Consider the following 72,089-nt stretch of genomic DNA (forward strand, 5'->3'; position numbering starts at 1 on the left):
TTGTGCAGGCAATGAAAGAGTGAGATGATTTATTCAAATTGCTGACAGAAAAAAAAAACTCCAACCAAGAATACTTTCACTAGCAAAGCTGTCCTTCAGAAATGAAGGGGAGATAAAGACTTTTCCAGACAAACAAAAGCTTGGAGAGCTCACTACTATGCCAAAAGGAGTTCTTCAAGCTAAAATGAGATGAGAAGATGTTAATTAGTAATATAAAAACATGTAAATACATAAATGTTGGTAAGGCAATTACACAGTCAGATTCAGAATACTCTAATACTGTAGTATGCTGATGTGTTAACCACTGAACTTTAGTATAAAAGTTAGAGGACAAAAATATTAAAAATAACTATAGCTACAAGAATTGGTTAATAGATACACAATATAAAAAGACAAGGGGCACCTGGGTGTCTCAGTTGGTTAGGCATTTGACTTTGGCTCAGGTCATGATCTCACAGTTCGTGGGTTTGAGCCCCACCTCAGGCTCTGTGCTGACAGCTAGCTCAGAGCCTGGAGCCTGCTTCGGATTCTGTATCTCACTCTGTCTCTGCACCTCCCCTGCTCACACCGCCCCTCTCTCTCTCTGTCTCTCTCTCCCTCAGAAATAAAACATTAAAAAACATTTTTTTTAAAAGACAAAAATTATGACATCAAAAACAAAACAGGGGAGTTAAAGGGTAGTGGTTTTGTATGAGATGAAAGTTAAGCTATTATCAGATTAAAAGAGACTGTTATAACTATGAGATGTATCATGTAAGCCTTATGGTATCCATACAGCAAAACCTACAGTAGGTACACAAAAGAGAAAAAGAAGGGAGCCAAAGTATGCCACTACAGAAAATCATCAAGTCACGAAGGAAGAACACAAAAAAGGAACAGAGGAGTTATGAAATAGCCAGGAAACAATAAGATATTATTTTTCCTATCAATATCTCCTTTCCTATCAATATTTACTTTAAATGTAGACAGATTAGGTTATCCAATCAAAAGATAGAGAGTGGCAGAATAGATAAAAAAAAAAACAAGATCCAACTACAAGCGACTCACTTCAGCTTTAAGGAAACAAGCAGGCTGACAGCGAAGGGATAGACAAAGACGTCCCATGCAAATAGAAACCAAATAAGAGCAGGGGTAGCTATATTTATATCAGACATAATAGTCTTAAGGTCAAAAACTGTAACAAGAGACAAAGAAGGCCATTATATAATGATAAAAGGATCAATTCATCAAGAAGATATAATAATTTTAAATATTTATGCACCCAACATCAGGGCGCCTAAACATATTATATCTAAAGAGAGAAATAAGCAGCAATAGAATAATAGTTGGGGACTTGAATATCCCACTTTCTACAATAAATAAATCATGCAGACAGAAAATCAATAACAAAGTATTGGACTTGAAATACAGATTAAAACAGATGGACCATATATATACAGAACATTCTATCTAAAAGCAGCAGAATATGCATTCTTTTCAAGCACTCATAGAACATTCCAGGATAAATCACATGTTAGGTCACAAAATAAATACTAACAAATTTAAGAGTATTGAAATAATATCCAGCACCTTTTCCAACCACAATGGTATAAAAACATAAATCAACAGGTAGAAAACTGGAAAATTTAGAGATTAAACAACATATTCCTGCATCACAGCACTTATGTGATGTGGCAAAACCAGTTCTAAAAGGAATGTTTATGGCAATAAAAACCGACATTAAATAAAAAGAAAGTTCTCAACTACACAATCTAACTGTATACCTCTAGGAAGTAGAACAACCTAAGCCCAAAGTTAGTGGAAGGAAGGAAATAACAAAAATCAGAGTGGAAATAAATGAAATAGAGACAGAAAGGGCAATAAAAAAGAACAGTCAAACTAAGAGTTATTAAAAAAAAAGATAAACAAGACTGACAAATCTTTATCTACACTAATTAAAAATAGAGAAGACTCAAGTATATAAAATCAGAAATTAAAAGGGAGACATTTTAACTGATACTACAGAAGGAAAAATGATCATACAAGACTACTATGAACAATTATACACCAACAAATTAGATAACCTAGAAGAAATGGATAAATTCATAGAAACATAAAACCTACAAAGACTGAATCAAGAAGAAAAAAAAATCTGAGCACAGCAATAAAAAATAAAGACATTGAATCAATCATCAAAAACTTCCCAAAATCAACAACAAAAAAGCCAAGGACCCAATGGCTTCATGGTGAATTCTACTACTTAAAGAATTAATACCAATATTTCTGGAAAAATTGCAAAAAATTAAAGAGGAACGAATACTTCCAAACTCATTTTATGAGACAAGCATTACTCTGATACTGAAGTCAGACAAGGACAATATAGGAAAAGAAAATTACAGGCCAATATCCTTGATAAGCATAAATGCAAAAATTCTCAACAAAATATTAGCAAACCAAACTCAACAGCACATTAAAAGGATCATACATCAAAAAAATTAAAATAAAAGGATCATACATCATGTGGAAAAAACATGGAATTCCTCAAAAAAATTAAAAATAGAATTACCATATGATCTACTTACCACACTACTGTATGTTTATTCAAAGAATATGAAAACACTAATTCAAAAGGATATATGCATCCTTATGTTTACTACAGCATTATTTACAATAGACAAATTATGGAAGTAGCCCAAGTGTTCATTAATAGATGAATGGATAAAGATGATGATGATGATGATGATGATGATGATGTGTGTGTGTGTGTGTGTGTGTGTGTAAAGGAATATTATTCAGGCATAAAAAAGAATGAAATCTCACCATTGCAACTACATGGATGGATCTGGAGAGTATAAGACTGAGTGAAATAAGTCAATCAAAGAAAGACAAATACCATGTGATTTCACTCATATGTGGAATTTAACAAGCAAAACAAACAAAGGAAAAAAAGAGAGAGACAAACCAAAAAATAGACCCTATTTTTTCGAAGCTAATTTTTTTTTGAGAGAGAGAGAGAGAGGACGGACAGAGAAAGAGCCCAAGCAGGCTCCATACTGTCAGCTCAGAGCCCCACACAGGGCTCAAACCGACAAACAGTAAGATCATGACCTGAGTCAAAGTCAAGAATCAGAGACTTAACTGACTGAGGCATCTAGGCACCTCATCCTCCCCTCAAGTACTCTTAACTATAGAAAACAAACTGATGGTAGTCAGAGGAAAGGTGGGGAGGGGAATGAGTGAAATCAGTGAAAAGGATTAAGAGTACACTTATCTTGATGAACAATAAGTAATACAAAGAATTATTGAATCACTACATTGTATACTTGAAACTAATATACTATATAAATACTAGATTTAAAATAAAAATAAATATATATCTTATAATATAAATATATAATATATATTTTATAATATAAATATATTGTTTATAAATATATAAAATAAATATAAATACTAGATTTAAAATAAAATAAAATAAGGCTCATACATCATGATCAAATGGGACTTATTCTGGGTATACATGGATGGTTCAATATATACAAATCTATCAATATGACATACCACATCAACAGAACAAAGGATAAAAACTAGATGGAGTAAAAGCATTTGACAAAATTCAACATCCTTATATGATTAAAAACTATCAACAAATTAGGTATAGATGGGATGCACTTCAACAACAAAGGAAACCATCAGCAAAATGAAAAAGCAATGAGAGTCACTAGAGCAGACATCCTTGATGGTGGATGTCCATTATTCAACATAATACTGTTCACTGTTCTAGCCAGAGTACTTGAAGAAGAAGAAGAAGAAGAAGAAGAAGAAGAAGAAGAAGAAGAAGAAGAAGGCAGCATCCAAATCAAAAAGAATTAAAACTGTCTCTCTTTGCAGATGACTTGATCTTATATACAGAAGACCCTAACAACCACCAAAATATTTTAGAACTAATAAATGAATTCAGTAAAGTTGCAGGATTCAAAATTAATATAAAAATCAGTTATGTTTCTATATACTAGCAATGAACTACTGGAAAGAGAAATTAAGAAAGGAATCCCATTCACAATCACATTAAAAGAAAAAAATTACTTAGAAATAAATTGAACCAAGGAAGTGAAAGATCTGTATACTGAAAACTATAAAACAAGAAACTGCAAGAAATTGAGAAAGATGAAAACAAATGGTAAGATATCTTGTGTTCATGGACTGGATTAATAATATTGTTAAAATTGGGACGCCTGGGTGGCTCAGTTAGTTAAGTGTCCCACTCTTGATTTCGGCTCAGGTCATGACCTTACTGTGTGTGGGATCAAGCCCCATGTTGAGCTCCATGCTGAGAGCATGGTGCCTTCTTGGAATTCTCTCCCTCCCTCCCTCTCTCTCCCTCTGCCTCTCCCCTGCTCAATGTGCTCTCTCTCTCTTTAAAAATAAATAATATAAAAAAATAATATTGTTAAAGTTAATAACAGTATTGTTGGTATTGTTAATATCATTAAAATTAAGATTGTTAAAGTTAATATTGTTTAAATGATCTAAAGTGATCTGTAGCTTCAGTGCAATCCCTATCAAAATTCTGATTTGGCAATTTGCCACAAAAATAGAAAAAAACAATTCTAAAATTCATATGGAACCACAAAAGACCCTGAATAGCCAAAACAATCCTGAGAAAGAAGAGCAAATCTGGAAGCATCACACCTCCTGATTTCAAAGTGTATTACAGAGCTATAGTAATCTAGACTGTACTAGCATATAAACAGACACAGACCAATAGAACAGAATCAAGAGTCCAGAAATAAACCCACCTGTCAACTGGTCTTTGATTAGGGCACTAAAAACACACAATGGAGAAAGGATAATCACTTCAATAAGTGGTGTTGGTGAAACTGGACATTGATTTACAAAAGAATGAAACTGGGCCTCTATCTTACACCATACACAAAAATTAACTAGAATTTGATTAAAGACTTAAAAATAAGATCTGAAACCATAACACTCCTGGAAGAAAACACAGAGGAAAATGTTCCCTGACAATGGTCTCAGCAACAATTTTTTGGATATAACACCAAAAACATAGGCAACAAAAAACAAAAGCAAACAAGTTAGTATACATTCAAGTAAAAAGTTTTTACGGAGTAAATAAGTAAGTAAGTAAAATGAAAAGGCAACATACAGAATAGGAGGAAATATTTTTAAACCATATATCCAACAAGGGGTTAATGTCCAAAATATATAAATATTTATGCAAGTTAATAGAAAAAGAACAAATAACCCACTTGAAAAATGGGCAAAGGACCTGAATAAATAAACATTTTTCAAAGTCTTAGAAATTACCAACAGGTACATGAAAAGGTGCTCAACAACACTAATCATCAAAGAAAAGCAAATCAAGACCACGGTGAGATACTACCTCACACCTGTTAGGATGGCTTTCCTCCAAAAGACAAGAGATAATAAGTATTGATGAGAATGTGTGCCGGAGACCCACTTCAGCTAGTCCAGGGGTCCCTGAAGGATGGACCCTGTCAGCGAGAGAGTGAGAGAGCTATGAGAATCTTTCTGATCACCAGGCAGGCATCTTTAGCATACAGGACAATGTTTTTAGCATAGCAAAGGCAAAGTTAGTTCTTTGTAAGCAGGGGTCAATAGCCTGCTTGCTTAAGGGGAAATATTAAGAAAAAGAATCACAGTCAGGAATCACAAATGTTTGCTCTCATCATCACAAAAGAAGAAGTTCCTACAATAGGTTCCCTAACAGGGTGCAATCAGCATATCAAGGTCAGAATAAGTCACTCTGAATACCAAACAACAAGGTGCCTTGTGGGGAGGGTCGGTGCTGAAGCAGAAACAATTGAGTGGAGGTGGATATCGGTTGCCATCTGATGGTAAGAGTCTGTGCAACTTACCTTAACCTCACAAGGAGTTTTTTCTCAACTTATGAGTTCAGAAACGGCTCCCAACAAATGTGGGAAGAAAAAGAACACTTGAACACTGCTGATGGAAATGTAAACTGGTATAGCCACATGGGAAACAGTATGGAGATTCCTCAAAAACTTAAAAAGGGAACTATCATATAATCCATCAACTCTTCTTCTGTGTAAATACCTTAATGAAATGAAATCACTATCTAGAAGAGATATCTACACTCCCATGTTCATTGCAGCATTATTCACAATAGCCCAAAGGGGCTCTGCGGGCTTTCTCAGACCATCTGCATAGATGCTTCTTCCATCCATCCCTACTCTATTGCTGCCATGCCATTTTGGATGCTGTAGCAGGTTTAGATGCTTGACACCTGGCCTGCTTTCAATTAGAAAGCAAAGCACATGTCCTGTCTGTTTCCAGAAACCCAAATCTATATATGGTTTGGAACACACGTACACCTTTGATCTTCAACCCTGGTCTCAGCTCCACATGGGAGTCAGAGCATAAGACCCCTGTGTTTCTCAGGGAAACTCAGTGGTATTAAACTGTCTTGCCTTCCAATTCTCTTCTTCTCTCCCCAGACTGTAGAATCCTTTTTCCTCTCGAACAAGGAAAACAGCTCGGACATCCACATGCATTCCTTCCAATCTAATGTGTTAATGGCAAAAGTTTCATGCACTGAGTCCTTCAGGATCTTAGCTTTTGATATTTGAAATGCAGCCTTTTGAAATCAAAACTTTTTCTTTCAAACTGTAAGAGTCCCACTTTGAAAGTCAAACCTGAGAACTGCTTCCTCATTTTTTTTCTCTGGATAATGCTCCTTCCCAGAGGAAATTGATACCTCTGGTTTGATATAAATGGGAGAAGACCTACCAGGATTAAAAGAAACTACCAACATGATTTTTAAAAGTGGTTAACATATTAAAATGTTATGCCTCATCTGTGAGTACTGCTTATTGAAGAATTTTGGCCCTTTCTGGCTATGCACACATTCAACTTGGCAGGGAGACAGCCTATATGTACCGCTCTGGCCCACATCGGACTTTCTTTTTTCTGTTTGTTGGCAATATCTGGTTGTATACAATATTTATATTTTCAGAAACATTTGGTCCCCATCACTATTCAAGTGACTTGGATTCAGAGCCACCAGATTCATAGAATATGTGGATAAAAAGTAGAGCCAGCCTATTCAGTAGATCCCAGTACTAGCCAAGAAAATGCTGGCACCAAGCAGGAAACACAAAAATGGAAAAGATGTATGTATTTAAGAATTATTAACTCAGTATCATTCTTTGAAGCAAATAAAAATGCAAAAATACTCTACCAGTAGAAAGCTCATTAGTTCTTTTAATGTGTCAAGTGAAATGCCACAGATTCCTCCTGTCTTTCCAAGAATGTTTTGTTATACTTGACAATTTTTTTATTGAAATTTACTAAAATAACTCTGAAATAAACTTCTATTGTACAGCTGCAAGCCTTGAAGTAAATGTGAGTTTGGCTAAGCTCCGTGAGGAGAATTTACATCTGTGTCAAGCTACCCTGGCTTATAATTCTTTTCCTAAATTACAAACAACTTTGACTAAAGTGAATATAGCTTTTTTTTTTTTTAAAAAATCAACCACAGTTAAATGATATCTATATGGAAGCCATTACAATCTGAAACTCACAGAAGCCCTAATGTCAGTGTTTCAGCAATTTCAAAGTTCAATAATTTGTACAGAGTCCTGTTGTCTCTAGGTTAGATATGGGTCAAAGAAAGAAAAGAGTCAGTGGAACCCAGGTGATTCATAGAAGTCTAAGACAAAGAGGTCATTTAGCTCATTTGAAGGATCATATTTCAAATCACCCCAGGGGATTACAAATCATCCTATTTCAAAAATCTATAAACTTCAAATTGCTGATTCTAATAGTCTATGCTCTTTGTGTGTTTTCTTTAAATCTTTCCTGTTTACAAAATTAATTTTTAAATGTATATAATACAGAAAATAATAAAGAGGAACTCTCCCTCTATGCCCTCATGATACTGGTACCCCATGCTAATCATAATGAAATACGAGAAGAGTTTGAGCGCTTGCATCCATGGGGTGATTCAGATCAGGTCTGGAGATCTGTCCTCCAGAACCTTATCTGTAGAAATATTGGGAAGCCTTCAGGAGGGAACTCTCCTGAAGGAGTGCCCATGATAAGCCTGATCTGGTGAGAAAGCCCTGAGGGTTGGAGAAGGGATGGTGCATTACACACTGTGTACTGGACTTGCCCATTCAATCACTATCTGAGCCCGATAAGGGTATGGCAGAGATGCTGTGAATGAAAACTGTAAAAGCAACTTCACTACACTCTGACACACTGGGGCCCAGACACCACTTCCTTTATGACAGACATTATGACAGACAGCCTTCCTGGGCCCCAGAGATGGCTTGAGTACATCTGTGATGAGCCTGGCACAGGAGTCTAGCCTCAGTGCCTAGTGGGACCATCCTAGCTGGTGAGCATATATAAGACCCCTGCACCTCCAGAACTCCAAGATATATTTGGAACATGTTTTGTAAAGAGCGTAAGTTCTATATAATATGGGAAAGAAGCATGGCGGGGGGTGGGGGTGGGTAGGAATAAGGGTTTTTACTATTAGTGTAAACTCATTAGTGTCTATAGGAAGGTGAGGGCTATGAAATCATATTAAATTGTCATAATTTTTCATGATACTGGGGTTTCATTTTCTGAGGTGTTTTGTATCCTATTCTTCCTGGGTTGTTTTTTTTTTTTTTTTTCATTTAAATTACATCATGAACAGTTTGTTACTTCCCTTCAAAACATGCTTTTTTTTTTTTTTTAATTAGCTCCTGGATTTCTAGTCTTGGATCAAATTTCCCCTAATCCTAAGTGAAGCAGTTTGACATATTGGATGGGAGGGCAACTAGACTTTGAGTTAGAATATTTAGTTTTGAGTTTCAGGTCTATCATTTGCTTGCATTACCTAGCCCTTCAGTTACTTAATCTAGAAGAGGAAGGAAATAATACATATGTCATGGGACAAAATAGGGCTTAGTAAAATATATGTAAAGTACAGATATCTTAAACATCTATTATTTATGTTTTTGTAAAACTTTATAGATTCCTTTATTGTGACATACATGCTATTTTTCAATGATTTGTCTTTACATCCATTCCTTCCTATAGACCATGAGCTTTCTGAATGATAGAAGACTCATTTGTGTTTGTGTGCCAGGAGCCTACCACACTTTCTAACATACAGTCAATACTAGATGGTTATTTCATAAATGAATGGATAAATAAATGAATGGTACCTGATATTATTTTACTTACAGGTTTAAAAAAACAACTTTCTGTATAGTATCTTATTGGATCCTCACAGCAATCCTTGGGACAAGTTTGGTAGATACTATGAATTGCTGAAATATAATGCTGGAGGAAGCTCAAACATTTGGCACCCTCTGGTCTTTGCTGATTGTATCCATTGCTTCTAACAGCTAAAAAGTAGGCCCCATCTTTAAACTATGATGTTAGTACTACACCCATATCCTCCAATCATGGATAATGCTCTCTTCATGTGTAGCTCTACCAGAGTCCGTTCTGAGAATGCCTGCTATGCCCTCGACCCTCTTCTAAAGAGTTCCTGTCCACAGATTTTTGCTTAAGTCACCGTAGTTGATTCCTTAAACTTGTGTGGCCATATGTTATACCACATATTTTACTTTCTGACTCTGCTTTGGACCAGGGGAGGGACCTGACCAAAAGGCAACAAATCCCTGCACTGACCATCAGTCTATAAAGAGGCCTTATATATCAGCTTTGTCCAACAGGGATGACAGTAGTTAATCAAAACTTAACAAATTCTTGCATTTCTGGAACTTAGGGTTCAAAATACAGAATTTGGCAGGGAGTAAAGGAAGAGGAAGCAGAAAGATATAGAGAATGCAGTGTAAATATGCCCCTGTCAAATGTTGGCTCCCCAAAACATCACCAAAACAACCTGTTGGTAAGAGAAGTTTGAGTTTATTGTTTAGGTACTTGGCTTACCTACTGAGTGAGAGAGAACATCACCTCAACAGAGTTTTATTAGCATCAGAAAAAGAAAAGAGCAAAGTCTAGATGTTGATTGAAATTTTTAAGTCTGGTTTAAGATGGGTCCTTTTAATGAGTGGGAGGGGCTTAATTCAGGGGTCAGTCAGAACTATGATATAATAATTTAGGAGTGGTGTGCATGACTAGGTGAGAATTTTGATGGGAAGGGTTCAAAGAGTCTTGGGTCCCACCGTTTTTTTCTTTTCTTGTTTCAAGTTTTTATTTAAATTCCAGTTACTTAACATAAAGTGTAATACTAGTTTTAGGAGGAGAATTTAGTGATTCATCACTTACGTATAACATCATTGCGCATCACAACAAGTGCTCTCCTTAATGTCCATCACCCATTTAACCCATCCCCCCGACCTCCCCTCCAGTAACGCTCAGTTTGTTCTCTATAGTTAAAAGTCTGTTTTATGGTTTTCCTGTCTCTTTTTTCCCCCCCATGTTCATCTGCTTCATTTCTTAAATTCCACATATGGATGAAATAATATGGTATTTGTCTTTTTCTGGCTGACTTATTTTGCTTAGCTTAATATATCCTAGCCCCATACATGTCATTGCAAATGGTAAGATTTCATTATTTTTTTATGGCTGAGTAATATTTATCCTTTTATCTTTATCCATTTATCAGCTGATGGACATTTGAGCTCCTTCCTTACTTTGGCCATAGTTAATAACACTGCTATAAACATCAGGTGCATGTACCCCTTCAAATCTGTATGTTTGTATCCTTTAGGTAAGTACCTAATAGTGCAATCACCAGGTCTTAGGGTAGTCTAGTTTTAGTTTTTTGAGGAAACTCCATACTGTTTTCCAGATTGCCTGCACCAGTTTGCATTCCCACCAACAGTGCAAAGAGGGTTCCCCTTTCTCCACATCCTCACCAACATCTGTTGTTTTAGCTACTCTTACAGGTATGAGATGATATCTCATTGTAGTTTTGATTTGTATTTCCCTGATGATAAATGATGCTGAGAATCTTTTCATGTGTCTGTTAACCATCTGTATGTCTTCTTTAGAAAAACATCCCCTGTCATGAGTCTGAAGAACAAATATTATTCAAAATGTCTATACTACCCAAAGAAATCTACAGATTGAATGCAATCCCTATCAAAATACTATCATCATTTTTCGAAGAGCTAGAACAGATAATCCTAAAATTTGTATAGGATCACAAAAAGACCTAAATAACCAAAGCAATCTTGAAAAAGAAAAGCAAAGGTGGAGGCATCACAGTTTCAGACTTCAAGTTGTATTACGAAGCTGTAATCATCAAGCTAGTAAGGTACTGGCACAAAAACACATAGATCATTGGAACATAACAGAAAACCCAGAAATGGACCCACAAGCATATTTTCAATTTTTCACAGAGCAGGAAAGAATACCCAGAGGAAAAAATGATAGTCTCTTTAATAAATGGCATGGGGAAAACTGGACAGCAACATGCAGAAGAATGAAACTGGACCATTTTCTTATACTATACACGAAAGTAAATTCAAAATGGATGGAAGACCTAAATGTGAGACATGAAACTACCAAAATCCTAGTGGAGAAAACAGGCAGTAACTTCTTTGACCTTGGCCTAGCAACTTCTTACCAGACACATCTCTGGAAGCAATGGAAAAAAAGGAAAAAATGACCTCTTGGGCCTTCATCAAGATAAAAATCTTCTGCACAGCAAAGTAAACAGTCAACAAAACTAAAAGGCAACCTTTGGAATGGGAGAAGATATTTGCAAATGACACATCAGATAAAGGGTTAGTATCCCAAATCTATAAAGAAAGTATCAAACTCAACTTCTAAAAAACAAATAATCCAGTTAAGATTTTTGATACATTCTATTGAAAAGTTGAGGAGTCTTTCAGGAAGTTACTGGACTGAACAATAAAGTTATTTACAACTTTTATCTTCCTGGGGAGATTCTCCTGAAATTGTAAAGAGTCTCCTGAAATAGTAAAGTTATGCTTATGGAGACAGTCAGCTTTGTGAATGGTTTTGGCTCTCATCATAAAGCAGAAGAAGCAAATATGTAAACAGAAGCATAAAGTAGAGTAGCATTATACAGAGCAAAAGCAGAAAATCTGAATCACACTGATGGTGGAGGGGCCCAAAGAGCAACCAAAATGCATCATTTTTTTCTCCCCAGTCGAGGCTGCTTTGCCCTCAGACAATTTGGGCCACCATGCAGCCCATCCCCTAAATGGTACTTCTTTATGTTGAGCAAAATGAATGAACCAATCCAAAACAGAGTATTTGATGATAAGACAGGCTTACAAGGTTACATTCTCCCTGACAGTACCATTCAACAAAGCTTTGGAGTTGATGAGATCCCAGGAGGAAAGGAGAGAAACAAATCACCAAATCAAGAAATCATGGATTCTGCTGGCATCTTGACACTTCCCTGGTATCAAGCAGGCAAAGTAAGCCCGTTATGAAATGACTATCGGATCTCACAGTTTGCTTCTAACACCTACTACCTTGTGAACTGTACACATTCATAGTAGAAGTGCATTTGGTTTCCAGTTACAAATGTGTCCGTTGCAATGGATTTGGGACCGGTGTCTGTCCTTTTCCTGCAGTGTCCAGTCTCTGGAGTAACCCATTCCCACCCCACCCCCCCACTTTCTGATCTCTGCCTCCTTTTATATCATCTATCACTCCTCTCACCCAGCATGTGCACCCCAAATTTCATCATTCAAGGCCAGTTCTAATTTGGGTTAATTGCAAAAGAATGAGTGTTATGTGATGAGTAGAGAAGAGCCACTCAGAATGAGCAGCCTACACTTCCTCATATACCAAATGGCATGAGGGGTGTCATATGCCAGAAATTCTTTGTGATGAGCAACTTGCTCCTCTTATTTCTCCAACTCAGCTTTTTTTCTCCCTAGAGCCCACATCTTTCATCAGGATGTAACATTTGCTTAATTAAAAAGTCACAGCACATTGTTTGTCACTGAAATGGCAATAAATATGCCTCTACCATTCTGTTCAATTGCCTATAAATTACATTAAACATACGGAAAAGAGCATAGAGCCCTAGCTTTTATTTCTTGAAACCTCAAGAAGAAATTTGTTCAGGCTTACTGTATTTGTTGAAGTTTTATAGGGTTGTTTGAAGCAATCCATAGAAGGTTACTATTCCTTGAGTAGCATGACATGGTACAATCCCAGCTCCACAAATAACTATTACAAATAACTCTCTCTACAAATAACTCATATCTAGACGGGATCTCACCAACTCCAAAGCTTTGTTGAATGAAACTCAGAATGTAAATTTGTGGCCTTGCTCTGTGATCCTGCACAAAGGTACTTCAAAATCACTTGTTCATTCATTAAATGAATAAGTTTTAATTATGTCCCTGGCTCTGTAATAAGAACTAGATACAATGGCAAGGAAGATACAATTGCTACCTTCCTTGGCCTTATGGTACAGTAGTGTCTTCAGTTGAAAAGGCAGTAGTATCTACTTCCCAAGGATGTGAGATTTCAATGAGATTATTTTACGTGAAGAGTGCCTGATTCAGTGCCAGCTCTGTAGCAACTATTCCTTTAGTGTATTTCTCTTCTCTTTCCTCTTTTGATAGCATCCCAAGTATATTTCACTCTGGGTATGCTCCTTCACATTTCAGAGCTTACGTACAGACAGAGAAGATAAGAATGTCTTGTACACCTATCAGATACTCAGGCTACCTTCAGTGGCGAAATTCTCTATTTTTGTTTTAATTTGCCATTTTTAGGTGCGTTGAGGGTAGGGGATATCTTAAAAAAGAGACTGCTATATGTTTTTTAAAATCTATCTCAACCTTATTCTCTTTTAAGTAGATACTGAGACAGAAGGATTAATGTGCAAATAATTCTATTGGAAGGTTAAGAAAAACTTGTTTCTCTACTCAACACTTCTAACACCAAATGTGTAACTTTTCTACTCCAAGAAATTCTCTAATTTTCTTCAAATACCAATTAAATGCCCTACTACTTAACTTATTCTCATACTAACTACTTGGAATTAGTATGGACTCTACAAGTCAAAGGCTCAGTCCCACAAGACTGCCCTCCCACTTCAGATGACAACTGGAAAACTGGGCCTCCTATACTTCTGATCAACTGGATATAAATCCCATGACCCCATCCAAAGGTTCAATAATATGCTAGAACAGCTCAAAGAACTCCGGAAAACACCTTTATGTACCATTAATGATTTAATACAAGGCTTGTAACTCAGGAAAGTCTACATATAAAAGATGCATAGGGCAAGGTATGGAGAAGGAGTGTGGACCTTCCATACCCTCTCTGGGTATCGCAGCCTCCCAGTACCTCCTAGTGTTCACCATCCTGGAAACTCTCTGAAGCCTGTAGTTTAGAAAGTTTTGTGGAGGCTTCATCACGTAACGATTAACTCAGTCTCCTTCCCCTCTACCTTTCCCAGGGATCAGGCTGAATGTTTCACACATGGCTTGGTCTCTCTGGTCACCAGCACCCATCCTGATGCTACCCAGGAGGCCACCAAAGTTCATCTCATCAGAACAAAAGATGCTATAGGTCTTTATTGCAACAGTAAGATTTCTTCTGTGTTTTGTATTTCAGTGGTAAGTAGGCTACAAGATCTATTCAAATACTCTAGATTTTTGAGAAGAGTCTTTGGCACATGTTCAGCTCAGAGTTAGCATTTCTAAGAGCTGTTTCTAAAATACAGGACCAATGGATGGTTCACCAGTCCTGATATCCTCCAACTATGTTTCAACACATCCTACCTGCAATCCTGAAGCCTGCGAGGTCCCCAGAAAGTTCAGGGGTATCATTCCCATCTGAAGATGGGGTCTGGAATCAGTCTTGCCATCCTACGTACAATGTACATGTAGTGAACTTAGGGCTTCCACAAGCCTTTAGAATTATAGCTCCCCTTTTCCCTAAAACTGCTCCCATGTCTTCCTAAACCTTAATACCTCCATGTTTTCTCCAAGCCCTTTATGAGCTCAACCTGCCTGGGAACCTGAGCCTTACATTGCTCCAATTAACACCACCCAGTGTGGGTTAGATTTTTCCCCCCAAATGCAATGGATTATTCAGAAGCATGATTCTGTTACCTACCTAATTTCAAGTATAGCCAATTTCTGGAGAATTCTGATTTATATCTTACTCATTGGATCAGATACTAAGGGCTTCAATGCTGACCAAACCCACTTTTATTCTGCTCCTTAGAGCACAATCATTTGGGAAGCCCTACTGAGAGAGATTACTAGCCTGGGCCCAAGCCCCTGACTTCCTTCTCCCCCAGACTCATTCCTGGTCCAGTATGCCTCATAGAAAACCTGGTCTGGATTGACTACACCATGGATCAAGGCCATTCTTTGATTCTTGCCCTCATAGCTTCCACTATATTCTAAATCAAATGTACTCTCCTGCCACATGGGAAGGAATATGGCCGCTTCAGAATTACTCCAACCCACCTGGCTTGGACAATATAATCTCCGAATATAGCTTAAAACCTATTTAGATGAAGTACATTACATTGGCTTTATTCTGAAATAATTATGCAGAAATTTTCTGTGGAAAACTTTAAGACAGATTCCTATTTCTCTTTGTTTCCTTTCTTCCACTTCACTATTACTTAGAGGTGAGAAGAAAAAAAATGGAGTCTTCCAGAGACCATCCTGCTGAATAAATTCTAAAGAAATGATATGAGGTAAAAATAAAAATGAGGTCACAGTTGATCCTATCCCACATTCTAGTTACACTTTCTCTAATAATTTCATATTTTTTGACATTTCTCATAGCCAAGGGATATGTTCAATTTCCATAAGCAGACGAAACTGCTTTTTTTAAAAAAAAGTTTATTTATTTTGAGAGAGAGAGCGGGAAAGAGAGAGCATGAGCAGGGGAAGGGCAGAGAGAGAGAATCTCAAGCAGGCTTCATTCTCAATACAGAGCCTGATGTGGGACTTGATGTCATGACTGTGAGATCATGACCTAAGCCAAAATCCAGGGTGGACCCTTAACCAACTGAGCAACCCAGGTGCACCAGGAGATGAAACTACTTTAAACATGAGAAAAGAAGATGGAATCAATCAAACATTTGTTGAGCCTACTATGTCATTGGTTCATTCATTCCACAAATATTTACGGAGTGCCTGGTCTGTGAGAGTCATCATGGTAGACAGGCCCTGTCTGGGGATGTAGCAACAAACACTAGGGCATAATCCTACTGCTGTGGAATTTCCTGGGCAGAATACACTTAGGTCAAGCAGAGGCAATTCTTGTATTTGTGGATGGTCATCCAGACTCCTTAGTATTATGGTTGCTTGGTGGTGGTTGTGGTAGTGATATTATTCTTTGCGATTTTATGTCTTTTGTGGGGCAGGTGGGGGAATAGGTACAATTTTACCACTTGCTGTTTTGGGATGTTGAGAAGAATAAGTGAAAGAGATAAGAGGCATATTAATTTACATATTTAGGAGAGTGATATCACCAAGAAGGCAACATTGGTTGTTCCCAACTTTGCCTCCCTTCACAAGAAGAACAATTAACAACCATTTATGGACAAGACGCCATTGAGAAATTCCTAGAATATACTTAACAATAGCTTGGCCTTAGAGGGAAAAAGAAACTAAAACTTAAGGTCAAAACATGTATTCATGCATGCTCTCCTAGTGTTCCAGCAGCAGCAGCAGTTAAGTGGGGAAAGCCTGAAATCAGAAACCATTCACCCCCACAATAATGTTAAACAAACAAAACACCACCAAGAGCAAACCCTCCCTCCTCTGTCTATAGCCCACTTGTTGTCTCTCCTGCAGACATACTATTTTCCAGTCCTCACACTCCCACAGTGCATCGACAGAAATAAGAGCATGTGCTCAGCCACTGTAATTAGCTAGTCACTGAGACCATGCCGATCCCTTACCTCCCCTATTTGTGGTACCAGAGCAAAGGCAAGTGGGAACACAGATGTCACTGCTACCTCCAAATAAGAAGTATAATTCTTAAAATTCCTGCTGAGGTAGTAGGGAGAGAGGTCAGGACCAGACAGCTTGTCATTCACAGACCAATTCTGCTACATCTTGCTGTGGTTAGCACCATACTGTGGAAACCCTTGTGGGACCTCAGGAAAGAGGAAGAGAGGGTTGGTCAGGAAAGTTGATCCTGGAGCCAAAGCTGTGGCTGCCTCAGGCTTCCAAGCCTCCACTTCCATGCCCAATGAGAACAGTAACAGCCACCATCTTATCTCTCAGCACAGGAATGAGAATCAGATAGGATAACACGTCAGTGTGTTTTTGCAAATTGTAAAGCATGATGCTTATAGGAATCATTAACACTAAATGACATTGTTGAATGTCAAAGAGCTTTTTAAGTCCGAAATGAGGCATCTTTGTAGGAGTTTATTATACAAGAATGTACTGAAAATCTCTGCACTGCTGGAGAGGCTATCCAGCACTTGAAGAAGTATGTCAGTGCCTGGTAAAGCCAAAACCATTAGCAATGATAAATCAACAGTGTTAGAGGCAAGGACAAAACAGAAACAGAGGGAATTGTAGGAGGGCTTGGTGGTTGGCATAACCAAATCCAGATGTCCGTGGAAGGAGAGGAAGGAAAATCGCTGATGACTGAAAGGTACTAATAAGCCCTGAGTCAGCAGAAAGGGGAGATTTTTCTCCCCAACCCTGCTGCCAGTATGGCTCACAGGTAACAAAACCAAGGAACAGATCTGGACTCATCACTTCCCTTGCTCATCTGGCACATACAACTAATTAATAAAAATCACTGCTGGAAACAACACAAAATGTCCCTCAATGGTTGAATGGATAAGTAAAATGTGGAACATTCATACAATGAAATATATTTCAGCCATAAAAAAGAATGAGGTACTGATACATGCTATAAGGTGGATGAACCTTGAAAACATGCTGAGTAAAAGAAGACAAATGCAAAGGGCCACATATTGTATAACTCCATCTGCATGAAATGTCCAGAACTGGCAAACCTATAGAAACAGTAAGTAGATTAGAGGATACCTAGTGCTAGAGAAGGGAAAGTGTAGTGATGAGTCATCTTTTGGAGGTGAGGAAAATTCTCCAAAATCTACTTATGGTCAACTTACAGTTATATATGTCTATGAATATACTAAAAGCCATGAATTATAAACTTTAAATGGGTGAATTTTATGGTATGTGTCAAAAGCATTAATAAAGCTATTATTTTTAAAAAGTCACACTCAGTAGCTTGTGTGACTCAGGTCATGATCTCACAGTTCATGGGTTTGAGCCCCACTGCTGACAGCGTAGAGCCTAAAGCCTGCTTCAGATTGTTTCTCCCTCCCTCTGGCCCTCCCTCGCTTGCGCTCTGTGTCTCTCTCAAGAATAAATAAACATTTAGAAAAATAAAAAGTCATATTCCCTATCTGACTCACTCCCGACTAACACTGGCATTCTCTGGCTGAAGCCAAGAGCATCACACACTTAAATCCAGCCTTTTCCAGCAATGGCCCTACTAAGAGCTAAGAAAGAACAGGGACAAGGCTGTCCATGCAGGAACAGGGCTCAGAGACCTTATTGTAGGGCCATGATAGCAGTTCTTAGGTTAGGCCTCCCCAAGACACTTTTAATGTTCTGTCTTCCTTCAGGCTCCTACTAAATTAGAACAATTAAGATATTTTGCTTCATCTATTTTCTTTCCTGGCTCATTTAGAATCAGATTAAAGACATAAAAAATGGACCACCACCTGTCTTTCAAAACCTATGATGGTTTGAAGAGGATCTGTCTAGCTTAGGGTCATCCTGGTCCACACCAGCAACCACCAGCTGACATTTCTGCACAAACACAAAGTTACCGCCTTTGCTCTCACAAACGCCAGACAAGTATTTCATCTACCCACGATAAGTCATTCCCATTGCTCTCTGTCAGGGCTCTTTTCCTTCTTACCACTTACCTCAGTTTTATGTGGGTGTTTGTTTATATCTACCTCCTCCATTATCTTGCAAGGGTCACCATAATGTAGCAATCTTGACATTGAAGCTCACCACTGCGGGTCCTGCACTTGGCACAGACAGAGTCTCCACAGACCGGACCTTCTGTAAGCATTTGTTGATGGAATAATAAAGCCCTGATGTGCTGCTTTGGAGATGTGTCATGATCAACATCATCTGCCTCCTCTTAAGTACTGTTTGACAGTCACAAGTCAGAGCTTCTCCTCTTGTCTCCTTAAGCCAAATTTGTCATATGCATATATTTTCCCCCAAGCATTCCTCCCCTTAGGGATCATCCTCTTCTATGTCGTATAAATGGGGTCAGACATGTGACCCTGCACCTGATCAGTGGTATGGTCAGGGTTGTTATTATGGCTACTCTGATTGGCTCAAGGCCAAACATGGCCAAAACTGGGCCAGTCAGAATCACCTAGAAACGTCTCCACCAGCACTTTCAGGAAAGGAGCTCTAAGACAAGGTTTTTCGGTATCAGCCTTGTTAACTTTTTAGTATAGATAATTATCTGTTGTGGGGAGGGGTCTGTCCTATGCCTTATAGGATGTATATTAGCATTCCCAGTAACAAGTCTCAATAGTGACAAGCAAAATGTTACCAGACATTGCCTAAAAAATCCTTGGCACTTGAAAACGAACTCCAGTTAAGAACCACCATCACTGTAAAATGTGTCTGTAGGGACAAAATAACCTGGATTTGCTTGCATCTATGTTCCCTGTCATTCCTAAGAAAGAAGCTTCCGTTAAGAAGCTGTCCGCAGGAGGTGAGAATGAACCCAACAGAGAAAGAAATCTGAGAGATGTAGACATAATGATATCTTTTAAATCTCATTTGGATTTGATTTTTAGGTTACCTGAAACTAAAGGAGATTCCTAACATATATGTCCATAAGTGACTACTTCCTCTGAAGCCAAGTATGACTCCAGTATCTCTTCCAGAGCCCATGTGCCTATCCTAACCACAGAAGGCGAGCTGGTCAAAAAGACACATGATCTGCCAAATTAAACAGACACAAAAACCCTTTGAGCACTCCTGGGGGTATCATGTACAATTTTTGTTTGTTTTTCTTCATCTGTTTTCTAGTACACAAAGTGGTATCATCCTTAAAGTGGCTGAAGGATCTGAAGGACAGTATGTTAATTTCCTAGGGTTGCCTTAACAAGTTATCACAAACTGGGTGGCTTAGAACAATGGAAATTTATTCTCTCCCAGTTCTAGAACCTGGAAGTCTCAAATCAAGGTATCAGCAGGATTCGTTCCTTCTGGAGGCTCCAAGGAAGAATCTGTTCCCTCCTCTTTCCTAGCATCTGGTGGTAGCCAGCAATCTTGGCATTCCTTGGATTGAAGCTGCATCACACCAAGGCGTTATATGGCCTTCTTCCTTGATTGTCCATGTAAATGAGTGTCCTCTTATAAGAACAGCAGTCACTGGGTTTAGGACACACCCTAATCCAGTATGACCTCATCTTAACTAATTACATCTGTGAAGATTCTAATTCCAAGTAAGTTCACAAAGTGAGGTCCAAGATGGATGTGAATTTGTGGGACACTATTCAACCTACTACAGATGACATAATAATATCTTATATTAGAGAGCTTTATAGCTTTCAAAACATTTTTAAGAAATGAATCACACAGGAAGGCATACAGTCACCTTTTTTGAAGATGTTGGAAGAACTCTGAGCTTCATTGAATGCAGGTGAGAGCCATGTTAGTATGACAGCTGGGAGACTGGAGGCAAATTGGATTGGCTGTCTGGAGACCACTCCTCCATACTCTGCCTCAAAAATTTTTTTAATTCATTTATTTTTAAGATTGAGACAGAGAGAGAGAGAGAGAGAGAGAGAGAGAGAAAGGAAGGGCAGATAGAGAGAGGAGACAGAAAATTGCAAGCAGGCTCCAGGCTGCCAGCACAGAGCCGGATGCAAGGCTCAAACTCAGGAACCGTGAGATCATGACCTGAGCTCAAATCGAGAGTCAGATGCTTAACCAAATGAGCCACCTAGACTCCCCCTCTGCCTCAAATTTTATCTGCAGCCTCCGCTCAAGGATCTAAATGCTCTTTATATTGTTTCAAGAGCCATTTGCATTTCCATTTTAAATTCTATCCAAAGCAATATAACACCACAGCCAGCCAAAGGAGCTGCTATTTCTTTCTCCAGTTTATTTGGCAACATGAGTACTCATTTCTTAATGCATGTATTAATCAAACTGATTAATTACTACACGATTTGCCCAGGGGATAAGGACAAGGACTCCAGCAGAGGACGAGCAGCCAGAAACTTGGCATTTAAGGGTTTTTATACATTAAGAGTCTTTGTTCTCATATGCTCACTACCAGTAGCTCCTGGGAGGAAGCAAAGGAAAAAAAAAAATAGAAGACAACTTTGCCTTGTTTCATGGCCAAATTTTGGGGTAAAAATGTTCAACATTATTAAAGAACTCAGAAACATTCAAGAGTCCATTAATATAAAAGCATTCATGTTCTTTCACAATTGTAATACCATATGGAAGGACAAAAGGCTAAACTGAAGCTGAAAGCAGCATTCCAAGGACACATTTTGAAACAGGGTCATGCTTACCTCCAGATATTGATAATCATTTGAAGTGTTGGGATTATCTGTAATCATTCTTGCTTGCCAGTAAGAAATAAGACTAAAATTTCTTTTTTTAAAAAGTTCATTTATTTATTTTGTGAGGCAGAGAGCACACACGAGCTGGGAGGAGTAGAGAGAGAGAGGGAGAGAAAATCCCAAGCAGACTCCATGCTGCCAGTGTAAAGCCTGACACAAGGCTTGATCTTATGAGCAGTGAGATCATGACCTGAGCTGAAATCAAGAGCCGACACTCAACTGACTAAGCCACTCAGGCACCCCAGGACTAAAATTTCATTTGCAAATGTGACCTCCATGTCGTATTTACTATCAGGATTTAGCCAACTCAGAAATTTATCAGAATAATAATTTTCACTAAGCTCTACTGTCTTTAGGTAACAAAAAGTTATTCATCATAGCCAGACCACAAAGAGTAATTTAGCAGATTTATTAAAATTGGTTCTTACATCATAGATACTAGCTCTTATCTCTATGTCTCCCTAGACATAGGATGATAGATGAGAACCATGTTCTCCTAGAATCTAAGTCACAGAAGTGATGGCTTAACCTTGGGAGGGAGACAAGAAGTCAAGTCATTAAATTGTGCAGACAGATGGATCACTTTTTGGGGTTTGAAGTTCTATGTTACTGCTCACATGAACAGAGGACAACTTTGTTCTTGACATTCAGGACAGAGGGCAGTTCTGATCAATTTGCACCAAGACAGTGAGAAGTCATAAGATACCCAGAGTTGCTGGGATATTTCATTGACTTAAGCCTACCCACAGGCTCTCTTCTCAGGACTGTGGCCTCTGAGATCCTTGATTCCAAGTAATCCAGATAAGAAATATCTCAAGGCTCCCAAAGGTGAACTAGTATTCTCCTTGTCTTCCAAAGACCTGTTTTAAGTGAACAGAATATGCTAACTAAAAAAAGAAATATAGGCAGAAATTTAATCATCTGAGTTGGGTTGGGGATAGAGGTGCCCATCTCTGCCTAACCTTCTGAAAACTTACCAAACTATATCAAAATAATAAAAATTCCATCCTTAAAATGTGAAATACACAGATTTTGTCTTTTGCTATTATGTATAATTTGTGTTTTAAACATACATGTGTGTAATCAAAACAGTATGATACTGGCACAAAAATAAGTACATAGATTGATGGAAAATAATATATAGCCCAGAAATATACCCATGTTTACATGGTCAATTAATCTGTAACAAAAGAGACAAGAATATACAGTGAGGAAAAGATAGTCTCTTCTTTATAAATGATGTTGGGAAAACTGGGCAGTACACACAAAAGAAGGAAACTGGACCACTTTCTTATATCATACACAAAAATAAACTCCAAATGGATTAAAGACCTAAATGTAAACCTGACACTATAAAACTTATAACTTGCACAGCAATGGAAATCAACAATACAAAAATGCAACCTACTGAATGGGAGAAGATATTTGCAAATGACATAACCAATATGGGATTAATGTCCAAAATATATATAAAGAACTCAAACAACTCAGTACTCAAAAAACACAGATAATCCCATTAAAAAATGGGCAGAGGGTCTGAATAGACATTTTTCCAAAGAAGGTATACAGAGGGCCAACAGATACATGAAAAGATGCTCAATGCCACTCATCATCAGGGAAATGCAAATCAAAATCACAATGAGATATCACCTCACACTTGTCAGAATGGCTAGAATCAAAAAAACCCAAGATATAGCTAGTGTTGGTGGGAAGTGTAGAAAAGAGAACCTTCTTGTACTATTGGTGGGAATGTAAATTGGTGCAGCCACTATGGAAAATAGTATGAAGATGCCACAAAAAAACTAAAATAGAAATACCACATAATCCAGTAATGCCACTACTTGGTATCTCTCTGAAGAAAAGATATATGTACCCCTGTGTTTGCTGCAGCATTATTTACAATAGCCAAGATATGGAATCAACCTCAGTGTCCATCCGTAGATTAATGGATAAAAATGTGTTGTGTGTGTGTGTGTGTGTGTGTGTGCATGCACACGTGTGCACACACAATGGCGTATTACTCAGCCATAAAAAAGAGTGAGATCTTGTCACTTGCAACAATAAGTAAGGATGGACCTAGAGGGTATTATGCTAGGTGGAAAAAGTTAGACAGAGAGAGACAAATGAAAACTTAATGTGTGGAATCTAAAAAACAAAACAAATGAACTAACATACAAACAAACAACAATAACAAAAATAGAAATAGACTCATAAATATAGAGAACAAACTGGTGGTTACACCAGACAGGAGATGGGGCAGGGGTATGGATGACATAAGTGAAGAGGATTAAGAGGTATGAACTTCTGGCTATAAAATAAATAAGTCACGGGGATGAAAAGTACAGCGTAAGTAATATAATCAATAGTACTGTAATAATTTTGTATGGTAATTACATTCATTATGGTGAGCATTTTGTAGCATATATAATTGTCAAATTACTCTGTCGTACACCTGAAACTAATACTGTATGTCAACTATACTACATTTTAAAAATGTTTCAAAATTTATGGGGTGCCTGGGTGGCTCAGTTGGTTAAGGAACGAACTTTTATTTTCTCTCAAATCATGATTCCAGGGTTGTGGGATTGAGCCCCGTGTCCAACTCTGTGCTGGGTGTGGGGCCTGCTTGGGATTCTCTTTCTTTCTCCCTCTGCACCTCTTCCCCCAACCTCACGTTCTTTCTCTAAAATAAAAAAATAAAAATAATAAATAATAAAAACAAAAAAGTAAAACTAAAAATGGTTTTAAAATTTAAAAAATATATGTGCACTTGTGTAAACCTATTCAAACAATTCCCCCCACAAGATTTTACTCCATAACAGTGTGTTGATTTCAGTTTTTCTTTTTCTTTGAATAAAAGAGGAACTTAAGTGGACAACTGGGTTGTAAACAAAAATTGACATCTCAAAACAGAATTCTAAAGATAAAGTTAATGATTCTGCCTCCCTTGCTGGCTTATCTTCCACAGTTTCCCTTATCACACACTTAACTAGACCAGTTGCCATTCATAGATTCAAAATCCTTGTTCTCCTTGGTGATGTCTCTGGTCTCTCCAGCAAGAATGTCTCTTTTCCTCTATCTTATATACTTGCAGAGTTTTTTCACTGTGCTTTTCACACGGCAAGTGTGAAATAAATTTATTGAATTAAATCTCACTATTGGGGGCACCTAAGTGGCTCAGTCAGCATCTGACTCTTGATTTTGGCTCAAGCCATGATCTCAGGGTTCATGAGATTGAGCCCCATGTCCAACTCTGGGCTAACAGCATGGAGGCTGCTTGTGATTCTCTCCCTCCCTCTCTCCCTCTGCCCCTGTCCTGCTCATGTGTGTGCTCTCTCTCAAAATAAATAAACTTAAAAATAATAAATAAATAAAAATAAATCTCACTGTTATCAGTCATACCCACAGAATCTTGAAAACTTTATAGATCTCAGGATGGCACATTTGTATCATGAAAACAGATAATTCAATACCTCAATCCCAAATCTAGAGTTCAAAAAGCAGCCTTATTCAGTTAATCCTCTGCATTCTTTTCTAATGCATTCCAAGACTCATGGCTCACCGTGCCCTCTCCCCAACCCATCATCATAAAGTACATGTCCCATAACAAAGAGAGAATACAGTATCAGGAGAAATAAGTGCAATGACCCGATTTTCCCCCTTGTAGCCAGAGATGAGTCCTCAGGAGCCTCTCCTGATAATCTTCTGTGTTCTTGATTAACACCAACCAACTGGCAATTGAAAGTTTCCAGATATCAATGTGTTCCTGATTTTTTGGTCCAAAGGCTATTACTCAGAAGCTTGAGCCTCTTACCCAATATCCAGACCACATAGGAGTGTAATCTAAATATTAGATGAAATCATCAGCCTCTTGAGATCTGAGTAAAACTGCCTCATCTTATACAGTTCTCCGGCCTTCAGGACTCCAATACTTCTGCAAGACAACTGGGTCTGAGAATCCCCATTGTGCTTTCTCCCCATCTCAGGAGCCTTTCTTTTACCTGACACCTCAACATAATCAACTTAATCATGAAATCATTTCACCTGCTTAAAAACCCATGTATTTTTACCCAAAACATTATTTTTTTAAGTTTATTTATTTACTTATTTTGAGAGAGAGAGAGTGTGTGTGAGTGGGGAGGGGCAGAGAGAGAGAGAGAGAGAGAGAGAGAGAGAGAATCCCAAGCAAGCTCCATGCTCAGCATGGAGCCCAGCCCAGGTCTCAATTCGATGACCCTGGGATCATGACTTGAGGCAAAATCAAGAGTCATATCCTCAACTAACTGAACCACCAGGCATCCCTTACCCAAAACATTCTTAATTTTTTTATATCTGGGATTCCTAGGAAGGGTTCAGATTGCAAATGGGACAAGAAAGTCATCTAAAAAACTCTACTAATCATTTCTACTCCCCCAAATTTTTGTGTTCATCTTACCTGAAAGCGTTCACCTTTTGTTCCTTCCCCCTCTCAGAGACCAGGTACCTCTACTTCCATCCTTCTCTTCTTTATCACCTCTCCTCTCATGAAAATGACAAATACAGTCATCTCCTCGTTCATGTTGGTCGGCCGTCATTCCTCCAGTTCTGTCACCAGCTGACACCCATGCCTTTGGTGCCTTGCCTTCTACCCCAAGTGCTTATTTGGATACTTCTCCAAATATAATTCTCTCTCTAAGAGAAATTATCTTGCTATATACATCAAAAAAGTACAAGTTTTTCCCCCCAGCTTGTTTCAGAAGAGAAGAGAAAAATTAAACATCTGTCTAACTCTACCTAGGTCACATAAGGAGTCCATAATATGCCCCAGGAAAAAGTAGATATGATCTGCCAACTAGAAATTAGCACACTGAAGAATAATGCAAATATCATTTGGATGGAATAAAAGGAAAATGGACTACTTGCGGATAGATTTAAAATATTCACCGTCTACAGAACTCTCCCCTGAAAGATGTCAGCTACCTAACACAACTCACTACAATTCCACCTGAGTAGCCTCGTCTATAAATTTTCTCATCATATAGATCAATTAATAGGGTAGTAACTGACATGATATAAAACAGCAAGGCTTAGGAGTGCCTGGGTGGCTCAGTCTGTTAAGCATTTGACTTCAGCTCAGGTCATGACCTCACAGTTTGTGGGTTCGAGCCCCACATCAGGCTCTGTGCTGACTGCTCAGAGCCTCGAGCCTGCTTCAGATTCTGTGTCTCCCCCTCTCTCTCTATGCCCCTCCCCTGCTAATGCTCTCTCTCTCTGTCTCTCTCTTTCTCTCAAAAATAAACATTAAAAAAAAGAATAGCAAGGCCTAAACCAGGGGCATGAAGATACATAATGCCAGAGAAGAAATAGATCTCTTTAGCCTTTTAGCCCCTGAAGTAAGAGAAGGAGTTCTAGTGACAGGCCAAAATCAAGAATGAGGAATCAAAGAAGTCCAATGTCACAAAATGCGAGTAAGAGAGTTCTCACTTGGGAATGTAGGGCTAAGTTTAGGAATCTGGAGAGCAAGTAAAGCAGTAAGAAACAGGTGATCACATTGTGTTATGGAGGTCAGGGTTTATCTGGTCCTAAGATGTTTTGAACGGACCAGAGTGCTCAAGTCAGTATGGTCCGTGACATATTAATGGTCCCTCCTGGCATCAGATAGATCTCTGCAACACAAAATGGGTGGTGCCAGCTCACAGTCTAGACATAGCCCTAATAAAGATGAAAAAAGAGAAGGAAATTTATTCTACAATTCAATTATGCCAGTCAGTGGCACATTTCTTACCCAAGTCACAAACACATTTACATAGTCTGAGATTGCAAGGCAGATACCTCAAAAATAAACTGGAACGAAAGAAAATGGATTTTAAATTACAGAGGTAACATTTCTATTTCATGCCATCTGTTATAACTCAAGTTTCCAGCAAATGAATTACTCACCAGAAATGATGCAAAAATAAAAAATAAAAAAAACCCCTGAGATCAAAATGATGTTAAAAGAAACTAAGATTTTTAAAATAATGATACATAGATAATTTTGAAAGTACTGATTCAATCTATTTTTTAAACTTAGAAGTTATAGATTAGTGAGTATGCACCAGTATTCTTGGATGGACCAAAATGATGATAAATTAAACCTTTCCTGAAAGAATCCTAGAAACACAAGTGAACATTTTATCTATTTTGCAAATCTCCTAGCACTAGGGCTAAAGTATGGGTGTTTGCCTGGAAAATGTTCAAGTCCACAGACTCCCTTTGCAATCTGAGATGGGAGGTAAAGGCAGTTAGACAAAGATTAGGAGACCTGACCATCTCTGTGCTTCCCCACCGCAGACATAGGTTCTCTGAGTTCAGATCTGATCAATAACCAAAGTCCCAAACTTCTTAGTTATAATCACAATCAATACCAATTGCTGATTTGTATTAGAAAACAATTAGGACTCTCTAATTTAGGGCTGGCACAAGTCCCTCAGAATCAGCAGTAATCAAAATACTCAGTCTACCATATAATATAGTTTAGAACAAGGAAAAAAACCAAATAGGGTGAGATCTCCCACCAACCTCCCCACTCATCAACACAGCCATGTTGCTCAGAGGGGGAAAGAATATTTCAGTAATGTCTTGACTCTAATATCTACCCATGGCTAGCCAGAAAGAAAATGGTAGGCAAAGGCTTTCTTAGCATGATAGGAGGTGATCATTGAGTGGTTTGTCCTCATTCACCTCTACTGACACTGTTACAGAAGCTTTCACCCTCTTCAATGACAGACCCACAGGTTGAGGAGGCCTCAAAGTCCAGAAAATGAGTACCAGTGGCATTCTTACTTAAGGCAATTCCTGTGTTCCCCACATTAGACATCACAGGGCCTCACAAAGGGAGATTGAACAAAGAGGTAAAAACTCTGCAGACCCCCAATTTGGAGGACAGCACACAGAGCCTCCTCCACGCAGGGGAACAACCTGGTAATATTTATCTGGGCATTGTCATCATGCCTTCCTCTTTTTCCTTTCCTCTACTAGTGGTGGAATGATGGAGATTTATAGAAATAAGGAGTGTGGGCATTTGGGATCATATGCAGGTAAGCATCAGCTTTCAAGGCTTCTCAGCTATTGCCACATACTCTCAAAATCAAAGGCCAAGCCCTCTTCTCCACTCTGCCCAACCCAGGAGGAGAATAAAGATGATTGCCACACTATTGTAGAGACCATCACTGTATTCTACGTATAACACAGATTTGTTACAATGAGAGGAGGTTCGCTAACACTTGCTCCTCTCTTGAACAAGTGTACCTGCTTTGCAAACCACTGATCTAGGTGAATGAAGGAACAGTGATGTACTTCTTGAGTGCTGATTTCATTTTCATACATAACTTAAGTCTGAATTGTGGATAATCTTAGCATTTTCCAGGAAAATGTGGCTCTGTATGAATGTAATGCATTGGAAAGAGCAAAGTCGAGCAGGCATTTCGTTTTTCATACTAAATCTGCAACTCCTTAGTTACATGATCTTGGACAAGTTTCTAAACTTTGCAGTCCTTTTTTTCATCAAAATCAGAGGGATTGGAATGGATCCGTGATACTCATGATTACACATGAGAAGCACCTCTCGAGCTTATAGAAAAACAGTTGCCACTGACCAATCCAAACACTCACTCCAGCATCTCCAAAGCAGGACACTCAGGAAAGTGCCAAGCTTCCTTCCTTCACCTTCCTTCCTATGGTGACGGTGAAGTCATTGGTTCATTCAGTGTATACTTACGCAGTGTCCACTATGTGCCAGGGTTTTATAGGCTGAATTGTGTCCCCCAAAGTCATATGTTGAAGTCCTAACTGCTAGTACCTCAGGATGTGACTGTATTTGGAGATAAGGTATTTAAACAGTTAATTAAGTCAAAATGAGGTCATTAGGGTGGGCCCTAATCCAATATGACTGACAGCCTTTATAAGAGGAGGTGAATAGGGCTAAATGCACAGAGGCAAGACCATGGGAAGCCGCAGGGAGAAGATGGCCATCCACAAAACAAAGAGAAAGCCTCAGAAGAAACCAATCCCACCAACAATTTGATCTCGGGCTTCTAGCCTCCAGAATTGTGAGGAAATCAATTTTTGGTCTTTCAGCCCCCCCAGTTTTTGTTATGAAAGTACTATGGGGTACTTCGTTGTGGAAGCCCTAGCAAACGAATGCACAGGGTAATAGACAAGATTCTGGGTGTAGCATAGGGGAAGACACAGAAATGGTCCCCACTCCCACGGAGCAGACAGCATAGTGGAGGGTCAGATGAGAAACAGTTACAGGCTATGGTAGCTCCCATGAAGCTCACACACTGGTTGCTATAACAGTAAAGGACAAGACAGGTGGGTCTTGACTCACTTTCAAGGAAGTCAACAGAGAATCATTCCTTGAAGAAGTGATATTTAAACTGTCAAGCTGAGGCCGGCAGGATGAGAATGAGGCAGCCATGTGATAGCTGGTGGAAGAGCCCTCCACTCTGAGGAAGCAGCAGATGCAAAGACCCAGAGGTGAGAAGGAAATGTGTGCTATTTGGGGAAATGAAATGCCTAGTAGCCAAATGCAATTCATGATGAGGGAAGGGACAGGAAATGAGGTTGGATAAGTGGGCAGTGCATTGCAAGTCATGGGAGTGAGCTTGAACTTTATTTCAAGAACAAAAAAAAAAAAAGCAATTGAATTAAATTTTATTTAAAAAAAAAGAACAGAGAGGTTTTTGAGTTCAGTCTCAGGTAAACTATGCCTACAGCATATCATTTTATTGGAATCCCATGGTTGTGACCAAAGCATTGGCATCCCCTGGTTGCGGGGTAGTAAAGTGCCCTTTCAGTTCCTCTGGTAAATAAGCCTCCTCCTCCTCCATTAAAATTTATACAGTGGACTGAGATAAAGAGAAATGTTATTTTTTAAATGGTTAAAACACAACATATGAGATCCTATTTTCAATGATGATAGAATAAAAGTTTATTCTTATTTAAAATTTTTTTAATGTTTTCATTTGTTTTTGAGAGGCAGAGAGAGATAGAGTATGAGTGGGGGAGGGGCAGAGAAAGAGGGAGATACAGAATCTGAAACAGGCTCCCGAGTTTGAGCTCCAGCTGTCAGCGCAAAGCCTGACATAGGGCTCAGACTCGGGAAGGGTGAGATCATGATCTAGGCCGAAGTCAGATACTTAACCCACTGAGCCACCCAGGCACCCCTTTCTTTAAAAAAAAAAAAAACAAAAAACAAAACAAAACAAAAAAAACAATTGAGGGACACCTGTGTTGCTCAGTCTGACTCTTGATTTCAGCTCAGGTCATAATCCCATGATTTGTAGAATCGAGCCCCACATTGGGCTCTGCACTGACAGCAAGGAGCCTGCTTGAGATTATCTCTCTCTCTCTCTCTCTCTCTGTCCCTCCCCTGCTTGTGCTCCCCTTCAAAATAAATAAGTAAATATTTTTTAAAAACTGAACTCTTTTAATCAGGGAATTGGCATTTACGTGTACTGAAAATAAGGCTCTTGTTAGCCCGGTTTTGGCTGCAGCATGAAAACAACAGACACCATACTCTGAAGTAAGGCCCACACTGATATTTCAAAGTAGGCGTCTAAAAACTGCTTTAAGGGGTGCCTGGGGAGCGGGGTGCCCCTGGGTGGTTCGGTCAGTTGGGCGTCCAACTTCGGCTCAGGTCATGATCTCACGGTTTGTGGGTTCAAGCCCCTAGGCGGGCTCTGTGCTGACAGCTAGCTCGGAGCCTAGAGCCTGTTTCGGATTCTGTGTCTCCCTCTCTTTCTGACCCTCCCCTCCTCACACTGTCTCTCTCTCTCCCTCTCAGAGATAAGTAAAACATTAAAGAACAAAAAATTAAGGGGCGCCTGGGTGGCTCATTCGATTGGGCGTCCAACTTCAGCTCAGGTCATGATCTCGCAGTTTATGGGTTTGAACTCCGCATTGGGCTCTGTGCTGACGGTGAGCTCAGAGCCTGGAGCCTGTTAAGATTCTGTATCTCCCTTTCTCTCCGACCCTCCCCTGCTCATGCTGTCTCTCTCTCTCAGAAATAAATTTAAAAATATTAAAAAAATTAAAAACTGTTTTAATGACACCTAAGCCCTTCGCTCACATTTTGTGTATAAAAGGATCAGAATCTGGAGATTAAAGAAGGGGGTTCTTTTCTTTAAGGATTTTTGGAGAGAGCTGTAAAAATGTCCTAAGTCCCACCATACAATGTTCAGAATATCACTCTAGTCTACTATATTAATGATATCATTTCAATTTGACTGGATGAGCAAGAAGCAGCAAGTATATTGGAGGCATTCTTAAAGTACTGAATTCCAGAGGAAGAGAGGAAAAACCTCTAAGATAAAGGGTCGGACTCCAGCTGTGAAGATTTTAGGGGTCCCATGCTCTGGGACATGCCAAGTCATCTCACCTAAAATGAAGGTCAAGTCACTATACCTTATTCCTCCCACCACTGAGAAAAAAGCGCCATGCCTCATAGGCCCTGGCTGGCTAACCATTTCAGTTTGTCCAGGACTGAGGGATTTCCTGAGTTCAGGAAACCAGTGCTAAACCTCAGCAGGCCCAGTGGGCCTCAACAGGTGCCTTCGTTTTAAAGTCACTTTGAGTCAGGTCCCTTCTTTCTTGCAGCTAAAAGCATTCCAACTACACTGTCCCAAAGTCCCAGGAGACCCTGTACAAAGTAGGAGCTCTGCCAAGGTCTGCTGAATGAATTGAGCTCTGAGTTCAATGAACTCTTCCTGAGCAAACCAGAAGGTATTTCCATCTCTTACATCCAAAGTGTCTAGCACAATTCCTAGACCATAGATGGTATTTGCGAATATCTGTTTAAAGCCAGAGTAGCTTTGTGATCTTAGCAAGCTAAAGAGAAACTTCAGGGGTCTTGGATGAAAGGCTGAAAATGAGAAAAATTAGCTCAGTATAACTAAAGTTCTGGAAGAATCTTTATGTTCAAATGGATGAGGAAGAAGGGTCATGAGGAAGAAGGATGCATCAGGAAGGGTCAGGGAAAAAAACCTGAAGAGGTCTCTAGCCTCCTCTGGTGGCTCAGACTGGATGGCAACCTGTCACTCATTTAGGAGACTGTACCAAGGTAGAGATGGGGAAGAGGTGTGGAAAGAATACCCACAAAGGATGTTCCTGAGGAAACAGAAGCAGAATCTGATGTCTGGAAACTGTTTTTTTATAAGGAGAGAGACGGGAGCACCTGGGTGACTCAGCCGGTTATGTGTCCAGCTCTTAATTTTGGCTCAGGTCATGATCTTGGGGTTGGTGGGATCGAGTTCTGCATCTCTCTCTCTCTCTCTCTGCCCCTCCCCTGCTTGAGTGCTCGTTTTCTCTCCCTCTCTCAAAAATAAATAAATAAACTTAAAAAGAAAAACAGAATAGAGATGAATTAAAGGAAACTCCAAGCTGTCCTGCCTGCACCCATTCCATTAGTTCCTACAACTGATGGCAGCTAAGAGCTCTCTGCAGAGTCCGTCTCCTGCACTTGCCCCCAGCTAAATGGGCTGATTCACCCCAGGTCAAGCCTCCTTCCTGGGAGTAGTCCAAATCCAAAGACGTGTCTGTGCAAACAGCATAAAGTTCCAAGCCTCTCGCTGCAATTGGGAACAACACTGAAAGTCCACCCCGGCTTTAGAACTTCCCGCAGAATTACTGGGGCTTCAGCTGTAACTGTCCTACAGTTCAAAAGCTTCACTTCTCCCTCAGCCCGGCCCACTTTCCCTGCTTCTCACAGTGGTGCTGATCTCCAGGGCATTCCCCATTGGCTTTGTGCATGCAAATCTCCTTCTCAGACAGTCTGTTTCTCAGTGTGAAGGGTGAGAGATTTTTATCCTACTTGCGAGATAACAAGTTAACCTGCCACAGGTTCAGAGATGCTGGGGGAACACACAAGACCACTGGGTCAAGGACTAAGAATGTTATTAGCCACGGCAGAGTAGCTAGCATGAACTTTGAGTTCAAATTGATTTTCCTTGCTCCACAAATCCCACCAGGTGATGCAGCACAGACAGGGGGGTTATGTCACAGATTAGGAACCCTAAGCTTAGGAAATCTCTCTGTATTTTTTATTATTAAGGTTTTTATCTTAATTCCAGTACTGTTAACATACACTTAGTTTCAAGTGTATAATATAGTGATTCAACCATTCTATACATTACACAATACTCATGGGGTAAGTGTGTTCTTTAATCCCCATCACCTATTTCCTCTATCTCCCCTCCCACGGAAAACCCTAACCTTTTATCTTATTTTTTTCTTTTTCTTTTAGAGAGAGAGCACACGCACATGCAAATGGGGGAGTTGGGCAGAGAGAGTGGGAAAGAGAGAATCCTAAGCGGGCTCCATACTCAGCACAGAGCCCAGTGCAAGGCTTGATTCCATGACCCTTGGATCATGACCCAAGCTGAAATCAAGAATCAGATGCTCAATTGACTGAGCCACCCAGAAGCCCCAGGAAACCCTGATCTTTTAAATGGGACAACTACTGGAGTGTCTGGGTGGTTCGGTTGGTTAAGCGTCCGACTTCAGCTCAGGTCATGATCTAGCAGTTTGTGGGTTCGAGTCCCACGTCGGGCTCTGTGCTGACAGCTAGCTCAGAGCCCGGATACTGCTTCAGATTCTGTATCTCCCTCTCTCTCTGAGCCTCCCCTGTGCACACTGTCTCTCTCTCTCTCTCAGAAATAAATAAAACGTTAAAAATTAAAAATAAAATAAAATAAAAATAAACAAACAGGAGAACTACCAAACCTGCCTACCTTTTACCTCAGAGGAAGATACTGTATTTATTAAACTGATCAGGAAACAAATCTACCTTATGTCTTGCAAGCAGATACTGCATTTTTAAGCTTGTTTGCCACACACACATCCTTGAATAGACAGCTCAGAACAAAAACTGATAGATGTGAATAAATATGAGAGAAGCATGGGGAGTTGTCTCCCAGCCCCTGGGGGACCCAGCCTAATGCTGCACACACACACATAAATACCTACCTACATGTTCTCAAAGCTGTTAGGATTTCAGCATTCTTATGAATTCTCTTAATTTTAATAGGGTAGTGTGTTTTTTTTATTAATTATATATTTGGAGGTTACCATAGTCTTTTCAAATTAAATTTTTACTTCTGTCAATTATATAGGTATATAATTTTAAAAATCAAGGGAGAATAGGAATAAAGTAAAATAATAGTTCCTCAAAGCTGTAGTAATCAAATAGTGTTGTACTAGCACAAGAGATATATAGATCAATAGAACAGAATAGAAATCGAAGGAATAAATCTACTTTTACATGGCCAGTTACTCTATGACAAAGAAGGCAAGAATATACAATGGGGAAAAGACAGTCTCTTCAACAAATGATGCCAGAAAAATTGGACAGATACATGCAAAATAATGAAACTAGACCACTTTCTTTTACCATACATAAAAATAGGCTCAAATGGATTAAAGGACCTAAAGGTGAGACCTGAAACTACGAAGTTCCTAGAAGAGAATATGGCAATAATTTCTCTGACATTGGCCTTAGCAGGATTTTTCTAGACATGTCCCCTCAGGCAAGAAAAACAAAAGCAAAAATAAACTATTGGGACTATACTGAAATATAAACCTCTTTTATAGCAAAGAAAATCATCAATTAAACAAAAAGGCAACTTACTGAATGGGAGGAGATATTTGCAAATGACATATCTGATAAGGGGTTAATATCCAAAATATATAAAGAATTCATAAAACTCAACTCCCCCCAAAAACAAATAATCTCATTAAAAAATGGGCAGAGGACACGAACAGACATTTTTCTAGACATCCAGATGGCCAACAGACATATGAAAAGACGCTCAACATCACTGATCATCAGGATAATGTACATCAAAACCACAGTGAGCTATTACCTCACAACTGCCAGAATGGCTAAAATCAACAACACAAGGAACAACAGGTATTGGCGAGGATGTGGAGGAAGGGGAACCCTCTGCACTGTTGGTGGGAACGTAAATTGGTACAGCCACTGGGGAAAACAGTATGGACGTTCCTCATAAAATTATAAATATAAATACCATATGATCTAGGAATTCCACTATTGTGTATTTACCCAAAGAAAACAAAAGCACTAATTCAAAAACATATCTGCACCCCTATGTTTATTGCAGCATTATTTACAATAGCCAAGATATAAAAGCAACTTAAGTGTTCATCCATAGATGAGCGGATAGAGATGTGATATACATAAAATGAAAATGTATAATATTACTCAGCTATAAAAAGGGATGAAATCTTGCCATTTACAACAATGTGGATGGACCTTATGAAGATTGTGATAAATAACTGACACATCTAAATGTTTTTTCTGAAGGATTCACTAAGCAAATAAATAGTATGCTTGTAGAAATGCTGACCCTCTTTTTTTTTTTTTTTTAAATTTTTTTAATGTTTTATTTATTTCTAGGAGAGAGACAGAGAGAGAGACAGCCCAAGCAGGGGAGGGTCAGAGAGAGAGGGAGTCACAGACTGGAACAGGCTCCAGGATCTGAGCTGGCAGTCAGCACAGAGCCCGACGCGGGGCTCGAACCCACGAACTGTGAGATCATGACCTAAGCGAAAGTCGGACGCTTAACCGACTAAGCCACCCAGGCGCCCCGCTGACCCTCTTATAAAGAAGGCCTTTAGCAACAATTTTCATCTTCAAACAATGAACTACTCATTTTACGTATTTCCTTTTTCTGTAAGATTCAACTAAATGCCCTACAGCATAATCCCAGAACAGCGTCACCAAAAGAAAATCACATTTCTTTAACTATTGCATTACTCAGACTGCTTGTTAGCTCACGCTGACTTTCTCTGCTCTTCTATTCCCTGCCAAATAATAACCTTAAGGCCAGAAATGGAATTACCAGGAGAGAGGGGAGAAGTCAGGCAATAGAGAAAGGTAGAGGAAGGGGAGGCTCACAAAATGACAAGGACACATGAAATGGAAAAGGACTCAGAAAGCGATTAATGTGGGGGAGAAGTTTGGGGCTACAGGAAAAAGAGGATACAAAGAAAGGGACAGGATAATCAGAGAGACCATACAACAGGACAAGGAACTGATGCAAGAGGGGACAAAGGAAGACCTCAGGACAGGTCATCTGTGTTCGTGGACTGTAAGGATTGCAGGGATTCGGATTTGAGGAACACTGACTTACAAACCTCATGAAAATGTCTCTTAAGCATGAATTATCTTTGTGAAAAAGACTTGGGGGCTTTTATCTGCTTAAAAAAAGTTTCCAATTTTCATAAAAAATAAAAATACTAAGTTTAAAGAATCTTACAGAACTCAAAGACCCAGTCTCCGGTTTGAGGGACATCGTTGCAGAGGGCCGGGGAGAGGGTCCACAGAGGCGTAGCCTAAGCCAGGTGTCTTCCGGGTGGAGGGCACAGCACATGCTGACATTTAAATGAAAATAGATCACAGGTGTTTCCAGCATGACTTGTTGCTTAAAAAAGAGTAGGAGGGCAGGAAAGGTGGTGACAAGGGGCCATGGCAGTTGGAATGGTAGCAAACCAACAAACAAAGAGTAATGCTTTCTTTGCCGATTTGGCAACTTCTTCAGAGAGTTGTCACCAATCCCTAAAATCATAGGCCAGAAAGGACTCTACAAGGTCATTTAACCTGATGCTTTGCTCCAGATAGTATGGCAGCCAAACCCACAGAAAGAAAGAGAGAGAGAGAGAGAGAGAGAGAGAGAAGGGAGAGGAGGGAGGGAGGATGAAAGGAAGAAAGGAAGAAAGTCACATGTAAGTTTTAACGTTTCTTGGTCCCGCAGTGAAAAACTTAGTTGTCACGGATTGTCAGTGCTAGCCACACGGGAAATTCAGCTTTCCTACCACTGAGCAAACATTTTTGTAAGTGCAGCTTGTCTAAAAGCCTCTGTTGAGAATGCCTTTCAATAAAAAAGAGAAATTCTGCAGCCCAAGGCAGTGAGTCAGAATTCCTATGCCGTGTTATCTCGTTGCGACCAGAAGCAAGATCAGGAGTTACAGCACCGTGTGTCCAACAACCGTTCTCACAGCCACATTTACCCACACTTTGGTCACTGAGCAGAGGACATTCAGCGAGTGCAGATGCCCAAAGGACACTGTGTCAAGGACCTGCCTTGTGGCTCTGGGGTAAACTGTGCCTGCGAGCCACTTGTGCAGTCTGGCGGGCCCTAGCTTCAGCCCCGACCCCATGACTTGATAGCCTCGTGACTCCAGAGGAAGTGGGAAGAGGGTAAAGTGTATGAAATAATAGTAACTGCTTCACAGGACTATTATAATGGTAAAATGAACTAGTATATGTAAAAACAAACAGATGAACAAACAAACACTTAGAATACCTGGCAATTTCTCCAGAATACATCATATTCCATTAGCAGCAGCAACGTCACTAGTATCTATATTAGAATTTCTATATTATTAGAAGGCTTAGAGGGTACAGTTTAATTGGAAAGGAAGGAATGGCGGAGGGACAGTCTTATGTTTTATTTCTGTAGTGAGAAGACATAAATGTGTACTTATTTAAAATTAGTTAAAATGGTTTAGCAGAAAGGGAAGATTCTCTTGACAACACCACTTACCATTGTTACTGCTGCTTTGTCCCTGTAATTACCGTGATGACTACTTTTGTGGTGGCGGCGCATCGAAAGTCACAGCCGCTTGCGTTTAAGGTACATTCAGCTTTATGTGCCCACACACAGACATGTGCGTGTGTGTACATATGTTTACTTTGCTAAAATAGCTAACAGGTATTAGCATTCATTCAAATATTAGATGAATTTAGACTTAGAGTTGGTGACTAAGTCGCTCTGATGTTCAGAAATAACACATGCTCACTCTAGGGAGCAGCTGGAATGTTGGGGGAGGGCCAGTCTGCTGGCAACAGTCTGAAATTAACCCACCTCCTCTACCCACTTCCTTAAACCTAGAGCTTCAAAGAAAGCAACTGGCACAAAAGCAGCCAACTTTCTCCTCCTTGCTTATGTAATGACGGTACTCATTTGTGACCTAGAATGTTTTGCTTCTATGCTTCCTTCAGTTGGTCTCTCCAGATCTATAATCAGGGTAAAACTAGAGAAAAGAGAGGAAGAAGAAGAGGGTAAGAATGGGAAGAACACGTCGATTTGTGGGACATACTTGCTGAGGACCTGCTTACTGTGTGCCTAGCGTTCAGCATGAAAAATCTACCCTGAAGCAAGGATGTTGGGTGGTGAAAAAGCTAGATAGGTCAGATTCTGTTAGAGAAAGCTAAGAGTTAAGTAATCACATACTGTGAAGGTCCTACAGAAACCAAATCCAGACAGGCATAAACGGGCTGGAACGTGGGGGGCAGAATTAAGTATCCAGGATTTACACTCACATGTCCACAATTGCGTGATTGTGGCAAAGATTCTATTGTAGAGCATCTGGGGAAGGATAACCTGTTTCAGCAATGGTTCTTGATCGTTTGGATCGTCTCGTAAAAAGTAGTAATAATCACCATCTTGATGCTCACCTCATACCTTAGGCAAAAATCAGTTCCAGGTGGATTGTTGACTTCAATGTGAAAAGAATAAAGCTTCCGGAAGATAACTTAGAAGTATATCTTGTTGGGGGCGCCTGGGTGGCTTAGTCGGTTAAGTGTCCGACTTTCGCTTAGGTCATGATCTCGCGCTTCGTGGGTTCGAGCCCCGCGTCGGGCTCTGTGCTGACAGCCAGCTCAGAGCCTGGAGCCTGTTTCCGATTCTGGTCTCCCTCTCTCTCTGACCCTCCCCTGCTCATGCTGTCTCTCTCTCTCTCGCCTAGAAATAAATAAAAACATTTTTTAAAAATTAAAAAAAAAGAAGTATATCTTGTTAACTTCAAGGTAAGCAAAGACTTCTTAAATAGGTCACACAAAACTTTAATCCTAAAGGAAAAGATGACAAATTGGGACTACACTGAAATGAAGACTTCTATTTATCCAAAGATACCATTAGGACAGGGAGAAGATAAACCGTAAAATAGGAGAAAATACTTACAATACATAAATTCTGTGAAGGACTTAGGTCTTATTTATTTATTTATTTATTTAATTTTGAGAAAAAGAGACAAAGTGCAAGTGGGGGGGAAGGGGCAGAGATAGAGAGGGAGACACAGAAGCCAAAGAAGGCTCCAGGGTCTGAGCTGTCAGCACAGAGTCCAATGCAGGGCTCAAACTCACGAACCACGAGATCATGACCTGAGCCGAAGTCAGATGCTTAAACGACTGAGCCACCCAAGTGTCCCCAAAGGACTTAAATCTAAAGTATATATTTAAAAATCCTACAAATCAATTAGGAGACAGACAATCTAATTAAAAATGGACACAAAAACTGAACAGCCACTTTACAAGAGGATTTCCAAATAATCAGTAAACAAAGGTAAGGTATCCACCATCATTAGTCATAAAGAAAATGCAAATTAACACCACAATGAGATACTACACCACATATCCACAAGTATGGCTACATTTATAAAAACTGACCTGCACTGCTGGTGGGAGAATAAATTGGGATCAACTCTTAGGAAAACCATTCGGCAGCATCTCCTGGGGCTGAACATTGGCATACTCTGTGATCCAGCAGATCATTTCCTAGGTATATACTCAATACAGCTGCATGCAGGTGGTCATTAGAAGACGTGTACAGAGATGTTTACAGTAGATGTAGTGCAAGCTGGAAAAAACTCAGGTGTCCATCAACAGCAGAATGAATAAAGCATACATTGTGGTCTACTTATGCAAGAGAATACCACATAGTAAGGAGAATGAGCACATTTAACACACACATAGAAGAATCTCATAAGCAAATTTTGTGAAAGTCAGCCCAAACAAAGCACATACTATATGACTCCATTCATATAAAGTTCAAAAACAGACACAACTAATCCATGCAGTTAGAAGTTACAATCATGGTTACCCTCAGAGAGTAATAACTAAAAGAAGGCCTGAGGGAGATTTCCAGGGTACTATAATGTTCTGTTATTAATGGATGTCTTTCACTTCGTGAAAATCATCAATATGTACATGTATGGCCTATATACTTTTCCTTACCTTTGTTATATCTCACAATAAAGTTTAATTAAATTTGTACAAATGATAAAATAATTCAGCATTTGCAGCGGGCAGGATTTGGAGCTAGGACAGCTCAAAAATAATCCTAGAGAGTCCAGAAGAGAATTCTACAAACAGCTATGAAGATGGTGGTGATTGTGGTGGTGTGTATGGGGGCTGAGGGTGTCCATCATCTAAATGATGTAAGATTCTTCCTAAGAGGCCAGGCAAATAAAGCAGGGTAAAAAATCCATTAAATTCCAATATCAACAATGATTTCATCTTATGCTGTGCGTATGCACGTGTGATTGTTGTAGCGGATTTTCCTGTTCTCTAAACAAATAGGTATAAATTACTAACAAGGCTGAGCGTGCTAACCTTCCCGGGAAGGTTGCAACTTCATTTCCTCTTTGACTTTCATCAATGAATTTTAGGTCTCATTGTAGAACTCAGGTATCTGAGAAGCAGATGTGGGAAGCATTTCGAGGACAGTATGGTGCTCTGGACACTGGAAACTATACCACATAGCCACCATCTATGTGAAAAAGACTTTGGAGGATTCTACAGAATCATCATGGGGCCTTAAGAGTGGAATAGAATCTTTAAGATGCCCCAAGTTGTCTTGAAACATGTAAATGGCTTTTGTATGGATTGACCAGGGGATTTGGCATGGCCCATGAGGATGCAATGGGAGAGTCTTTGGCTCACAGGAAGAAAGAACAAGAGGCTCTGCCAGGACCTACTGAGTTCCCTGGATGATTTCAAGCATGGTCTAGACAAACATCGGTGGGGGGGTGCGCCTGGGTGGCTCAGTAGGTTGAGCATCCGACTTCAGCTTAGGTCATGATCTCACGGTTCGTGGGTTTGAGCCCCGCATCGGGCTCTGTGCTGACAGCTGGCTCGGGGCCTGGAGACTGCTTCGGATTCTGTGTCTCCCTCTCTCTCTCTCGGACCCTCCCCTACTCATGCTGTCTCTATCTCTCTCTCTCTCAAAAATAAATAAAATATTAAAAAAAAAAAAAACATCGGTAGAGATGCTGTGGTGAGCATTCAAGCACTGAATTGACTGTGGTTGGCTGTTACCATCTTAGAGCAGTGGCTCCCAATTGGGGGCAATTTTGCACCTCAGGAGTTTCAGCAGTGTCTGAAGACATTTTTGCTGGTTACAACTTAGGGTGGCAGGGGCTCCTCACATCTAGTGGGTAGGGGCCAGGATGCTGCTAAACAAACTGCAAGGCACAGGGCAGCCCCCATGTCGAACAAATAATTACCTGGCATAAAATGTGAAGGGTGTTGGGGCTGAGACAGGAGGGGAAGGTAGGATTTACTTGATAATCTCTGGAATTTGTTTTGCCACACAAAGCTACAGTTTGAATCGATAAGCACTAAATTTCTTGTATGTGTCACAGCTCTTAGGTAAGACAGTTATGTGAAACTATCCCATGTTGAGCCACAAATGCATTATAGATACTCGAAGGGGCCTTTGTGTTACTGTTAACTTGCTTTTGTTGCCTTCAATTTCAAATATTGTTTATAATCTTAAGTGTCACAAAGGTTTTCCTTATTATTAATACTCATTGTTCCATGAAGATCCAAAGCTGTCTGCACACTAGAATGAAATATGTTGCTGAGTTCTATACAGTATGTTGTAAATTCATCATTTAAATAAGTGTGTAACATAGTTAACAGGCACACATCAACCTAGGTTTACATTGTGAAATAAAAATAACCAAGCCATCAACCCTGTCTATGAACAATACCTCAAGTGTCAGAAAAAGCAGGTCTCCTTGTAATAGGCATGTGAAGCCATTATTTTATGACATAAGGATGTTGCTTCCATAGGATATGACCTGGCTATGTGAAAACAAAGTGTATTATTTCTTATTAGAGTTAAAATAGTCTCCAATTATGCACAGTTTGATATCAATGACATAAACGCAATTAGGGCGCAATCAAGTAAAATGGCATTGTTGGCAGGTTCCACTTATCATTCCTAAATTACCATACTGGCAAAAGTCAAGCATTTATTACTGCTGCTGCCAAACCAATTAAATAGTCTCTTCACATGGTCCCCTTAGGTGTTTCTCAAAAGTTGCGCTCACACCTGGGGAGCATGATTAATTCACGGTGTTATTTTTCAGTTTCGCCTCTCCAAGAATTGCCCCCTCAGGACTGGGGTTTATCTTCCTCGAGTTTAACTGTAGCCAAATTCACTTTTGTTGAGCCCCAATCTCTATTAAGTTCTTTATTAATCCGAATTCTTAATTTCTTGCATATTCTTCAATCATCAGAATGACTGGGAAATGATACCATTGTGAAAATGCCATTGAGTAAAATGTTCAGACAATAGTCTGTTCCAGTCTATTTCCCAGTTAAAGGGGAATCCAGCAATACATCTAAAAGAATTCAGTTTCTGGAAAGCCTTTCTAAAATATATTACTTACTTAGATTTAATAAGTATACTAATAGCACTTATCATGGGCCACTCAGTATGCTTTATATATATTAACTCATTTAATCTTCATTGCAAACTATGAAAAAGCTACTATTTTTCTCTTCACTTTACTGAGAAAATAATTAATTTATAATTGATTATTGAATAATAATTATAAATAATTGATTTACTAAGGGAAATCAATGTTAAGTTCAAGAAGAGAACCCAGCACTCTGGCCCGACTCATTTAACCCCTAAGGTATATGTATGGCCAGGGTAGAGTTTATATTTATGTGCAATAGCTCCTTCACTATCTGATACCTTATATCATGTCAAGAGTACCACGATGGACAGGATTCCCAATGAGGAACATGTAAATAAAATAAATGTGGAAAAACTAGATAAAAAGTGGCTGCTGGGGAAGAAGAGACAGTGGTTAAGGACCTGAGTTCAGTTAATATGGGGGCTTTAAAACTGCTGCAGTTACCCCTCTGATAATAATACCAATACATATTAACTGAGAGAAATAGAAAAGTATACAAAAGAAACTACCAATTATTCCATTAGTAACGTTTTAAAGAATGCTTTGCCAGTCTTTTTCTATATCCTACAGGTGTTTTTTAAAAAAATTAAAGGCAGTTTATAATAAAGTCGTTATGTGGATTCTCAAACAGAGACAGACCTCTAAACCTCACATCTCCAGGCTGCAACTTCCTCATCTGCAAAATGGGTATAAGAATAGAACTTACACACACTGAATCACAAGGACAAGTTTGATGTAAAATGCTAAGTATGATGCTTGGCATACAGCAAGCACTCCACTAAAGTTAGATATTGCTGTACTATCAGCTATGTATAGCATTTTAACTCGCCTTCCTACTCAAGTCTAGACTGTGTTTCCTCACTTGTATTAACCATTCTTCAAAAAACAGTTTGTAATGGTGCTTTAGAGACTGTTTCATTTTGTAGTCTTCTAATTTTTTCCTTGGGATAAAATTCTACAAGTGAAATGGCTGTTTCCAAGATTATAAATACAAGTGCATTGAGACTTTTATTGCCTACTTCCATATTATGCAAGATTATGCAAATCTTCCAAATTTTTCCATATCTTTCCATATTTGCAAATTGATATCCAGAAAGAGCATGCCATTCACACTGTCATCCAGGGTATGAGACTCTGTGCATCTGCGGGATTGAAGTATTAGGATTATTTCTAATATTTGCCAACTTAATTAAAAAATTGTGACATCTTAATTAGACTGATTTTATACTAATAAAACTGGATTTTTTATATGTATGTTGACCATTTGTATTCCTTTTGTGAGTTCCCTATTCATGTCCTTTGTCTGCACTCACAGGGCGTTGGTTTCTTACTGTTTCAGAAGGGTGCTTTCAATTTGCCCTTATTGATTCATGTGTTCAACAAATATTTATTATTGCCACCTCCTCTAGGCTAGTTTTATGACTTTTGGTACACAGTCTATGAATATTCTATTTTCATTTGCTTTCATATTTTGTACATTATAATTAATGATAGACAGATGTTTCTGGTAACTAAATCTATCAGTGCTCTTCTCTGGTTTCTGATTGTGGCTTTAAAAGGCTTTATTTAGAGCTCTATTATATGCTCATTTATGTCTTTATGATTTTTTAATGACTTTATTTTCATATTTAAATATTTCAATTATCTGGAATTTATTTCATGGTAAGTTAGGAAGTAGGAATCTTATGTGATCATTTTTCTTTCTATATAGCCAGTCACTTAGTACATTCTCTCTATAAAGCTTTTTTTAAATGTCTGATATGTATAGATTTTTTAAATATCCTTGAAAGTCAAAATACTTGCCAGCATATGTCCAGGTGTTGATTTTATCTAATTTTCCAGAATTTATTGACTCCTTTTAATCTGAAGACACTTAACATTTGATTTGTTCAACTACAGAAAATTTCCTAACCTCTTTATTTCCTGATTACTTCTTTTCCTACATCTACTCTGTTCTCTTTTTCTAGAATTTCTATTGTAGGTATATTAGAGCTCCTTACTCAGTTCTTCATCACTTACCTTTAATTTTTTTTCACATTTTTTTCATCTCTTTGTTCTTTGCCTCTGAAACTTGGATGATTTCCAGGAGTTATCATTTACTTCATTGATTGAATGTTCTGCAACAGCAAATCTGATCTTCATTTAGATTCTTCTTCTATACTCTCTTTTCTGAACTCCAATTGTTCTTCATGACCTCCTTTCTTATTTCTTTTCTTTATAGTTTATTTATGTATTTATTTATTTTTATTAATCTCTACACCCAATGTGAGGCTCAAGCCTACCATCCAGGGATCAAGAATCACATGTTCCACCTACTGAGACAGCCAGATGCCTCCCACCCCATTCTTATTTTTATAGATGTGACAAGTTCTCTACCATGTTAAAATCACAGACTAAAAACTTGAAAACCTCCCCTCTGTTTTGAACAGTAAGTAGTGCTCATAAGAAGACATCAACCCTGCTTCTTCAATATAGCCCCTTCTTTTCAAATATCTGATGGATTTTGCCCATTTGCTTATCCTTAAAGAAGCATCTGTGCTCTGGTAATTGAGATGGATTCTGTCAAAGAATATTTGGATGTCTGTCCAAATCTTTCAGATCCAGGTAAAAAGAGGAGTGAAAGTTTTGGATTTAATGTAATTCTCCATTCAGAGCATAAATACTGAAAAGCCTGGGTCCCTAAGGCCAGAGATGGTCACGGCAGGAAGACCATGTCTGTTGGGAGCCAAGAACTAGCTGCAACACTGCCTTAATTTCTTTGTTGGAAGGGTCATCTTCTTGAGGAGCCAGATGAGGCTCTGTGTCTGGACAGATGTCTGTGTTTAGTATAGGCCAGGCACAAAACGAGACCTGGCCCCACTGAGAGTGGCATGTCACACTCAGGGACGTGCCCTTACCTCACTACCCTGTGCCAGCCCATCACACCACAAATCCTCCTTAATGAGGGAAGGGGAGGAAGAGCTACCAAGAACTCTCCCCCTCGACTTCTCAGTCTGCACGTGGAGAGCCCTGATTCAAATTAGTCCACCCTTCACTTGAGCCCCACTGACAAACTGTCTGGTAAGTTGTGGCCACCCTTTTATACTTTCCACTATGAGTTTCTAATATTCCTTCTTGGCTATTTTATACTCAATTAAGTGCAAATCTAGGAAAGTGGCAAACTTCTTGCCTGGGCTCCATTAGCTTCTTATCCAGAAATCCCTTGATTCCCTTCCAGCCTGCACTTAGGGAAGCGTTAATGGGAATGGGGAGAAAGCCACATCAATTTTCTCTAAGAACACAGGGGAAATTACCTTCTTTACTTACGGAAACTAACCACAGAATTTTTTCTACTCTTAGTATGGAGATCTTTACAAGCTGTTTTTTCTACCTTTCTCTTTTCTTAATTGAGAGAAATAATGCAGTGAAAATCAGATGAAGGGTGTAGTGGAAATTTCATGGACCTGAGACTGAAATTTAGTACATTCTTTCAACTTCAGCAGGTAGAACATATTCTGTCTAGCTGAGACAGAAGGTTCCCACCAGGTACTGAAAATACACAAATCCTCTGATTTTTGATCCAATGATAGAATTCAGGCTGATTTTTTTTTATAAATTATGAAAGTAGTCCAAGTATAAGATTATCAAAGAAATGAGAAGGATTAAGGAGGCACATACCCAAATGTATTTGGCATTTCTTTTCATTAAAACTTGCAAGAAAACAATTACTTGCTCTCTTGGTTGCACTTTCCCAGGTTTAATTGTTTTAATAAAAAATTGCATCAGGTAAATAAAAAAGGAAAACTCATGATTGTGTTATGAATCTCTCAAGCAAAGCTATTGGAATTCATGCCAGGGAACCAGAGGAAACTTCTCAGTAGAGTACCAGCAGCAGACGTGGCTATAGAGACATAGTGGGAAGGAGGCATGATGGCTGGGTCCTCTGGAACAGAAGGATGGTGTCGTGGCCCCCCCTCAGACCTCCCTTGACTTTGCTACCACCCAGTCAGGGGACTCTGCGTCCTCACCTCCAATTCCTTTATCAACTTTCAGCTCATGACATAATAGCTCTAGATTGGTAGGCACAGTGAAGAGAAGGTTTTCAAATGAGTCTTGATGAGCAAACAGTTTCAGTTAGTTCACTATCTACTTTCAGGAACCAGCGTTTCTTGAAGCAAGCAGCTAAGTTTTTTAGGTCTGGTCCCAGTATTATTTAACATGGGGACTCCTTCCCTCGAGTCCTGTCCCCCTCGAACCCACCACACACCCAGTAGCCAAAGTACTCATCTCAGAGAACAAATCTGTTCATATTACTCTCCTGTTTGTTTTGGTTTTGGTTTTGGTTTTAATACTCTCATAAATGGGGAGGTGGGAAATCCAGTCTCTAAAATGTCTCATATTCAAGTGTTTTATGAATTGGCTCCAACCTCATCAATCCTAGGGGGACTTTCATGGGCCCTACTGATACATGTTAACTACTCTGCTCCTTCACAGTGTTACTTCTTTCCTCTGTCACAGACCCAGTATGCCCCCGGGTGGATTATGCTGGGATTTAACCCAGTTATCAGCCTGGTCGCCAGGAGAGGAAGTGGGCAGACTGTTGAGGAAAGCACTTGCCGCCATACTGGAAAGGACTCCAACAGTGTCCCCTGCATGAGGAAACACCAGCTCCCAAGAGGGAGGGGTGTGTTGCCCCTGCAGCTCTGAGATTTCAGGGGAGACCAGAGAACTGGTCTCAGTTCTCTGAGTGGATAACTCAGGAATATCCACCCAGATGTTCTCAGTCCTGATCCTTTTATCAGAGTCCCAGGTTTTCCCAGACACGGGCGGTTGATTTAACAGATCTTCCTTGGCTGGCAATCTCCATGTTTTTAAGGATCTAGATTCTAACTATTAAGCCTTCTAACTACCTGCCCTTCAGCTGAGCTGCTTTCACTGAAGGAGCTTAGAACATTCCACATAGGAGGTACTAATGATAAATAAATGCATAAATGAATGGCACTGAACAAGCAGTGATTTGTAAAACCACGGAGGTCATTAAAACACTTTTAATTTTGGACCTAGAGGGTATTACATACTAGGTGAAATAAGTCAGACAGAGAAGGGCAAACGCAGAATCTAAGAAACGAACCAGATGAATAAGCACACAGAAAGCAGAAACAGGGATGCCTGGCTGGCTCAGTTGGAGGAGCATGCAGCTCTAGATCTTGAGGTCATGAGTTCAAGCCCCATGTTGGGTGTAGAGATCACTAAAAATAAATAAATAAATAAACTAAAAACAAAATTAAAAAAACCAGAAACAAACAAAAAACAAAAGAAAACAGAAACAGACCCATAAATACAGAGAACAAATATGGTTGCCGGAGGGGAGGGGATAAGGGACTGAGCAAAATGGGTGAAGTAGAGTGGGAGATACAAGCTTGCAGTTATAAGATGAGTAAGGTATGGTGATGAAAGGTACAGTATAGGGAATATAGTCGATGGTATTATAATAAAATTGTCTGGTGACAGATGGTAGCTACATCTGTGGTGAGCACAGCATAATGTATAGAGTTGTCAAAACACTATGTTGTAAACCTAAAACTAAAATGACATTGTGTGTCAACTATACTTCAATTCAAAAAAAAAAAAACCTTAGTTTTGTATTATTTCTAAATAAGGCACAGAATGTAGATGAGAAAACCAGGATTGATGTTTCTAGAAAAGACTCTTTTTTATTTTCTCTTATCATCTGATAAATCATAACCATAGATTATTAAATAGAATATATTTCTTTTTTTAACATTTTTTTTAACATTTATTCATTTTTTGAGAGAATGAGAGAGACAGAGTATAAGTGGGGGAGAGGCAGAGGGAGAGACAGAGACACAGAATCCGAAGCAGGCTCCGAGCTGTCAGCACAAAGCCCAATGCGGGGCTGGAACTTCCAAACTGTGAGACCATGACCTGAGCTGAAGTCGGATGCTTAACCTACTGAGCCACCCAGGTGCCCCTAAACAGAATATACTTCTTATATTGTTTCTCTTGTTCTATCATCTTTTATAAAGTAAGAAACTGTAAATAGGATATATAGCTTATTACAGTAAAATTATTGTACACAAAATAAGATAATGGGAAAATTCAAGGTTACATTGGTTGGAACTAATTATAAATTGCTTTCTTTACATAATGAGCAAAAATTTGAATATACCCAAATTTAAATGTGTGATTTATTGGAAGTTGAAAACTTGATATATTTTAAAGATGCTTTAGTAAGCAAATTGAAATAGCCAAATAAATCAACAGGAAAACATAGTTTGGGGTTATGGAAAACAATAGGAAGGAGTGACATTTAATATGCTCCTGATGATAGTTGGGCACAATATCTTCTTTGGTAAATGAGCTATCATTACACTCTCAGAATGCTAGCCTTTAGAAATGCATCAGGCATCATGGTCGTAAAGTAAATCAGAACCAAACAGTTGAACAAATCTTAAAATCTGAAGCTAATATATAAAAACTTTTCTGAACCTGAGCAGCTGAAAGTGAAAGGGACAAGTGAAAAAACCACAAGTGAAGAAAAATGGCCCCAAAAAACCTCTTAAATGTTCTATATAATCAGATTATTTGCAAATCATAAGATCTTTACCCTCTTCATTTCTAATACTAAAAGCAAAGGTAATAAATATTCACACCTCCATGTCTTTCTAATTTTACTACAATTTTCTGTTATCTATGCCCTTGAGATTACATCTGCTGTGTCTCCATGGTGGAAATGCTATATAATGTTGTGGTAGTGCACATCTCTACCCAGCTCTGAGTTTAGTAACATAACACTAGTAGTTAGAAATAGGCCACAGTGGGAGAATCTGCACTTACAGATATTGGCAAACACTATAAATCAGGTTTTGTTTTTGTTTTTTTTTGTTCAGAGATCTGGTGGTTAAATATTTACTAGAACACCCTGGCAACACTCTTCCTGGCCCTAAAAATTTGAGGGAGGTCCCAGTCCTCCCTGACCAGGGACTGAAATACTAAATATTATGGAATCCACACCAGCTGACAGATGGTCTGGGATGCTACCAGCAGTGTTTGATGTGCCCTCTCTTCCAAGATTCCTAGAGCCAAGCACTGCCTTGTGCCATTACTGTAAGAGTGAAAATTGTGATCCAGCAATTCCACTTGTGGGTATTTATCCGAAGGAAATGAAATTACTATCTTGAAAAGGCATCTACACCTCCATGTTCACTGCAGAATTATTTACATGGTCAAGACATGGAAACAACCCAAATGTCCATCAACAGATGAATGGATAGAGAAAACGTGATATCATACTTGGAATGGGATGGAATATCATTTAACCATAAAAAATCAGGAACTTGGGGCGCCTAGGGGGCTCAGTCAGTTAAGTGTCTGACTTCAGCTCACGTCATGACCTCATGGTTGGTGGGTTCGAGCCCCATGTCGGGCTCTGTGCTGACAGTTTAGAGTCTGAAGCATGCTTTGGATTCTGTGTCTCTCTCAATTTCTGCCCCTCCTCTGCTCACACTCTGTCTCTGTCTCTTTCACTCAAAAATAAATAAATGCTTAAAAATTTTTTTTAAAAAAAGAAGGAACTCCTGCAATTTGCAACAACATAGATAGCCCCTGAGGGCATTATGCTAAATGAAATAAATTAGACAAAGAAATACAAACACTGAATGATCTCACTTACATAAAGACTCTTAATTTAAAAAAAAAAAAAAAAGCCAAGGGCATCTGGGTGACTCAGTCAGTTAAATGACCAACTCTTGATTTCGACCGAGGTCATAATCTCATGGTTCATGAGATGGAGCCCTGTGCTTGAGATTCTCTCTCTCCTTCTCTCTCTGCCCCTCCCTGTGCACACATAGGCTCTCTTTCTCACAAAATAAATAAACTTAAAAAAGAAAGCTGAACTTAGAGATAGAGAGAGAGATTGGTTGCTGGGGGGTGGATGTGGGGTGAGCAAGATGGGTGAAGGTGGTCAAAACCTACAAACCGTCAATTATAAAATAAGTAAGTTTGGGAATGTAATGTACAGCATGGAGTCTGTAGTTAATAATACCATATTGTAGATCTGAAAGCTCCTAAGAGAGTAGATCTTAAAAGTTCTTATCACAAGAAAAAAAAAACTGCAACTGTGTGGTGATGGTTGGTTGTTAACTACAAGTACTGTGGTGATCATTTTGCAATATATTCATATATTAAATCATTATGTTGTGTGCCAGAAACTACAACAATGTTATACGTCAATTATATCTCAGTAAAAAAAAAAAAAAGAGTGGAAATAAGTTCTCATCACAAGAACCAACTCTGCTCCCCATTCCATACCTCTATTATCATCAACACTTCTCTTTCTGTGTCTCCTCAGAGACTGCAGTATCATGGTGCACGACAAGAAGCAGAGGGATGGAAAAAGATGTCTTTCATCTCAGGATGGTTAGTCGTGTATGAAAGGACAGAGGGAGGAGGAGGACAGGATGCTTCAACCACTGTTACATCCTCTTCAGCAATAACTGCTGGGGCAGAGTTTTTCCTGAAAACACCCAAAGGCAACACCACAACGAGAACTTTTTCCTCATGAAGTCCAGTTTAGCCAACGTGAAAAATGCCCTGGTTTCTTTATTTGAGATTGCTTGTTTTGTCTGTTTATTTTACCACCTGCCAAACTATAACCATGGCCTTATAAGGCTAAAGGACAATCAGCTCTTTCCTGATCTGTGTTTTATGTGTTTGTTTTGTCATAATAAAATTCCCCCCACTAAATAACTATGTTTATTTTAAAGCTGTCTTGCCATCCTTCTAGGTCTAGGTAAATAACATGATGCTCACAGAGTTTCTCTGTAAACCCAAGCCACTTCCAAACTAAAACTGATATTTTATTAATAAATTTCAGTTTTCCCACCAGCAAGATAAATCATCAGCCTAGTGTTAAATTAACATTAGTTGCTAAGAGTTTTGGGGGAATGGTTTGGGCTGAGGAGGGAGGGAGGTCAGAGGAATGTAAAATGCACTAAATTCTGTGTTAAACAGAGGAAAGAGTCTAAATTTAATAATTTATTCTAACTCTAATTTTATTTTATAATGTTTATTTATTTTTGAGAGAGAGAGAGAGTGCACACAGAAGCAAGGGAGGGGCAGAAAGAAAGAAGGAGACACAGAATCTGAAGCAAGCTTCAGGCTCTGAGCTGTTAGCACACAGCTTGATGTGAGGCTAGAACCCACAACTGTGAGAACATGACCCGAGCAGAAGTCAGACACTTAAACCGACAGAGCTACCCAGGTACCTCTCTAACTCTAATTTTAGATATGTTACTTAGGTTCTTTCAGGTAGCATGAGGAGGGAAATGATTATCCTGCCTCAATTAATAGGAATTTATTTGTGATATAGGAGGACCAAAGTACACACAAGTTCTACAAGAGATGCAAGTAATTACAGATAATTCAGACTCTGCTCTTAAGAGAAGTTATGAATGTATTCAGTGCAATCCCTATCAAAATAACACCAGCATTCTTCACAGAGCTAGAACAAAGAATCCTAAAATTTGTATGGAACCAGAAAAGACCGCAAAGAGCCAAAGCAATCTTGAAAAAGAAAACCAAAGCTGGAGGCATCACAGTCCTGGACTTCAAGCTGTATTACAAAGCTGTAATCATCAAGACAGTATGGTACTGGCACAAAAACAGACACTCAGATCAATGGAACAGAATAGAGAACCCAGAAATGGACCCACAAACCTATGGCCAACTAATCTTTGACAAAGCAGGAAAGAATAGCCAATGGAATAAAGACAGTCTCTTCAGCAAGTGGTGCTGGGAAAACTGGACAGTGACATGCAGAAAAATGAACCTGGACCACTTTCTGACACCACACAAAAAATAAACTCAAAATGGATGAAAGACCTAAATGTAAGACAGGAAGCCATTAAATCCTCAAGGAGAAAGCAGACAAAAACCTCTTTGACCTTGGCCATAGCAATTTCTTACTCAACACGTCTCCAGAGGAAAGGGACACAAAAACAAAAATGAACTATTGGGACCTCATCAAAATAAAAAGCTTCTGTACAGTGAAGGAAACAATCAGCAAAACTAAAAGTCAACCAACATAATAGGAGATGATATTTGCAAACAACATACCAGATAAAAGGTTAGTACCCAAAATCTATAAAGAACTTTTCAAAATCAACACCCAAAAAACAAATAATCCAGTGAAGAAATAGGCAAAAGACGTGAATAGGCATTTCCCCAAAGAAGACATCCAGATGGCCAACTGACACATGGAAAAATGCTAGCATCACTGATCATCTGGGAAATACAAATCAAAACCAGACTGAGATACCACCTCACACCTGTCAGAATGGCTAACATTAACAACTCAGGCAACAACAGATGTTGGCAAGAATGCAGAGAAAGAGGATCTCTTTTGCACTGCTGGTGGGAATACAAACGGGTGCAGCCACTCTGGAAAACAGTATGGAGGTTCCTCAAAAAACTAAAAATACAACTACCCTATGACCCAGGAATTGCACTACTAGGTATTTATCCAAGGGATACAGGTATGCTGTTTTGAAAGGGCACACACACCTCAATGTTTATTGCAGCACTATCAACTATAGCCAAAGTATGGAAAGAACCCAAGAGTCCACTGACAGATGAACGGATAAAGAAGGCGTGGTATATATGTACAATGGAGTATTACTTGGCAATCAAAAAGAATGAAATCTTGCCATTTGCAACTATATGGATGGAACTAGAGGGTATTATGTGAAGCAAAATTAGAGAAAGACAAGTATCACATGACTTCACTCATATGAGGACTTTAAGATACAAAACAGATTGACATAAGGGAAAGGAAGCAAAAATAATATAAAAACAGGGAGGGGGACAAAACATATGAGACTCTTAAATATGAAGAAGAAACAGAGGGGTTGCTAGAGGGATTGTGGGAGGGGGATGGGCTAAATGGGTAAGGGGCATTAAGGAATCTATTCCTGAAATCATTGTTGCACTATGTGCTAACTAACTTGGATGTAAATTAAAAAAATAAATTCTTAAAAAATAATCAAAGTAAAAAATAAATAAAAAGAGAAGTTATGAATGGCCCAGGTGTATTTCAAAGAGAGTTGTTGGTTTTTCTCCTGAAAACATTAGAGAAACTTTTGGAACATAATTGCCCTCAGGTATGAAGAGACTTGATATCATTCAAGTGATAAATAAGAACCTTAGTGACACAACAAAAGAGAACCACATTCCTTAGTTCTATGTACTCAGTCAAGAAACTGCTATTTCCTGTCAAACACAATTTTAGATTGATGACAATTCACCCAATAGTAGACTTTTGCTTAAAAAAAAAAAGGAATCAGTACATTTGATATTTGCAGAAACATAATTGACTATAGAACAGAATTGTATTCTAGACTAAATAGAACTTCGGAGCTTATCCAATTTGCTACTTTATCATTATTGAACAACAAGATGATTACATTACTAAACTAGCTGTATTAGATCTAATACATCTAATACTAAACTAGATCTGTTTTCACATTAACACTAATATCATATGCAATGGTGAAAGACTAAATACCTTCTTCTTAAAATTGAAAGGAAGAGAAGCCTGTGCGGTGTCCTACAATTCAACCCAGTTTTGATAGTAGGTTCCCAGAGAAAGCACCCAGACTCAGTCCCACAAGACTGGCCTCGCTTGATATGCCAAGGGCAAGTCCAGGCTGTTCCTTGGATTAACTGGCTATAGTAGGAGAGTCAAACAACTCCCTCCTTAGGTTCAATTATTTGGCTTACAGACCCCAGAGAAATATTTTACTCAATTGATTACCATTTATCATAAAAGGGTATAACTCTGCAACAGACAGATGGAAGAGTTTCACAGAGCAAAGTATAGGGAAATGGCAGAGTTTTCTTCCCTTCCCTCAGCTCACAACTCTCTCAAATCTCCACAGTGTTCACGAACCTGGAAGCTCTCCAAGCCCCACCCTTAGGGGTTTTTACAGACGCCTTCTTACACAGGCATGCTTGATTAAATCTTTGGCCATTGGTAATTGAACTCAACTTCCAGCTCCTCTACTCTCCCAGAAGATAGGGCAAGGGGACATTTGAAACTTAAAAAAATTTTTTCTAATGTTTATTTATTTTTGAAAGAGAGAACAGTGAAAGGGCAGGGGGAGAGAGGGAGATACAGAATCCAAAGCAGGCTCCAGGCTCCAAGCTGTCAGCACAGAGCCCAACACGGGGCTCAAACTCAAGAGCTTTGAGATCATGACCTGAGCTGAAGTCAGGTGCTGAACCAACTGAGCCACCCAGGCGCCCCTGCAACTGGACCTGTTAACCTCTAATCACATACTTGGCTTCTCTGGCAACCAGCCCCAATCCTTAGTTGCTTTCTAAAAGTCACTCATTAACATAAACCTTGGTGTGGTAGAAGGGGGGTTCTTTTTTTTTTTAATGTTTTATTTATTTCCAGGAGAGAGAGAGAGAGAGAGAGAGAGACAGCGTGAGCAGGGGAGGGTCAGAGAGAGAGGGAGTCACAGACTGAAACAGGCTCCAGGCTCTGAGCTGGCAGTCAGCACAGAGCCCGACGCGGGGCTCGAACCCACGAACCGCGAGATCATGACCTAAGCGAAAGTCGGACGCTTAACGACTAAGCCACCGAGGCGCCCCAGAAGGGGGATTCTTATGAATAACAAGACACCCATTTGCCCTTCAAGGCTCTGAAGTGATTTCAGAAACTGAAGACAAGAGACCAAATATTATGAAAAAAGACGTTCCCATTGCCCGTGTCACTCGGGAAATTTCAAGGGTTTTGGGAACTGTGAGCCAGGAACCATGAGGCTAAGATCAAATAATACGAGAAACATATTTGGTCACCTGAATGGCCAAGCTACTTACACAAGTTATTTTATTTTTTAATGTGGCCTTATGAGAAGGATATGGTCTTTTGGATTTAGACAGATCTGAACTGAAAACCTGGATTCAAATTTTTTAATTCAAAATTACACTTACTAGCAAAATACAGTTCAGTTAATAGATAATGTAAAAAACATTATCTAGCTGATAAAAACCTTTCAAGATATCCCACTCAAGAATTCTTTCACAATTTGTATACATCTCAATTATCACATTGTACACTTTAAATATATTCTAATTTTGTCAGCTGTACCTCAGAAAAGCTGAAAAAAAGTAAACTTTGAAAAGTTAAAAAATATATATAGCCCACAGAAGAAGAATCGGCTACTGTTAAACAATAATTTCTGCTGAAATTTCCTGGGTCACCTTGTATAGCTAGAACTCCAGCTAGTGACCCCATCAAAATTGAATACCAAATCTGTATGCTAACACGGGACTTAATAATTAAATTCCGACCCATGTTAGGTAGTCATAGTTACAAACTGGTCACTTTGTTCTTGGAGATGAAAAGCGACATTTCGCTCAAAAAGCTGGTTTCACGTCACTGGTTAGAAAAAAAAGCAGCAGCTCCAGTTTCAAAGCTCGTCTTTAAAAGCCTAATAAAAACATACATATTTTGTGGTTATTAAAATGAGTTCTTTCCAGAAAGTATCCTCTTTTTTAATTCTATTTTGCACATGTATAACACATATTGACAGAAAACTTCCCTCAGAGGTAGAGAATGATCACACCAGATGGAGCTGACAGGACTTGAACATATATTTTCATTCAGAGCATCTAATTCAGTAAATCATTCTACACAGAAAGAAATACATCTTCTTTACCTACTGAATCTGCTGAATAAAAATCCCCAGTCAATAGAGAAACAGCAAACATTCAACTAAGAGTAGTAATGTCTGAACCTCTAATTCTATCTTAGGGCAGGGTGCCTTCCATTCACTGATAAGTTTATTGAATACCTATTTTGTGTCAAACCTAATACTAACCTCTGTGTTAGGAACTGGGTATAGAGCTAGAAGACTTTTATGGCCTCTCTCCTTAAAAATGTACAATGTTCCAGAAAGACAGATGTTGAAACAATCATTACAATGGTGATCAGGTCTACAGGGAAGTACAGAGTTCTACTGGAGTGTTACAATAAAGGCTAACCTAATCCAGAGGCTCCAATCAAAGACTTGAAGGTTAAATTGAGGCTTGAGGATAACCTGGAGTTAATAGGTTCTGTGAGCATAAACACCCATGCAGCAGGAAATGTCAAAGAGAAGAGAAAGCATTGCAAACTAAGTTTCAGCATTGCTCATTTTCTGATATCTTGGACAGTTTGATGATCTAGGCTTACTGTATTTCAACTGATTTTCAGAACATCCTGGACTTGATTTCCACCTAAACTCACAGCATCTATTAAATCAATACTACTCAAATCATGGTCCACCTCCCAGCAGCAACAGCTTATAGGAAATGCACGTTCTTGGTCCACACCTGTACTGGTTTCCTAGGTAACAATTTACCATAAACTAAATGACTTAAATCAACAAAAATCTATTCTCTCACAGTTCTGGGGGCCAGAAGTTAGAAATCAAGGTGTCAGTAGGACTGTGCTTCCTTGGGTGTCTCTAGGGAAGAATCATTTTTTTGCCTCTTCCAGCTTCTAGTAGATCCAGGTGCTCCATAGCTTAAGGCTACAAAACTCCAATTTCTGCCTTCACATGGCTGTCTCCCCTGTGTGTCTTTTCTTCTTCAGTGTGTATCTTATAAGGACACTTGTTACTGGATTTAGGACTTACCCAGATAATCAAGGGTAATTTTATCCGAAGATCCTTAATAGTACCTGAAAAGACCTTTTTCCAAATAAGGTCTCATTCACAGATTCCAGGAAATAGAATGTGACTATATCTTTCGGGAAGCCACCATTCAATCAACTATACTACCCATTAAATCAAAATCTCGGGGTATGGAGATTTTGTTAAACCAGCGATCTGCGGTTTAACAAATTCTTCAGGTGATTCTTACAGTGAGAAAGTTTGAGAATCACTGGACAAACTCCTCCCCTGCTCAGCCGGAGCCTATAATGAGCTTCTCCCAGTCAACTCTTTGTTACTGCTGGTCTCAGAAAAATATCTTAACAGAAAGTGTGAAATATTCATTCCACACGATTAAATGATGACATATTCAAATAGTTACTTTGGAAAGAACCAAAGAATTAACCTTTTCATTTTCTCAAAAATAAAAGAACATTTACTTATGCCTTGATGACAATGTCATAATATTAAGGCAGACCACTTTGTACATAGGGCAATCTTTATGTGTCAAGGTATATGGAAATCAAATGATGAGAACTACTAAGAAAAACAGAATTAAACAGCATCATTTACTATGTCAAGGATATGAAATCTTTAAACATTAGAAACATAAAATTTTCTTCTTTTAGAAAACCATTACCCATCATTCCAGGCAGTTATGATAAAAATAATAAAAACTACAAACGTGAGGTTTTACTTTTTATTTATTTATTTTTTTAAAAAAAGAGAGAAAGCATGAGGGAGAGAGATAAAGAGAATCTTAAGCAGGTTCCACGCTCAGCACAGAGCCCAACATAGGCTTGATCCCAAGACCCCGGAATCATGACCTGAGCCAAAATCAAGAGTCAGATATTCAACCAACTGTGCCACCCAGGTGCCCTCAAATGTGATATTTGAAAGGTTTTCTTGTTTTTAAAAAAAGTGAATGAAAAGAATGAAGGTATACTATGTCCCAATCCAATTACCCATAAAGATTTTCCTCTCATTCCAAGGTCAGGTCTATTACCCATTCTATAAGTGAGCTAGGTTTAAAGGTTAACTGTATTCTAAAAACCTACAGTAGTCTTAAAAGGTCAAATGAAAATCTTCCTAAAACTTCTTCATCTTTACAAGCTCTTAAAGATCCTTAAAGCATTAGTAATGGCTTTTCAATGTAGTTAAATTCTATTTACATTTTTCATAAAGAAATACTTAGCCTGCATATGATAGATGATAGATATAGATAGATGATAGATAGATAGAAACATAGATAGATAGATAGATAGATAGATAGATAGATAGATAGATAGATAGACAGATTCAAAACAATCAGGTAAGTCTGAAAACCCTAGTTGAAGTATTTTGCAAACATTCAAAAACACACACTAGAAAAAGAAACACATAGTTTCACACAAACATACACACCATTGGAAAACACAACTAGTAGTCTATAAGAGTATCCTTTTATAGCTCAGGATTTGTTTGTCTATGCAGACCAGGAATTTCTGTACCCTTTCTATTAGAAATGTAAGTGTGCATGTGAGTACAAGTGTGTTCTGTTTCCCTTACTCTAAGGAAAATCTGTGCTCTGAAACTTACCATTTATAACCACCTGTTCTTCCATTCACCCCACTGAGGTCTGTTTTTCTTTCATCTGGGACTTAACCCATGGGTAGAACCTGCTTTAATACTCCCAGCTACCTCCCTAGAGTTCCACTCCAATTTATTCATTCAACAACTATTCATTTGGCACCTACTGTGTGCCAGACACTATGGATATAGGAGTGAATAAGGAAGATCTGCCCACAAGGAACATTCTTTCCTGCTGGGGGTGGGGAGCTGTGGAGGGGAGAGGTGGTAGGGGAAAGAATGAAGGAGAGCAGTGGAGGTCAAGAATGATACACTGTGATCATATTCCAGACACTATGTGCCCAAAGTCTAATATATTGAATATTAAAACCTCACAACAAATCTATGAGACTGAATACTATCATAAATCTTCCAGTGAGGAAAATCAGATTCAGTAGAATAAAGTATTTTGTCCCAAAATACAAAACTGGTAATCCATGAGGCCAGGATTCAAACCAGGGTTGCTTGTTAGAGATGATCTACTCTCGACCATGTCATCCAGACTCTCCCATATGAGATAGAAACTTCAATACATTTTTTAGCTTCTTCCACCCTCATTCCCTCAACCCCTGCTGTTTAAACACGAAACCAGGCCAAGCCACAAAGGTACAAATTAAATGGGGTGTAAAGAATTTGTTTCTCAAGTCTGCCAAATGAGAGACAACTTAAAACAAGTAGTGCCCAAATTTTCTAAGTCCAGCAGAGATTTTTCCTTCTATCAATTCCAACTTGTAGTCAAATCACTATGAGCTTAAATCTTAATGAACTGTTTCTAGGGTAGTATCTGAGGGCTAGGAAAGTATATGGGAGCATCACAGCATTGCTAAGCTAGATGTCACTTCTCTGAAGTCATGTCTCAGCTGGTGTCTACTGGGGATGTTACTTGTCTATCCTCTTGGTTCAAGGCATTCAATGCCTCCTCAAGTAGAGTTTTTGACCAGCAGCTCCTCCTCTGTTCTCTGGAGCTGCCAGTTGTCTGGGTTCAACTGCACAACTTCCCTGGCAGGAAGTACAACCAGCGTTCTTTTGGCGAAGGCATTATCAACAATGCTAGGTGACCTCCTCGCAAGTAGCTTATCAGCTCTCAATCCTAGCTAACTTCTGTGTCCCTGTGCTAGGCCTCCAGCAATAATTGGATCTCATAATTCATGGGAGAAAATGGTTTTGAATTTTTTTTTTTTTGTGGGAGGTGTCTCTGGCCCAGTCTTTTCCATCTATACCATTCTGCCATTTTGCTAAGCTAGCATGCAGCAGGGAGTTTCTCTTGGATGCTTGAAGTTGTTCCAGATTTTGCCTGAGACTTTCCTCTCTGGGATCCTGATGGTGGAGACACATAAATGGATGGGGTACAAAGAGTAAAGTCACTAAACTGCTTCTAATTTCCTTTGTCTTCTCTCCAAACTTTTTCCTCTCCTCTAGCTTGGCTGTCATTTACTAAGTTTGAAATGTTTTCGGGGGGGAGTAAAAGTATAAACATGTTTTTTTCAGTTCCTCAAATCCATTTCTAGCCTTTTCTATCTCATATCAACCCAAACTTAGACTCAAAGAGTAAGTCAAATTTTTTCTTGCTGTGAATTATTCCTACATCAGTAGGAGCTTTCTGCCTACTGGAAAGATGGGCAGCTCTAGAAGGTGGACCAGAAATGGTGCAGTAACCAAGGATTTGAAATATTATCCTGTACTACTGACAACAGCTATTTAACAGGATGATAGCTTTTAACTATTTCATCATTCTAGTCAGTGTATATGGGTAGACACAACTATAAAAAATGAGGTTATGTGCTAAGTATCTGCACAGACTGCACATTTTCTTCCTTCCTTCCTTCCTTCCTTCCTTCCTTCCTTCCTTCCTTCCTTCCTTCCTTCCTTTCTTGATGACCAAGGNGTAGCCCCAGGTCTTTTTTTTTTTTAATGTTTTATTTAGTTCTGAGAGAGAGAGAGAGAGACAGCACGAGCAGGGGAGGGTCAGAGAGAGAGGGAGACACAGACTCTGAAACAGGCTCCAGGCCCTGAGCTAGCTGTCAGCACAGAGCCCGATTCGGGGCTCGAACCCACGAACTGTGAGATCATGACCTGAGCCAAAGTCGGACGCTTAACCAACTGGGCCACCCAGGCGCCCCTGCACATTTTCTTAAATAGCAGCATGGATGTCGGATTAACAGTAAGAGGTGGACCAGGACCAGAAGCCAAGAGAAGATTCATGTAGTGATTTTCATACACAGTTAAAGAAAACCACATTGGTGGTGTTTGAAACTGGGGAGTTTCATGATTCTTTTTAAATAGTCTAACCTCAACTCTAAAAAAGCAGTAAGAAAAGAGATACCAAAAAAAAGTAGGGGGAAGTGACAATGTAATTGTCAGATAATTATTTGAAAGCCTCACTTTGTTCAAAAACAAATAATGATCTTAACAAATGTGGTTACTTTAACAGAGTTTAAAAGGCAAATAATTTGAAATAAAAAGCACAGGGGTGTTTAAAATGTGGAGTTGCTTAGAAAGTGGTTTAAATGCAGATTAGCTGGATCAGTGTTTCCCTAGCAGAGAAGCAATTACATTTAAGAAAATTTTAAAAGGTGGTTACTAAGCAACTACATTCAGCCTACATGCATTGTTCATCATCTCTGGTAAATTATAGAAAATGACAGCCTGTCATTATGGAACAGAGATGTACAAAATTAGGGCATTGTTATTCTACGTTCCTCCCACAGGAGAAAGATCGATTATATCTTCGGTATGATGATTAGGTCAAATAATTACAATAAGGATTAAATGTTAGTGTGTCATGGTGAAAATATGTAAAAAGCCCAGGGATTTTTCAAAGAATGACCCTCGTCAACAGGTACAATCCTACTTTGACCTGACTTCACATCATATCTTTTCTGTTACAGCAAGAAGAGCTCAAAACACTCTACTTTATTGGCAGAATTTTAAGTGAATCTTTGGTAGAACAGCTCTATAAGAAAGTGACATATATTAGTATTATTCATAACCTAGAATTCTTTATTCTCTCTAATAAGCTAATGATATGCTTGGAGTTAGTGCTATTTTGATAGTGGTACCTTAGTGACTGCATAACTATTCCTTTAGATGAGAAGATGGATGTAGCAGTAGATAAAATCCAAACGCCCTTATTTAAGAATATCAGGAAAACGCTTTGTTTCTTGCGTAACAAAATATTTCTTTTAAAAGAGTATGCTACTGAGTTTAGTAAACATATGACCAATACACCAGACAATGTTAAGTGTTCTAGAATTTCAGGGAGAACTATTGAACGCATGTATTTGGAAGTTTTTTTTCATTCTCTAGTTACAAAAATAATTCCTATGGTTGGATAAAATCAGATCACTAAGTTTCCCATTTCCATTTCAAAATGTATTATAAAACAACACATCTTTAGAAATAATAACATTTTTTCTTGTGCCCATTTCCTGTATCTCTTCCTAGCAGATAATGATCAAGTTCAGAGAGCAATAATGAGCACAGAGTGGTTCTTTCTTACCACTCAGCAACAACCATTTTACAGTTATTTCTCTCTAATGGCAGCTCTCACTATCACATTAGTAAACATTCTGAGGAAGGAAAAAGCTTGCTTCCCAGCCCCATTCATTTCACCATATCTTATTGCCTTGGAGGACACTGTTAGTGACTGTGACCTAGAAAACTGCATAAGAAAGAGAAGACCAATGTCAAAACCAAAGAATGAACAGAAACTGCCAGGCAGGGAGCCAGTCCAGGATTCCAAGCCATCCCTGTCTTGTCATGGTCCCTCTCAAGGACTATAGGAATCTTCTTTTATTTCTTTTATCCTTCCCTCTTCATTGTCTCTACTTAATAGAAACTCTCCTAATTTCTGCATCTTCATAACCTTTGTTTACCCATGGCCTTGTCCATATTGCATGGTATTCTTTCATCTCTACTTCTCACTCCTAACTATGTAATTCCTTTGCATCAGTTTAAATTTTGGATAAAGGAAAAATAATTATCTCAGTTTATCATTTTGTGCCAGATCATGCTACAGACCACTACCTAGCCTTTGAGTTGGAGTATCCAGAATTCTTGGAGACTCTGCCTACCCAGAGATGTCTAGGCCTTCTCCCATTCAATGTGGGTTATGTGAACACAATAGAAATAACACCGTCCCAGGTCTAGGACCTGGCCTTAAGAAACTAGCAGCTTATTTTTCTTGTTTTATTTGAAGGGAAGGAAAAAATAAGATAAAAACAGAGAGGAAGGCAAACCATAAAAGACTCTTTTTTTAAAAAACTGTTTAATGTTTATGTATTTTTGAGAGAGAAAGAGAGGGGGGAGTGCAGAGAGAGACACACACACAGAATCTGAAACAGGCTGCAGGCTCTGAGCTGTCAGCAAAGAGCCCGATTCAGGGCTTAAACTCAAGAACTGTGAGATCATGACCTGAGCCAAAGTCAGGCACTTAACCAACTGAGCCATCCAGGTGTCCCACAAGAGACTCTTAAACACAGAGAACAAACTAAGGGTTGCTGGAGGTGGTAATGGGCATTAAGGAGGTCACTTGTTGGGATAAGAACTGAGTGTTATATGTAAGTGATGAATCATTAAATTCTATCCTGAAACCATTATATGCTAACTTGGATTTAAATAAAATTAAAGAAAGGAAGGAAGGACAGAAGGAAGGAAGGAAGGAAGGAAGGAAGGAAGGAAGGAAGGAAGGAAGGAAGAAATTAGCAGCTTGCTCTTGGAATCCAGCCATGTGGCTGTGAAGAAGTTCCAGGCCACATAGAAGGCCACGTAGGTATTGTGACTGACAACTACAGCTGAGGTCCTAGGCAACAGCAGCATCAACCACCAGGCATATGTGAGTAAAGCTGCCTTCAGATAATACCAGTCCCCAGCCACTGAAACACTCCCAGCTTTTGAAGTCTTTCTGGTTGATGCATCAGATACCAGGGAACAGTGACAAGTCATTCTTACTGTGCCCAGTCTGAATTCTTGATCCACAGTACCTTGCTTGCTTTGTACCAGTGAGTTTTGGGGTGGTTTGTTATGTAGCAATAGATAATTGGGAAATATTTGATACTGTAAGTCAATTATCTATAGCTGTGTCAGTTAACAATACACATTAGTGGCCTAAGGCAACAAAATCATTTTCATTTCTCTCCTGTTTCCAAGGGTCAAGAATTTGAGAAGCATTCAGCTGGAGGGCTGGTTGTAGCTCAGGCACTTCTGTGCAATTGCAATCAGAGGAAGGCTGGAGCTAGCAGACTAGTAGGGCTAAATCAACTGGCAATTGGCCAGGCTGTTCTGTTAGTTCTGAAGTTTCAAGGGCTCTCTGTGTGGTCTGTCCAGAGGGGCTAGTTTGGGCTTCATCTCAGCATGGTAGCCTTGCAGTGATAAAATTCTTTTATGATAGTTTAAGGCTCCAGTGTGACTATTCCAGTGAACCAGGTAAAAAATATATTGCCTTTAATGACACAGCTTTCTAAGTCACACAGCATCATTCCCACCATACTCTTATTGATTAACAGGCCACCAAGTTCAGCTTAGATGCAAGGGTAGTGGGGGTGGAGGTGGGGGGCGGTGGGTGATTTAGACCTTGTCTTTCAAAAAGAGGAGTTTCAAAGAATTTGCCTCTTAAATCACCATAGTTTAGTTCTGGATCAAAGCTTATTCCTATTCTAAAGAGCCATGTCCAGGGTTGGTGAGATCATAGGTGTATCCACAGCCACTCTTCTGTTAAGGGCTATGGGCAGGGATGTGTTCTCACACCCTTATACTGGCTGACTCAGAGTACTATACTCTTTCTCTCCTAGACCCAGGATCCTTCTTCTTCTTTTTGCCCTACCCTTTGTATTCTGTTGATCCCATCTGTTGGACATTTCTTGAAGTTCTCTTCACTGGTATTTAAATTTATACCATATTTACAAGGAAGAGAAAATACTCTTCTTCCCACATATTCAGTTCTAGAGATACTACTTCCAACATGGTCTAACTGACATGTTTACAAGTACGAATAGGCTAATCTTCTGATAATAGGGCAGCAATCCAAAGTCATGACCTGTTATAACATCCAGAAAAACTGTCAAAGAACTGCTTGAAAAGCTGCTTGCCTGCCTGGGCACCTGGATAGCTCAGTTATTAAGAATCTGACTTTTGCTCAGATCATGATCTTACGGTTTATGAGTCTGAGCCCCATGTCAGGTGAGCACAAATTCCACTTTGGGTGAGTCCGGCTTCTCTCTCTCCCTCTTTCCCTCTCACTCACTTGCACCCTCTCTCTCAAAAGAAAAAAAAAACCACAAAAAACAAAAAATACTTGCTGGTCTCAAAGTCCAGAGTTGTTTCTAGTATGTTCTCCTTTTGTCCTGCTCCCATTCAGATGCTCTTTCTTTTGTTAAATTTTTAAAATATTTTTATTTATTTTTGAGAGACAGAGTACAAGCACATTAGAGGCAGAGAGAGAGGAATACCAAGAATCTGAAGCAGGCTCCAGGCTTTGAACTGTCAGCACAGTGCCCTATGTAGGGCTTGAACCCATGAACCATGAGATCATGACATGAGCTGAAGTCGACACTTAACCAACTGAACCAAATTGAATTTGTGATCAAATAATACTCAGAAATTTCTGTATTTTGCATTTTCTTTTTAAAATTGTAAGTTTTTTTCTTATTACTATAATCTCATAAATCGTGTGTTCCCTTTTTATTCTATGACAAAAAATTAGTCACATGAAGAAAAACTGAAGCAATAACTTAAAGAATTCACTATTTCTATTTCCTCATTACCTTACTATTAATAACAAACATTTTACTTTTAAGTTAAATTAGCTAATAAGCTAATTTACATAATTATAACTATTAACCATTTCTTTTTATTTCCAGAGTTTTCACTCCTCAATCTAAAACACAATACACATAAATTCATGAGTAAACTTGGTGGGTTAAATATAATTGGGGTTTTTTTCCCCATTACTTCTTGAAATCCCACTAAAATGAGAGGAAAAGGAATTAAAAACTATACACACTCACAAAACCCAGGAGCATTTGAGAGATGTCAACAACTTCTGGAAAGTGAAAAACAAAAGTGAGAAGTAGCCTAATTGACCAGAAAATGATGAAACCTGAATCTATAATAGGAAATCCAAGAAGAAGCAAGCTAATTATGTGTTAAAAACTTGATAAGTTACAGAATTGTGGTTATTCTCAAGAATTACGTAAACCAGATCTCACTGAGTCCACAGTTCAGGATGAGCCAAAAGCAAGATAATTGTTAGAAAAACTTTATAAGGAGTAGATAGGACACCTTTGCCCAAAGCACTCCACCAGCCCATTCAGACAAGGCAGAAAGATAACTAGAAGACCAGAAATCAGAAGATCAGAAATTGATCAAGAGATTCCAGCCTGAGCAAAACTAGTCATAATTGAATGCCGAGATGGGGTGATTTATTTAAAAAAGATAACACTACAAACTAAACCCTAATCCATACTGTTGCCAGTTGTATATCACCCAAGACAGGAAGGGGGAGAGTTCCTCTGAAGAAACTGGCCTAAGAAGAAAAACCTATAAATATTGATAATTAAAGTTCCCCTTAGAAGATGACCTAGATTCCCCACCAAATCACACAACCCGGAGTACTCAATTCAATAAGTACAGAATTTCCATTTAGCAACAAAGAACTACATTCAGTACATTAAGTACATTAGGTACATTCAGTACATTAAGACCTCATTCATACATATGAATGGGCAATCACTAATTACCTGATATCTGAGGACAACCCTAACATGAAATACAGAGACCGACCGATAAGAAGGGTCACAAACAAAGGGAACTTAGGTGAAAAAGAGAAAAAGCAGAGAGAAAAAAAACAAATAAACAAAGCAACATCTTGTAATTAAAATATCAATCAGATAATTGAAAACACTATATCCATAAAATAGGAAGTCTACAAAAAAGGAAAAAATCAAAGCAAAAACTTTTTTAATAAAAAAAAAACTAAAAATTTGATACCAAAGGACACAATTAACAAGGTAAAAAGAAATGGAAGAAAATAATTGCAAATCATATATCTGAAAAAAGATTAATATCCAGAATATATAAAGAATTTCTTAAAATTCAACAACGGAGGGGTGCCTGGGTGGCTCAGCTGGTTAAGCATCTGACTTCAGCTCAGGTCATGATCTCACGGTTCATGGGTTTGACCCCCCATGTTGGGCTCTGTGCTGATAGCTCAGAGCCTGGAGCCTGCTTCAGATTCTGTGTCTTTCCCTCTCTCTGCCCCTTCCCTGCTCATGCTCTGTCTCTCAAAAATAAATAAACATTTAAAAAAATTAATTCAACAACAGAAAACAAATAACTTGATATAAAAATAGGCAAAGGTCTTCTTTCTCCAAAGAAGATATACAAAAAGATTCTCAATATAACTAATCATTAGGGAAATGTGAATCAAAACCACAAGGAGATATCACCGCACATCTATTAAGATGGCTACTATAAAAAAAATAATGCAAAAATAGAAAATAACAAATGTTGATAACAATGTGTAGAAATTAAGCCCTGGGTACACAGCTGGTGAGAATATAAAATGATATAGCCAGTATGAAAACAATATGGTGGTTCCCCAAAAACTAAAAATAGAAATACCATATAAGCCAACATTTCCACTTCTAGATCTATATCCAAAAGAATTGAAAGCATGGTATCAAGGAACTACTTGTGCACCCTTGTTCAAAGTGGCATTATTTACAATAGCCAAAAGGTAAAAGCAACCAAATAAACACTGACAGGTGAATATCCAAAATATGATACATGCATACAATGGAATATTATTTAGCTTTAAAAAGGAAGGAAATTCTGATACATACTACAACATGGATGAACCTTGAGGATATTATGCTGAGATAAAGACAAAATTTCACTTACACAAGGTATCTACAACAGTCAAACTCACAGAAACAGAAAGTAGAATGATGGTTGACAGGGGCTGGGAGGACGGGGAATTGGAGAGTTTTCAGGAATGAAAAAGGTCTGGAGATTGGTTGCATAACAATGAGAACACACTTAACACTACTGAACTTTACACTTAAAAGTAATTAAGATGATAAATTTTATGTTATGTGTATTTACCTGCAATTTAAAAAATTAATGGAAATGTAATCATAATGCATTATGTGGCTCAGCTGTGGACAATGTGTACATACATATTCATAATAATGTAGTACTCACTATTTATTTAAACAAAAATTGTGATATATTTTCAAGAAAGAAGTTTAGAGTAAGGGAGGATGGAAGCAGTTCAAGAAAATAAATTTTCAAAGATTATCAATAGATAATGTCTAAAATGGAAAAATCAGTAGGGTAACATAAACACATAATTCAGAAATAAAAGATAACCTCACGCTGGTCTTATGGTGTTTGATCTCAGCTTTACATTTAATCCTTCACCTGTTCTGTTCTATCTAACAAGGGAGGTATCTAATCTCTGCAGGCTGCATTCTCCAAGCTGCTCTGTCTGGTGGAGACAGCTGACTTGTCCAATGGGTGGCACTGTCAAGAAACTGAATGCCAAGACAAAGAGAAATTGTTTTTTCCCTCCTTCTACACCACAAGTGCCACCTCACGCACTGCCTGGTTTTCTTCAGTGGTTCCAACTTCTACCAGACAGGGCCTTCATTGTTCTAGGTGCTGGTTAGATAATGTAACTAGTAGGCTAAGGAGCATTTTCTCCCCACCTCTCCCAGTCAAGGCATCCTTATGTTGCCAATCTTTTATTTGCTCACCATTCCGTATTTGGCTTCTCAGCTTTTCTATTACTACTTCCTACTTTAAAGAGAGTTTTGTTTCTGCCTAACATGGAGCTGGAAAGGTATCACTCCCATGAATGAACAAGAGAAAAATGAATGAACTACAAATTCATAATTTTTCTTTAACCCATCAGAGAACTGAGATCAGAGGGCAACCAAGTAGAAAGAAAGCCAAGGAAAAGACAGGAGTCTCCAAGAAGCTGGAAGCACTAGCTTGTCTGTGACAGAGTATAAGAGAAAGAGACACTAAGGACCATATAAGTGGGCAAGAAGAATTCAAGGATAATTCTTAACAAGTTGCTAAAGGCCCTATGTGGACTAGTGTAGATATCAGAGAACCCCCTGGGAGCTTCAGACACAAGGGGAGCTTATGCCCACTTGCAGTTCTCCATAGACTTCCAGAGGTGCTCATGGGAAAGATCTGGGTACACTGGGAAAGGCATGAAGCCCACCCCGATCCTTCTCTACTGTGGAACAAAAGCCTTAAGTTACTGGGAGAAAGCAGTAAAGCCTGACATCCACAGTAGAAAGTGATAAGCAAAGGATGGACACTGTAAACTTGAAAACAACCTCTAAAAATAAATAAACTAAATAGAGCTAATAAACCAATAGTAAAGATACATAAAATACTAGAAAATACTCAATTGACCCCCAAAAAAGGAAAAAAGAAACAAAGAAGAGAAACATAAAAAACAAGTGACAAAACAGTAGTTTTTAATTCAACCATACCAATAATCACACTAAATGTAAACAGTCTGAACATTCTAATTAAGAAACAAAGATTATCAGAGTGGATTAAAAGAAAATCATAAATAAGTCAAAAGCAAAGTATAGAATAAGATATACCACATAAGCAATAACCGTTAGGAACCTGGAGTGGCTATATTAATGTGAAACAAAATAGAATTCGGAACAAGAAATATTACCAGAGATAAGGAAGCAAACTGCATAAAGATAAAGGGATCAATTCATCAAGATGACATAATTCTCCTATATGTGTATTTGATATTATCATTTATAAGAAATAAATATTTGGACATTCAGATGACCTAAATATGTTTTTTATACATATTTGGTCTTAGTCCATGGGTCCTGACTCACAGCTACCAAAACCTTGGAATTTCTTGAGTGTTAAGAGAAATGGAAGGATCTTTTGTTATGTTTGGTCTCTTGCCCTCAATTTGGGGAAATCACTTCAGAGCCATAAAGGTGAAATGGGTGTCTTGTTATTCATTACAAGTCTTTTCCCACCACATCTGGGTTTATGTTAATGAGGTGACATTTGGAAGGCACCTAAGAATGGGGGCTAGTTGCCAGGGAACCAATCAAGTATGGAATTTTTAGTCCCAACCCCTGATTTCCTGGTAGGGAGAAGGGTTGCTGGCTGAATCAGTCACCAAAGACCAATGATTTAATCAATCATGACTATCTAATAAGCCTCCATTAAAAGATGTCTTGAGACATCTTTGGTGCAAAAAAATTCGTTTTATTAAAGTATGGGGACAGAACATGTGGGCAGAAAGAGCTGCACTGGGTTTGTGAGGAGTGACTGATTATATACCAGGGAGCTGTGGTGTTGATAAGACTGCCTTTTTCTTGTAAGTCACTAAGACATTTGTAAACTGACTGAGACTCCTGTCTTCCATAACTGTGGTCTTCATCAGTTAACTATTTGTTTTTTCTTTCTCTTAGCTTTAGGGCAGCCACCTATCCCACCCAAGGGGGAAGAGGGGTTGCAGGGTATCAGCTTGCCTTATGCTGCCTCATCAATAGTACCAGGCCCCAAACTCCATGGGAACAGAAGCTCCTTTGTTTGAGACCTTACTCTATGTATATCTTCACCAGCTGTTGATTTGTATCCTTTAATATCCTTTGTAATAAACTGGTAATCTAGTAAGTGAACAGGTTTCCTGAGTTCTGTGAGCCACACTCACAAGTTAATCAAACCCAAGGAGGGAGTCAAAAGAACCTCTGATTTATAATGTAGGGAAGTAATATAATTTTCTCTCTACCCTTCTTGAATCTTGGCTGAGACCTCCCCCCAAAATAAAAGATAGATTTACAAGAAAAAAGCAAACAGAAGTTTAATAATATATATGCCTTCTATATACATAGGAGACACCAGAAAACCAAGTAACTTCAGCAGTGGCTCAAACCATCACCTTAAATAACATCTTAAGTTAAAAACAAATCAAAATTGTTGGAGGTTGGGGGGGGAGGGGAAGGCCAGTAATGGGAAGTTACCAGGAAAAGCACAGTAAACAAGGGTATGGTTATTAGCCAATTTAAGTCATGGACTTCTCCACTGATAAAAATTTTAGAAATTCAGTCATCCTCTTCCTTGTACAGAGAAGGAAACTTCCTAATATATGGAGATTTCCTTATAAATGTAAAGAGAAATGTAAATTATTTCTCTTACAAAAGGGTAATTTTACTCAGTTTTCAGAGCTCCTGTGTCTTCTGTTTCTTAAAAATAACCAGTCAAAAATAATCCTTATGCCAAAGAAGCAAATTTCAGGATAGTAAATTCTGTTTCTGTTCAATAGCCAGTTGGTCATAAGTAGGGTTAACAACCCAAAACCGTAATTGGCATCGTGAATTGAAGGGAGTCATTGAAACCTCCAATCTGCCTCTGATTGGTCAGAAGCACAGGTCAGAAGCCTGGACTTATGACTGGCATCTGAAATTGCGATTTGGGGGGTGGGGGGCAACTTTGTGAAACTGAATCCTTAATCTGTGGAATCTGATGCTATTTCCAGGTGGATAGTATCAGAATTGAGTTGAATTATAGTACACTTAGCTAGTGTAGTGTAGTGAAATGTTGGATGTTGGGGGAAAAATCAACCCCTACAACATATTGCAAATTGTGTCCCAGAAAAC

General features: G+C 38.8%; 1 long non-coding RNA gene across 1 annotated transcript; it reads left to right on the forward strand.

Annotated features, from left to right (window-relative positions):
• Nucleotides 1-8,340: 8,340 nt before the first annotated feature.
• LOC144228033 (uncharacterized) lies at nt 8,341-51,732 on the forward strand. The gene is made up of 2 exons (XR_013334103.1): nt 8,341-8,452; nt 51,474-51,732. It is a non-coding gene; the product is annotated as an uncharacterized LOC144228033 (long non-coding RNA).
• Nucleotides 51,733-72,089: the final 20,357 nt, after the last annotated feature.

Source organism: Crocuta crocuta, unplaced genomic scaffold (assembly GCF_008692635.1).
Source record: "Crocuta crocuta isolate KB4526 unplaced genomic scaffold, BGI_CrCroc_1.0 scaffold162, whole genome shotgun sequence".
Lineage (NCBI taxonomy): Eukaryota > Metazoa > Chordata > Mammalia > Carnivora > Hyaenidae > Crocuta > Crocuta crocuta.